Source organism: Panthera pardus, unplaced genomic scaffold (genome assembly GCF_024362965.1).
Source record: "Panthera pardus isolate Hobbes unplaced genomic scaffold, ASM2436296v1 HiC_scaffold_24, whole genome shotgun sequence".
Lineage (NCBI taxonomy): Eukaryota > Metazoa > Chordata > Mammalia > Carnivora > Felidae > Panthera > Panthera pardus.
This window is the reverse complement of record NW_026526810.1, coordinates 129,191,515-129,260,757: the sequence shown is the minus strand read 5'-3', so window position 1 is coordinate 129,260,757 and position 69,243 is coordinate 129,191,515. Positions and strand designations below refer to the sequence as shown.

At 54.1% G+C, this 69,243-nt stretch overlaps 3 protein-coding genes across 3 annotated transcripts; all 3 read right to left on the bottom strand.

Annotated features, from left to right (window-relative positions):
* Positions 1-22,724: 22,724 nt before the first annotated feature.
* Positions 22,725-29,987, bottom strand: SERPINA3 (serpin family A member 3). Its single transcript, XM_019462179.2, has 5 exons — positions 29,894-29,987; positions 28,126-28,779; positions 25,961-26,234; positions 24,459-24,609; positions 22,725-23,137 (listed from the first exon to the last, which is right to left on the bottom strand). Exons 1-5 carry the CDS (start codon positions 29,970-29,972, stop codon positions 22,934-22,936), a joined length of 1,362 nt encoding a protein of 453 aa, XP_019317724.2. The 5' UTR covers positions 29,973-29,987; the 3' UTR covers positions 22,725-22,933.
* Positions 29,988-40,686: 10,699 nt separating this feature from the next.
* On the bottom strand, positions 40,687-51,056 carry SERPINA5 (serpin family A member 5). Its single transcript, XM_019462175.2, has 5 exons — positions 50,926-51,056; positions 44,495-45,127; positions 42,892-43,162; positions 42,382-42,529; positions 40,687-41,791 (listed from the first exon to the last, which is right to left on the bottom strand). Exons 1-5 carry the CDS (start codon positions 50,933-50,935, stop codon positions 41,603-41,605), a joined length of 1,251 nt encoding a protein of 416 aa, XP_019317720.2. The 5' UTR covers positions 50,936-51,056; the 3' UTR covers positions 40,687-41,602.
* A 6,226-nt stretch (positions 51,057-57,282) lies between these two features.
* SERPINA4 (serpin family A member 4) lies at positions 57,283-67,041 on the bottom strand. Its single transcript, XM_019462178.2, has 5 exons — positions 66,909-67,041; positions 64,208-64,873; positions 59,610-59,883; positions 58,608-58,767; positions 57,283-57,815 (listed from the first exon to the last, which is right to left on the bottom strand). The coding sequence occupies exons 1-5, from the start codon at positions 66,967-66,969 to the stop codon at positions 57,615-57,617; spliced, it is 1,362 nt and encodes a 453-aa protein (XP_019317723.2). The 5' UTR covers positions 66,970-67,041; the 3' UTR covers positions 57,283-57,614.
* Between the last annotated feature and the right edge of the window lie 2,202 nt (positions 67,042-69,243).

Below are 69,243 nucleotides of genomic sequence, written 5' to 3'. Positions count from 1 at the left end.
CGGCGGGTTTGGGGGTTTGCCAGGTGCGTGAAGGGGGAGGGTGAAGGGGGAAACAGCTGAAACGAAACGCAAGGGTGTTGGTTGCCAAAATTGGTTGTGGACTCTCAGCCGGGTGAGGAGGGAAATGAACACATGAGAGAGTCCGAGGGAGGGAAGATTCCAGATCAGTGACTGGATAATGCCATAGAACGAAGAAGTGTTGGAGTGAGCTTGTTGTAAAGACAGGGTAGTGGTTCAAGGGCGAGAGGCTCGTGTGGCTGCCAGCATCATGTGGATGGTGGCCAGTTATCGGTCATGACCGAATCTCGGATGCAGCCGTAGGAACGGGGGCCCCAGGAGGGTAGAGTAAAAGACCACTGGATGTGCAGGCATTGTTGCCAGAGAAGCAGAAGGAGTTATAGCATGTTGCCTAAACACAATACGAACGCACTACTAGCCCCCGACCTGGGACAAGTCGCTTCACCTAAGACTCAGTTTCCTCACGTGTAAAACGAAGATAATAACCTTCCCTCCGCGGGTTCAAGCACAGAGCACAGCACATGGTACGTGACGAATGCCAATGAACACAGCCCATGACCATCGGAGTGAATCATCTGAAATTGCCAATAGTCAACCATGTTGACTTACAAAAGTGACAATTTTATAAGGTTTAATCTAACATTATAACATTTTATTCTTTTCAATAAAAGTCATGTCTTATATTTCCAATGCAGTAGGGTTTAATGTTTACGGAGCTGTTGTATAATTTTTTCATTTGAGGGTGGCAAAATAGTTTCAGTCAAGCCTTGAGGCTCAAGCCACTCGAAAACAGTACACGGCCTGCCTCTAGAGCCCCACGCGCCTGTGGCCCAGGCTCTGCGTGGCTTGAACTCAGGAACTGATTTCTGCCAGTTGTGGATGGGCTTCTCTGTCTGGATGTTGGCCAGCCTCAGGGTTGGTCCCCAAAGACCTAGGCCTGGATGATGAGCTGTGCCATGGGGGTGAAGGAACCAGGATGAAAGGCTGGAGAAGGTCCTAGAGTTAGTAATGGGGCCTCGAGGGCATGGAGGAGCTGAGCCATACAGATGCCTCCAGAATGCGGCTCTGCAGCCGGGGTCCGTGATCACGGCTTTTTGGGCAGACGGTTCTGAGTCTCTGAGGACTTCTGAGTCAGGCTGCGTTCTTACTGTGTTAGAGAACATCCCTGATGAGCTGATTGCCATGAGCACAGGACATTTTATCCTTGGCTTTGCAACTTTCTTTGTATTGTCCCACTTCCTGTCGAGTTCCTCTGGTCTGTCAAGACCCAGGATCGAAGAAGAATTTGAAGATGAACATTGTATGCACGGGAAGGCATTGTATCAACACAGCAGGTGGTTTGCCACAACCGCATGGGATTAAAATATCACCTGTTTGTGTTTTGGAAGTCACTTACCATTTTTATGTATTTTAGGGGAGCAGAAGGAGATGGTCACGAGAAGGCGAGGGCCTATTCTTAAAAATCACCGATGTCTATTTGCCGAGGCAACCACTATGTGCCAGGCACTGAACGAGACACCTTAATTATGTGATCTCAGTCAGCACTCATGAAAACCCTTCGAATCACAGCCCAGAAGATGAGAAGAATTTGAGACCATCCGGACCAACTCGGATATGTGTCAGAGACTTACAGCAGTCACTGGACTTTTAAGAGGAAATGGAGCCTCCCGTAACATTCTATCTGAAAGGAATCTAGACATTCCCAAGTGCCGTTGATGAGCACTTCGTAATAGGGGCTCCCGTCAAGATGGCGTCCTAGTATCAAAGGACAAGCTTGAGAAGGCCAAGCCGAAGGGCAGAGAATCTGCAGTGCGGGGTCCAGAGGGAGGAGAAAAGGGGTGCATGTCAGCTATAACAGAGACCGGTCTCTGGCAATCCTGACTAAAGGTTTCATTGCTTCCTTGATGGTGAGCGATGAAAAGCACCACGAGAAGTCCCCAGATGTGCCCGTGATGTATATATTTTTGCTTAAATTCACTGAATATAGTTCTTACTCCAAAACACAGGCCCAGTAGTTCTCAATGAACTTTATTCTTACCTGCAAAAAATTCCAAGTTAAAGAACTTCTCAAAGTGGGTTGGGTCCACCTCGTATGACTAATGTAGTAGAGATTTCGGCGCTCGGCATGGGCAAATCAGAAGATACTTCTGGACAATCTCGGTCACCTGTAGGTTTTAAAACTGACAGATACGGGAGTGGAAATAACCCATAGGGGGATAGAGGGCAGATCTAAGGGACAGCGTCTGGGGGCAATAACGGTCCCATGATCAAGTACAAGTTTCAAGAGGAGCAAAGGTATGAAAACAGTTAGTGGAAGGCAGAGGCTGCCAATGGAGCAGCAGGCAGAGACCCCAGCTCTGAACAGGTAGGTTCAGGCTGGGGGGTGAGCCAGAGCCCGGGAGAGCCGCGTGCATGGACACACATTGTGATGTGAATCAACAGGTCGGGACATCCGAAAGACAGCATCTCCTGCAAAGTATTAACATAATAATAATAACAAGAAAAATGTAGTAGGTATTTATCTTACACCGCCAACTCAGATGTACAAGCGTTACGCTTCTTTATTTTAAGAATTCACATTTATCTGACTCTGCGTCCCCGTCCAGCTGGCTGGGAATTCATTATCGATCATTATCAGGAAATGGGTGTGGGTAGGTCGCCCTCTCTCTTAGGTAGCTGAGGAGGAGGCTTAGGCGGGAGGCAGGACATCGTAGACAATCGTCAGCTCTTCTGTCCTAACGATGCTTCGGGGATGCTCATTGTCAAAATCTTTATTGTCATGGTCATGATGCCTGAACCCTCCAGCATCCGCTTGCGTGGGAATCCATTGATGGTTTTGGATTGTGAGATTCTGCATAAATCCTTCAATGACGTATGCAATCAAATCTGGGTCTTCCTGATTCTGAAGTTCCTTCGCATGCTGAGCCCTGGCACAAGGTCCTTGGAGTGGGCAATGTAGGAATGGGGTAGACCTCTGAGTGGGAGGCCTATCTTGGTCCCCCAGCCCTTGCTGAAGCACATAGCTGTCTGATGTAGCATGACCACTTTTCCCAGAGGGCCTCAGGTTGGGATTTCTCACTTGAAATTAGTGGTTTAGGCAGAACAGAAAATTCTCCCTTTGGGCAAAAGCCTTTCATGGCCTTAACTACCAAGAAGAGAGCTGTGAGTATAATCTTCACGGGACCCTCTGTCGAAGATAAGAAGGAGAAAAATGCATTGACATTCTGGAGCAATTTGATGGCTTTAGTTTTGGGAAAAAAAAATCTTTCAGCTGAAATGGAATTAGAGTTGACCTTTTAAAAAAAAAATTTGGTCTTGGCTTTCCTGAAGAAATGTCTTCCAATGCTGAAATATACAAAACTCAACGCAGCGGGGAAATTATGGGCAATTGCCTTGAACCTTCTTGGTATGAGATTTCAGAGCATCTAGGGTTACATAATTGTTTCCAATAGTCAGAAACACACAAACACTTAATTTCATTGTTTGACGGGTCTCCGTTGTGGTTCTGTGCTGGTGAATTCCAGAGAGCTAGTTGCACGCAGAGTTTTTTGTTTTGTTATACATATATCGTTTCTCGCCTGTGTAAGTCCACCAATGGGATGACTTCCTAGAAATGGAATTGCTGGATTCCAGAGTATGTGTACTTATATTTTGAGAGATTATGACATATCCCTCCACAGAGACTGCTCTAATTTATATTAGGACAGATCTAGGAATATAGGAGGGTCCCTATTTCCCACATTCTCATCAACACAGCGTCGACTTTTCTCATCTTTACCAATCTGACAGATGAAACAGAGCTTCTCCTTTGTAGTTTCAATTTGCATTTTTCTTAACCCGAATGATACTTTCATAAGCGTAAGAGCCAAGTTAATTTGCTTTCTTGTGAGAAATCGATTGATATTTTTGGTCAGTTTTTATATTGGGTCACCCGTCTTTTTCTTATTGATTTGTAAGAACTCTTTATGTATAAATGAAATTAGTCCTCTCTCCGTGATATGAGTTCTAAGTATTTCCTCCAGTTTTTTCCTTTGTATTTTAACTCTGCCCATGGCAGTTTTTGTCACGCAGCAATTCTTCGTATGAATTTAAACTCACTAATCTTCTAAAAGTTGGTTTGGGAAAAAAAAAAAAAAAAAAAAAAAAGTTGGTTTGGGGCTCTTATATGTTAGTTAGAAAGGTGTTCTCCAGTCATAGGCATTTTAGGATTTCTCATGATTTCTTCTAGCATTTTTAGGTTTCATTTTTTACATTTAAACCTTAAATGTCTATGAAATTTATCTTGGTGTATGCTGTGAATGCACCAGGTAGGGTAAGGTAACGTATGCTGCGATGTTCATTTGTGTTCCATGTCCGTTTCGTATTAGCTCAGGGCTCTAGGACCCAGCGGACAGAGAACATCACTGGCTACCATGGCAAGAACATAGATATATGGCGATACAAAACCTTGACTCTTTAAGGGTTCCTCTTGAAAGAAACACATTTACGCTCCCATTTCGTTGATCAAAGCAAATCAGATGGTCAGAAGGAGAGGAGAACCGGAATGTTTGTGAACAGATTCAGTGATCACTGCAAGAATTATGGATCCAACTCTTTATTTCCAGATGCCAACGTGGTTCTCTCAGCTGTATCTAAGGACGAATCCACCTTTTCTCCACTGATCTGAAATGCCTTCTTTATCGTGGTCTAAATTCTGTTACGTATTTCGGACTATTACAGAGTTTCTATTCTGTTCCAATGATGGGTCTGTCTATTCACGTGCTGTATGGCTTTAATATTATTCAATTATGATTTTCTATGTTTTAGTATCTGGTAGGACTAGTCTCCCCTCGCCACCCCCCTGCCCGGCCCAGTATTCCCTATTTTTTGAGGATTTTGTTATTCTCGCTTGTTTATCTTTTTCATATGAATGTTGGAGTCATCCAATTTAGTGACCATATCCTGTCGGTGCTTTTTGTTGGGTTTCCATTAAATTGGTATCTTAACTTGGGGAGAACTGTCATTTTTGTGAGGTAGGGCCTTCCTGCCCAAGGCTGTGTTGTGTCTTTCCTTCTTTTGTTCTCACGTTCTTCAGCAGCATTTAAAATTGTCCCCATCTACTGCCCACATGCTTCTCGGCTAGTTCTTGACCATTTTGTTAACATATTGCTACTGTGTGAAAAGGGACTCCTCATTCTTTTTCCTTCTTCTCCCTCTCCTTCTTCTTCTCTCTTTCTTTCTCCTAATTTGTGGGCATGAAAGTCCTTGGTTCCTCTGGCCCCTTTCACAATTATTAAATTGGAAGCAACGATAAGGTGGGATATAGGCATGACCCAATGTTAACATAAGGGCGAGTCAGAGTTGTGCACAGACATTTTTGCTTTCCCATGTTTAACCTCTAGAGATCATAGGACAATGAACCTGAGCCACAGGGTTGTTATTTACAAAGTTCGTCTCTCTGGAAAGTTGGCAAGAGGGAAGCAGGTTAATCCCAAAGGAAGAAAAGCAGTTTACTCGACAACTCCCAGCTTAAGCCATATCAGGCATGTCCTGGGTGGCGAAATGAAGGAGCGCATCCCTGGGCCAGACGCCTAATGAAGTGCCTGCAACCCACCGGGTGCCTTATCGGGTATTTTTGGAACAGAGTCAAGTCTAACCAGAGTTTAAGCACCGGAAGGGGGGCTTCAGATTAGCCAGAGGAGTGGTTCTCCGCTCTGCTAGCATTCGAGAATCCCTAAGGGAACTTCTGGAAAGCACTGATGCACGGGCCCATTTCAGACCAGTGATGTCAGAAGCCGTAGGGGTGAGGCCTGGGGCAGGGGGGTGGGGAGGTCAACACCTTGCAAACGTCCCAGGAGATTTTACTGTGCAGCAAAGTGGGGAACCACTGCTCTAGACCAACGTTGTTGCTGAGCAGATGAGGGGTGGGCAGTGAGAGGTGGTGAGGTGTCCGTGGTCAAGCTGAGAGCCATTACGAGGTCTCCCGGGTCCCCACCCCAGGTAACGGGAGCTCTGCCTCCCGAGGCTGCCAAGCCTACGGGCTCCTAAGTGTTTGAGGGTTAGAACTCTTTTTACCCTGTCGACAACCCCAGGAAGGAGGCATCAGGCTATCCCCATGAAATGGGAAGCCAGTTGGGGCGCCTGGGTGGCTCAGCTGGTTGAGCATCCGACTCTGGATTTCGATCTCGAGGCTTGTGAGTTCAAGCCCCGCATCAGGCCCCATTCTGACAGTGCGGAGCCTGTTTGGAATTCTCTCTCTCTCTCTGCCCCAGCCTCTCTCTCCCTCTGTCTCTTTCTCTCTCCCTCTCTCTCTGTCTGAAAACAAAAAAAATTAACTTAAAAAAAAAAAGAAAGAAACAGGAAGCCCGTTCTGCAGCTTGCACAAGGGTATGCAGTCAAAAAGGGCAGAATTCAGGAGGGAACCCCTGCCTGCCTGACCCTTGTGCCCTGGGCCAGCCTCTTATTTACTCGGGCCAGGAGGCCTCGGGGCACTACCAGCCACATCCCCCTCCCTGGGGAAATAGTGAGTTATATAATACGGTCATTAAGAATTGTTTACATTTTAAATATGTTTAGCGGTGCAACCTCTTTGTCAGTTGAAACCTGACTTCAATAACGGGGGAGCAGGGCCGCCTAGCTGGGGGCAAGCCGGGGTCGCCGAGCCACCCGCTGGCCCCCGCTGCCCCGTCGCGCCCTGGCGTGCTCCCCCTAGGGAAGCGTTGTGTTTGAAAAGCAGGGGCATAAGATGCTCTAACATTAGATGAGCAATAATAAAAGAGGAAAAGAACGAGAGGGAATCGTTATCCGTTCATCTGCCGGTGGACATTTAGACTGTTCTCACCTCTTGGTTATTGTGGAATAATCCCGCGATGAACAAGGGAGTGCAGACATCTCTGTGAGATTCTGATTCCGATTCTTTCGGATATAGACTCAGCAGTAGGATCGCTGGATCGTAGGGTAGCTCTACTTCTTTTTTTTTTTTAGTACATTTTTAAGTTCATTTATTTATTTTGAGAGAGACAGAGAGAGCAGGGGAGGAGCAGAGAGAGAGGGAGAGGAAGAGAATCTCAAGCAGGCTCTGCAGGGTCAGTACAGAGCCTGACGCGGGGCTCGAACTCACAGACTGTGAGATCATGACCTGAGCTGAAGTCGGCCGCCCCACCGACTGAGCCACCCAGGCGCCCCGCCCCCTTATGGTGGTTTTGATTTGCATTTCCCTGATGACGAGTGGCATTGAACATCTTCCCATATGCCCGCTGGCCATGTGCACATCTTTAGCGTCTTCTTGAATGTCTAGTCAAGTCCTTTGTCCATTCTTTAGTAGGGTTATTTGCGTTTTTGCTATTGAATTATAGGAGCACCTTATACACTTTGGATATTCACCCCTTATCAGGTAGATGATTTGCCAATATTTTCTCCCATTCTGTAGGTTTCCTTTTCGTACATGCAATGGAGTATTATTCAGTCCTAAACGAGAAGGAAATTCTGTGTTCTGTGACACCGCGGACGAACCTGGAGGGCATTATGCTGAGTGAAATAAACCAGTCGCAGAAGGACGACTTCCGTAGGGTTCCACCTACATGAGGTATGGAAAGTAGCGAAACTCACAGAAGCAAAGAGGTGGAATGCAGGTGGCCAGGGGCTGGGGGCAGGGGGACACGGGTTACTATTGCTATCGAATGGGCGTGACTTGTGGTTGTGGAAGATGGAAAAGGCCCAGTGACCGGATGCACACTGCGGTGTTTACGGTCAACCGTGCTGTATGCACACTTCATTCGTTAAAAGGGTTGATCTCGCTCTAATAAGACAGAGACGGAGGGATTCGGCTGGATCTCCTCACTTTGCGCCGCATTTCCTCTAGAGTAGCACGTGAGCTTTTTGTGTTCTCGTTTTGCCACCCCCAGATCTGGCAGACGGAGCCCCCCCACCCCCACCCAGGCTGAAGGAGGGCCTGGTTTTAAGGGCCACACCTTCGGGGCTCTCGGGTTACCCACCCGGCCTCTCGTAACGAGCAGATGGGCATCTGGGGTACGCGTGTGCACTGGCCATATTGGACCACTTTTCTCTGCCACCCCTCCCCCAGGCTCAGGGCAATCAGAGGCCCGGATGCCAAGCCTGGTTTGGAGAGATTTTCTCCAGCAGGCCCCGTCCGCCCCTGCCCACCCCCCTCCTCCCAGTGCTGGCAGCTGCAAGGGGACCTCTAGACCTGCTGAGTGATGGGACGGTAGGGGGCAGGGGGGCCCGCTCCAAAGTGCCTCTGGAAACAATTTCTTCTGCCCTGCTTTGGGAGTCTGTGAAATTTTCTCTCCTGTCTCCCTGTTGCCTTTCTCGGCCTCTGTCTCCGGGGTCCTGCTTTCCCTCTTGGCCCAGCCTGCTCTCCGTGCACGTGCGCGCGTGTGAGTGGAAGTCAGAGTGTGCTCTGTGTTAACACCTCTCTCCCCGACTTCCATCCCTCTCTCCTCTGCTCCTCGTGTGCGAACAGCCCAGGTCTGCCGGGGATTCCAGCCAGTCGGGGTCCCCTGATTGCCCACCTTGGCCTCAGGGTCTGGAGGCTCCAGGAGTGGCTCAGACACGGTCCCGTCTGCTATAGGCATGACAGGTGGGCGCTAAAACCAGAATGCCGGGAGAGACGGGTCACAGGGCCCAGCAGCCTAAATCTGTCCTCGATTCGCCCTCCGTCACATTCTCACATTCTGCCCCGGTGTGCCCAGCTCCACCATGGGCTCCTCGGGGGCAGGGTCCGTGTTAGACTACCCTGCGCGTGGCAGGACGACCTACCCCCAGCATGGCCGCTGTCGTGTGCTCGCTTGGCCGGGAAGGCCGACAACTTCAGCGAATTGCATTGTTGCAGGAATCTGGCATCAGAGGACCGAGGGCCATGTCACCAGACAGCCAGACGGCACCTCCCTACTTTGGTATTGCGGACGTCTGAGCTCATGCCGGGGCTTGGACCGGATCAGCCGTCCGGGTGTGGATGGGGCACAGGGACTTGGCCGGATCAGTTTCCTTAAACCCCAGAAAGGGGGGTGGGTGGGTGCATTGAGCAGGACACCCCCACTTCACCCTCTCACAGAGGCTTGGGGCTGTCAAAGCTTGAAAGGGGTGGCTCGGGGGTAGATGGAAATGCCCCAAAGCCAAGAGCTATGATCGGTGGTCCCCCGGGACCCCGTAAGCCTGGACAGGGAGCGGTTTAGCAGGACTTCAGATGGCAGAGTCCCAGGGAAGAGCCCCAGATGGCCGGAGGAGACTGTCTGCCAACCCCGGAGGATGGGGCTCCGAACAGATCTCCTGCATCTGGGGAACTCGAGGGACACAGCACTGTTGACCCCAGGGGTGGGGATTCAGGTCACCCCTGCTGCGTCTGGAGCCCCACACGGGCCTTCATTCAACAAACACCCCCTGCTACAGCGTCAGTCCCAGAGTGCCTACACGGGGAGTGTACTCTCTCAGGGCTGCTGGGACAGACGACCACAAACAGGGGTGGGGCTTAGAACAAAAGAATCGTATTCTCTCACAGTTCCTTGGCCCGGAAGGCTCAAACCCCGATGTCAGCAGGGGCCACATGCCCGCCAGAAGCACGAGGGGGAGAATCCCTGCTCGTCTCTGGCTAACGCTGGCCGTCAGCATCCCCGGTGGTCAACCCTCCCGTCTCTGCCTCGGACTTCACGTGGCCTTCTCCTCTGTGTGTGTGTCTCCTCCCGTCTCCTAGAAAGACTTGTCATTGAATTCAGGGTCCCCCTGAATAGTTCAGGATGATCATCTCAAGATCCTTGATGACATCGACGAAAACCCCGTTTCTACGTAAGGGATGTTGACAGGTTCTGGGCGTTAGGACGTGGACAGGTCTTCTCAGGGGCCATTGTTCAGCTCACTCCAGATAGCGTTAACAGAATCCTTTTCCAGAGCACTTCCGTGGCCCAGGGACTGTTCTCAGTGCTTTCCTCCACTGGCCCACCTCACCTTCATGCTTGTGGGGTGGGCACCAACATTACCCCATTCGCAGGTGAGAGGGCCTCCAGTTGGTAGAGGTGAGCTGAGGGGCGGGATTTCCCAACCCACCACAAAGTGCAAGTAGAAATCAGGGGGACCGTGAGCCCAGCTCCTCCCCACTGAGCCACCCTGGCTGAGGCTCCGGTGGGTCCTTGGAAGGGTACAGAGAGAAGCCCTCGTGACAGGCCTTCGGGCTGCCATCTCCCTGGGGACTGTTGACGTCTGGGTGTAGCCTAACCCGGTCCACACAACAGAGGAGCTCAGGCAAAGCGGTTGGTTAGAGGCTGAGTTTTCCTCCCGCTCACTCTTCTCTGGAGGGCTGAACTTGCCCAGGGGGCGTGGGGGTCAAGGTGGGTGCCCCAGACTCCGGTCATTCCTCCCGACGCTCCATGTTGGTTTGACTTGCTCTGGTACTTTCCTTCCTTATAAGCCACAAAACAGCCCCATCCCACAACATTTCTCCTTATATGCCCAGAGTCACTGCCCGAGGGGCTTTGGCCCTTCACGGCGGCCACCCGAGCAGTGAGTGGTGATGTCAGGGCCCCTCCTCGCTGGGACCTCTGGCATCAAAGACCCCGTCTTCTGCACAGGGTGTCCTGCAGGGACAGAGCACCCGCCTCTGACCACGTAAGTGTACGAGCTCATGCCCAGTGCCCAGCATACAGTGGGTGCTCAATAGAAGCTTGGAGAATGAATGACGGACGACCCATTCAGCGGGGAGGGCCCTTCTCTGCTCTGGAACCCCCTCTGTCTGGCACGAGGAGTCCAGGCTTTGCCTACATTTTCTTCCTGACATCATACCTCGCATACCGTACCCCCCACCCAGAGGGGACAGATGGGAGACCCTGGCTGCCTCCTAGCCCGGCCCTCTGAGGGCCACGTACAAAAGACGGCCAGCTTTCGTACGTATCCGGAGACTCACAAGCTCTCAATCAAGCCAAAACCAGCTGCGGAAGTAAACAGAAAAAGGATACGTTCAAAACAGTAGAATTGAAAATCCCACCCACAGCCGCAGTTTCGTGCGACTGCAAATCAGCAAAACACCAAAGGTGACCGAATTTAATTACTGTCGCTCATGTCTGGGTGTCTGTTGATGCACCAATAACGTTTAGATGGGAAATAAAGACATAGGTAACTCACAAAGCTTTCTGTATTTTCCATAACATTGATCGTTTTTGCCTTCAGTCGACAAAAGTCACTAATTATCTTGTTATAGTAGTGATTTTTCGCACAAATTGGCTCTATTGGCAGAAATCGTCTAAAGGACGAGTCTTGAACAGCTTTTGTAAAATCTGCTCAAACAACTATGAACCGGGGTGCTGTGATTTTAAGCTGCTTTGTAGCTGCCGCTTCTCTCTGGGGACAGTCACATGTTTGCCTGGAGACTTCACAGGCCAGGGCTGGGTTTTAACCAGAGCTCCCGAGACCGGCTCCTTATCCTAGAGTCCAGCCTTGGGGGTCCTGTAGACTGCCTTCCGTGCTGCCTGCCCCTGTTGGGGATGATGAAGAAGCTGGTGACGTTCCTGGCGTGGTCCATCTGGGGGGCACGGAGGAAGGGGTGGAGGGACTTGCGTTTCATCGTGGGGACCCGCACAGCTCTGTGCTCATCCACAAGGAAGTCCCTTGGGCTCGCGGCATCTGGGTCAAAGGGTTGCATCCACCGGCTGAGGGGAAGAGAAATACTGGTTCACTCTTGGAAAGAGCCAAGAATGGGCTCAGGGGTCACCTTCTGGAAGCCCTTGTGAATGGGAATCCACACTCTGGACGCCAAGCCCAGCTTCATAGCTCACTCCCGGCCTGTCCTTTAATACCCGTGAGATGCTGGGGGTGCAGAGCCCTTGGTGGCCCTGAGCGGCTGTCTCCTTGCTTGTAAAATGCAGATACTTCTAATACAGCAGCATAATAGTTTCATGCTGGTATAATCCTACTGCTGGCATACTGTTGCCTCTCTGGTCTCCTCGACCTCTCTCAGAGGTGGTTAATATTTTTATTTGTTTTTTAATGTTTATTTATTTTAGAGAGAGAGAGAGACATAGGGGAGGGGCAGAGAGAGAGGGAGACTCAGAATCGGAAACAGGCTCCAGGCTCCGAGCCGTCAGCACAAGAGCCCGACGCGGGGCTCGAACTCAAGAACCGGGAGATCGTGACCTGAGCCGGAGTCGGATGCTCAACCGACTGAGCCGCCCAGGTGCCCCAGAAGTGGTTAATTTTTAAGAGAAAAGACATCGCTGTGATACACGCTGCTCGGAATGCCGGCGTGGCTCTCCTGCCTGGCTTTGAGATGCCAGGCAGGTTGCCTAACTTCGCACAGTTCTTCAAGTGGACGTAATGTCTACCTTGTCGGGCTGTGAAGAGAATTCCACACAAATGACACATGCACTGGGCCTGGCATATACTTAGGGGTTTCATGCTTGGTGTGCGTGTGTGCGTGGGGGTGCGTGTGTGTGTGTGTAAACACGCTTGCATATAACCTATGATAACTATGCCCAGATGTGTGTTTGAGTAATGCTTTATTGGATCAGGAAAATAACCTTTCTTCTTCTTTTTTTTTTTTTTAAATATAATTTATCGTCAAGTTGGCTAACATACAGTGTTATGTGTCCTCTTGGCTTCGGGCGTAGATTCCCGTGGTTCATCGCTTACGTACAACAACCCAGTGCTCATCCCAACTGTGCTCCTCAGTGCCCATCACCCGTTTTCCCCTCTCCCCCATCCCCCCATCAATCCTCAGTTTGTTCTCTGTATTTAAGAGTCTCTTATGGTTTGCCTCCCTCCCTCTCTGTTTGAAACTATTTTCTTCCCCTTCCCCTCCCCCATGGTCTTCTGTTAAGTTTCTCAAGTTCCACATACGAGTGAAAACAGATGATATCTGTTTTTCTCTGCCTGACTTATTTCGCTCAGCATAATACCCTCCAGTTCCATCCACGTTGTTGTAAATGGCAGGATTTCATTCTTTATCCTTGCCAAGTAGTATTCCGTGGTATCTTCTTTATCCATTCATCAGTTGACGGACATTTGGGCTCTCTCCATAATTTGGCCATTTTTTTTAACGTTTATTTATTTTTGAGAGACAGAGAGAGAGAGAGAGCATGAGCAGGGAACGGGCAGAGAGAAAAAGAGACACACATACACAGAATCTGAAGCAGGCTCCAGGCTCTGAGCTGTCAGCGCAGAACCCAATGCGGGACTTGAACTCATGAGCTATGAGATCACGACCTGAGCTCAAGTCAGACACTTAACCGATGGAGCCACCCAGGCGCCGCTAATCTGGCTATTGTCGATGGCACTGCTATAAACACTGGGGTACATGTGCCCCTATGAACCAGCACTCCTGTATCCTTTGGATAAATCCCTAGTAGTGCGATTGCTGGGTCATAGGGTAGGTCTATTTTTAATTTCTTGAGGAACCTCCACACTGTTTTCCAGAGCGGCCGCACCAGCTTGCATTCCCACCAACAATGCAAAAGAGATCCTCTTTCTCCGCATCCTCGCCAACATCTGTTGTTGCCTGAGTTGCTCGTGTTAGCCATTCTGACAGGCGCGAGGTGGTATCTCATTGTGGTTTTGATTTGTATTTCGCTGATGATGAGTGATGCGGAGCATCTTTTCATGTGTCTTTTGGCCATCTGGATGTCTTCTTCGGAAAAGTGTCTATTCATGTCTTCGGCCCGTTTCTTCACTGGATTATTTGTTTTTTGGGTGTTGAGTCTGATCAGTTCTTTATAGATTTTGGATGCTAATCCTTTATCTGATATGTCATTTGCAAACATCTCCTCCCATTCTGTCGGTTGCCTTTTAGTTTTGTTGATGGTTTCTGTTGCCATGCAGAAGCTGATCTTGATGAGGTCCCAATAGTTCATTTTTGCTTTTATTTCCCTCGCCTTTAGAGACGTGTCGAGTAAGAAGTTGCTGCGGCCAAGGTCAAAGAGGTGGCTGCCTGTGTTCTCCTCTAAGGTTTTGATGGTTTCTTGTCTCACATTTGGGTCCTTCATCCATTTTGAGTTTATTTTTGTGAATGGTGTAAGCCAAGTGGTCCAGGTTCATTCTTCCGCATGTTGCTGCCCAGTTCTCCCAGCACCATTTGTGAAAGAGACTGTCTTTTTTCCATTGGATATTCTTTCCTGCTTTGTCAAAGATTAGTTGGCCATACATTTGTGGGTCCAGTTCTGGGTCTCCATTCTATTCTATTGAGCTGTGTGTCTGCTTTTATGCCAATACTAGACTGTCTCGATGATTACAGATTTAACCTTTCTTCTTTAAAAAAAAAAAAAATACGCCTTGGGACCCCTAAGTGGCTCAGTTGATTAAGCGTTCAACTGTAGATTTCAGCTCAGGTCATGATCTCGTGGTTTGTGAGTTCAAGCACCACGTTGGGCTCTGTGCTGGCAGTGTAGAGCCTGCTTGGGATTCTCTCTCTCTCTCTCTCTTCCCTTCTCCTGCTCTCTCTCTCTCTCTCTCTTTCAAAGTAAATAAAAATTAAAAAAATCTGTCTTATCTGTAAAATGGGAATTTTAATCTCAGTCTTGTCTGCCTCCTCCAGGTGAGAAATCAAGCGAGATCCTGGGAGGCAAGATCCCTCGAGACCCACAAAGCCCTGTACAGATATGAGGCGCTCTGGATTAACTTGCTGAATGAAGGGGTGTGATTGAGGAATGAGGCATACAATTCTCTTGGCTCTTTTGCAGAACATTAAGGATCTTCCTGCCCTGAGATTCTTCCTGCTCTAAGCCACTTGCCCAAGGTCAAGGAGCTAGTAAATGGTGGAGTCAGGAATTGAACCCAGAGCCTGGGGGTGGGGGGGGGGTGGAGTCAGGAGGAGATGAGATGAACACCCAAGCAAACATCTGCCCCCGAGGCAATGATCCTGCTCCCCCCACGCTCACCCCTGGGTCCCGGAGGCGCCACAGATCTCAAGTCAGCTGAGTCTTCTCCAGCTGCTTCCTGTGGGTTGGGAGGGGGCCCCCTTGACTTTGAGGGGGTCCCTTTTGTCCCCTCCATCCCAACCCTCCTGCTTCCCGCTCACACACAGAGATTGGGTCTCATCCAACAGCTCAGAGCACTTCCTCCAGGTGACCCCTTTCAAATCCTGGTTCCACCATCTCCTGGAGTGTGACCCTGGGTGACTCACTTAGCCTGTCTGAGCCCCATTGCTCATCCCTGGTCTTGGACTAGCAGAACGCTCCTGAGGAGAGCAGGTGCGGGAAGCACCTCACGGTGCCAGGAGACAACCTGGCAACCCAGGCTGGGCTCAGGCTCTGCTTCTGTGTGGGAGCGAGCAACCTTGGTCAAGTCACTTTACCCCCTGGGGCCTCTGTCTGCTCTCTGCAGGGTGGAATTAAGAATCTCCTCGTCACAGCGCTATAGGAATTCGACGTGATTTTGCACCACACCGACCCAGCCCAGGACCTGGCACAGGGAGGGCCCCCAGAAGACTTGAGGCCTCCCTTCCTGCCAGACACTGTGCCCAGCACAGGAGCACAGATGCCCGAGTCTTAGTTCCTGCCTGCGGGGAGCTTGGGTTATAAAGTGCAGGGAGCTGAACTTTGTAGTGTTGTTTTTGTTTCTTTTTTTAATTGCAATAACCAGTTCTCCAGGAAAGCCAATAGAACTTTCCACTTTAATGCAGCACGAACAGAAACAATATATACTCAGCAGAAAGCGTATTTAATGACACTTTTGCAACTCAAATGCCTTGTCCTTCCTGAGCTGCCTTGGTGGCAGGGATGGTTTATAAAGGTAGCCTGCCCACTGAGTGCGGAGACAGGGTTTACATGGGTTAAGATGTGTGAGCCAGACTTAATTCTCCCCCAGACTTATTATTCCTTTACTTTTCCTGTGTTCATCCACTGCCTGGACATAAACACCCACACAGTCCCTTTTTATTGATTTCTTGGGGTCTTCAATTATTCCTCTTGATGTACATTCAAGGGAAGATACAGCAGGGGTCTGGCATGAGATTCGTTGCATTCATTCACTCATTCGTTCCGTTTTGAAGAATAAGTCACAGTCCTGCCCTCAGGGATTCTTTTGTTTCAAATTTTTGTCGTGGAAGAATTCAAACGAATACAAAAGGTAGAGAGAAGACATAAGGAAACTCACATACCTGTAGCAGCTTCCGTTACGAGGCATGTGAAGCCAGTATCATTTTTTCCTTACCCCCAATCCCTTTTCTCCCTTGGATTGTTTTGAAGCAAATCCTATCCATCATTTCGTTTCACTTGTGAGATTTAAAAAAAAAAAAAATCACAGCCACAGCAGTGTATCACGCCTTGAAAAAAAGGTGCTTACTTCCTTCACATCAAGCCATTGTTTCCCCTAACTGGTTCCTCAATATTTTCTTCTTCTTCTTCTTTTTTTTTTTTTTTTACAGTTGATGTGTTTGAATTCAGATCTCACACAGCCTTTAGTTAAAGTGTCTCCAAGCCTCCTCTGTGTCTGGGGAGGTGAAACTCACATAACATGAAATTAACCATTGTAAAGCATACAATTCAGCCTCAGGTCCACCCACAATGCTGTGCATCCACTTTTGCCATCTAGTTGCAAACTATTTCAAGCACCCCCAACAGAGACCCCATACCTGTTAAGCAGTGCTCCTCCTTCTCCCCCGTCCCCAGCTCCCCAGCACCTGGCAACCACTCATCTGCTCTCCGAATCTATGCACTTGCCCAGGCTGGACGTTTTGGACGAATGCAATTATGTAATTCGTGACCTTCTGTGTCTGGCACCTTTCACTTAGCATAATGTTTCCAAGGTTCCTCCGTGCTTTGGCACCCCATGTATGCCATTCCTCTTTGGGGCTGGGTCCTGTTCCAGAGTGTCACCTCTATTTCACCGTCCCTCCCTTCCATGAGTAATTGATCACTCAGTCTTATCAGTGATATTTCCAAAGTGTGTCTGACAATGTCCCTTTTCCTCCGTCAGACACCCATCTGCTGCTCGGTCTACTGCCGCCTTTCACCTCACTTCCTTCTATCGCCTCCTCGCCGTGGAGGGAGAGAGCAGTGTAGAATTGTGCAAAGGAAGTATTTGCTCCAAGGAAGGGAGTGTATTGAAGCCAGAGGTCTCAGCGCCGATCACATCTCCGGCTCCCACATTTTCCCAGAGCTTCACACACAGATCGTGGAGGTTCGGGGAGCACTAGCCAGCCTCCCTGGATCACTCCGCACTCCAGAACTCGGTAGGGCTTAGGGACGAGGCCAGTCGTGAGCGGTTTTAGCTTTGGGACCCATGAGTCTGTGCAGTTACTCGTAAAACAGCTGGCTGGGTCCTTGTCTTGGAACACATGGGTGTGAACAGGAGGATGTAATACACTCTGGGCGCGGAGAGTGTGTGCTGTGGGTCACGGCTGGGTGCGGTGTACCTGCTTTGCAAGTCCCAGGACGTTTTGCTTTGCAAATTGCAATGGCAACGGCATTGCTTACTGGGGTTGACAACTCTGTCCGGAAGAAGCGTGCTCTGGGTGGCTGAGGGATTGATGGCCACCAGGAAGGGCCTGTTGGAACCCACCGCGGTCCACCGGGTCCTCCTTCCAGAGAACAAGCGACTCTTTTATTTTTAATTAATTAATCCTTTGAAAGAGAGAGTGAGCGAGCAGGGGAGAGGAGCAGAGGGAGAGAGAGAGAATCCTAAGCAGGCTCCATGCTCAGCCCGACCCGGAGCTCAATACCACGGCCCTGGGATCATGACCTGAGCCGAAATCAAGAGTCGGATGCTCAACCCACTGAGCCACCGGGCGCCCCGAGGACGAGGGACTCTCGGTGCCCATGGCTGTGGCTGCTGCAGTGCCCTCCTCGGCCAGCTCAACCGCAGCCGCGTGCAGCTCCCTGGGGGCTGTGGAACATCCCACACCTGGGTGTCAGTGCAGGCTTCTGGTGGGCAGTGGGGTGGCCGGGGAAGCCAGCCTGTGACCTGCGGGGGATAGGGGAAGTGGCAGTAAGAGTCAGAGTGGTGGCAATAGCCGTCACTGATGGTCTCGTAGAGTAGATGCCCCCCCATCAGTTAGGTGCAGAGGCGGCCACAGTTAGCGACGTCGGGTAATGTGGCCCAGGCTGTGTGACTCTGAAGCGTCAATCCAAGAGTTGAGCTGACTCTGAAGTCAGCCTGGATAGCTGCGTGGTGGGAGGGAAGGTCCGAGAAGCTTGAGAGAGGAGAACAAGATGCGTGGCATCCTCCCTCCACTCCCCTCCATTTCCCCATCCTTCCCCCTCCCCCACATTTCCCCATTCCTTCCATTTCCCCATCCTCCCCCTCCCCCACATTTCCCTATCCTCCCCTCCCCCATTTCCCCATTCCCCCCATTTCCCCATCCTCCCCCTTCCCCCACAGTTCCCCATCTTCCCCACATTTCCCCGCCTCCTCCACGTTTCCCCATCCTTCCCCTCCCCCACATTTCTCCACCCATAGATCTGTATAAAATGCTGGGCAAGCGTAAGCCTTTCACCAGTAGACAGATCATCCCACGTGCACAACTTCGCTGGACCATCGCCTCTTCAAACTCCAAGCACCATCTCGTTTCCAGACACCACTTCTTTCCCCATCAGCCTCCCTGTCATTACTTCCTGTTTCTGCAGCCTGGAGGACAACAATCCTATCATACCAACGACTCTGGGTCATTATTTTCACATGGAATCACTTTGCCCGTGGTTCCCCCATCCCTGCAGGCAGGGCAGACTTTGACTCTGGTAGGATCCCGCAGTCCACCCCCTTGGGTCTGTGTCTGGACTCGCGAGATTCCCGGCAACCATGCACCTGCACGGGTCAGTGACATGGGACCCAAGTCACCCTAATCACACCTACCAGAACCTGGAGATTCCCTGATGTCTCCTTGTCTCCCCCTCCCCAGACCTCTGGTTCATTTGCTTCCCCAAGATGGATTCAGTAGGGAACATTCCTCTCTGCAGCACAGGGGAAAGTAGGAGCCATTTGAGGGGCGCTCCCTCACCTTTCCGCCAAGGTGCTTAGAGTCATGCTTTTGCCCTCTGTGTCTTCTCCCTAGAATGGCGTGCCACCCGTGGGGCCCAGGGCTCCCCCTCCTGTGCTTGGTGTCCCATCCAGCCCCCATTTCACCACCCACGACTAACTTCTTCTATTTTCTGTCTTCAAACTCGCGTTTGGAATTTTATTATTAAAACACTCTCAAGGAGCACCTGAGTGGCTCAGTTGACTGGACGTCCAACTCTCGATTTCGGCTCAGGTCATGATCCCAGGATCCCAGGATCATGGGATCGAGCCCTGCCTTGAGCTCCACGCTGACCATGGAGTCCTGCGTAAGTCTCTCTCCCTCTCTCCCTCTGCCCCTCGCCCCTGCATTTGCTCTAATTAAAAAAAAAAAAAAATGGAAAGACAATCCTCACGTTTTCTAAATGACTCTCAAGGTCCCCTCTTCCCTGCCTTTCGATGCCAAACAGCGGCGGAGCGATGTTGACGGTGTAGACTCCCCTCCCCGACTGCTTGTCTGCCCAGCCCCCACCGCCACTTCCTGGTCTCACCCTCCCCCGTGGTGGTTCCTGCCAAAGTCGCCCTCGGACCAGTGTTGGGACGTTTCTAGAGGACGCTCTTCATCCTTCGCCCTGGGACTGCTCGGCCCCCGTTCCGTGCTGGCCATCCGTCTCTGCTGTGGCACCCTCGTCCTTGGGCCTTCACGAGACCACCCTCCTTTGCGGCCTCCCTTGTGGTCTGCTTGTTCCCTCAGACGTTGGTGTTTGGTTAAGGACACCTCTGGGCTCTCGGCCCCGCGCGCGCTCCCTAAGATATCTGTCTCCGCTCACTGTCTCAGTCAACACGCTGACCGTGCCACCCGTCTCCTTTCCTCTTACCCTCCAGATCTACACGGACATCTCTTCTGACGTGACCCACGGGCATCTCCAACCGCACGCGTCCGCATCTGAGCTCATCGCCTTCCTGCAGAAGAATGTTCTTTCTGTAATCCCGAGCGCCCAGAGCAGGGTATCGTTTCCAGCTTCCCGAGCTCCCGACCTAGCAACCTGGGTGTCAGCCTCGATTCTTTCCCGTCCTTTGTGCAACCAGCCACTAAGTCCTCGTCATGGCACCTGCTGACATCTCTCCGGGCAGCCCCCGTTCTCTGCACGCTTCCCCAGTTCCGTAGCTCGGACTACAACATCTGGCCATCCTGCTGCTCCTCTCCCGCCCCAGCCCGCCCCCAACCACGCATCCTCCCCTGTGCAGGCAGAGCGATGGCGCTGAAGCATAACCTAGTCAGCGAGTCGCCCGTTTGTGATAGGGCCCTGTTACCCACCACTCTTCGGACAGACGCCAAAAGCATTGTGGGTGACGTCAGTGAGATGGCCAGATAAGATGCCCCTCGCTTGTATCTCTCTTTCGACAGCAAGACTTGGCACCCTTCCGTGGACCGAATGCCCTTGGGGGGACTTTGGGGTCCTGCGCCATACCCTGAGGGGCCCGGGAGGCATCTCGCCCACCCATGTGTCAGGTAACAGTCACACCGACCTCCAGCCCTCTTGGCTGCGGTCTCAGAGTCCCTGGAGAGCGCTGACCTGGACCATCACCCACAGACAGGAGAGTCTTTGTGAACAGTCTAAGAGTCCAGTGGGAAAGCTCCAGAACATCCTTGGAGCAAAAAAGAAATCCCAGTTTGGACGCACCGGAGGCAGGAAGAGGGACGGTTTGACTCCTCTCCCAGGGCGGCACCGCTTGGTGCCTCGAGAGCCCTTGTCAGCCTGTGATTTCTCCCATGGGGCGAATGAGAGCTCAGGAGGGATCTCCCAGCTTCACCACCTGCGTGGGGTGGGGAAGAGGCCGACGTCCCATCTAGAGGACTGAGTCACAAGTGCGTAATCTGGGGGCAGAACAGTCAGGGCTTAGGATATGGGGCCTGCTCACCATCTCATCCCCTGGGTTCATTCATTCCCTGCTTCACTCCTCAGCCCTACCCCCTGTCCCCTCCGCAGCTCTCCTCTTGGTCCTGGGGTGACAACTCAGGCCACTCTCCCTGCCCTTCTCTTCACAGTCCGTGGCACTCACTCTGGGGGGGGCCTCGTCCCCCTCAACGCTCCCTTGCCCATCCAGGGGGACAGATCCTGACCGCTTGCTACGCCCCAGCCCAGATTTCTCTCCCAAACCTCTGAAGCGAATCCCTTGGCCGTCTCCTGCGAATCCACCCGTAACGTGACATCAGCTGTCATCACAGCCTGCGAACCGTCCCTGTTCTCTCTCTCCAGCCGTGCCTTTGTCCCTTCGAAACACCTGCCATGCCCAGCCCACACCCCTGTCCCAGGCCGCTAATCACTTCTCTGCACAGTAACCAGTGTCTGCGTTCTAGTGTGCAAACCTGCTCCCATCAGCTCCCTGTTTCAACTCCTTTAAAGCTGCCGGTGGCTCTCAGAAACCATTCCAGAACCCTCGCTGAGCCGCCAGGCCCTCAGCAGTCCTGCCACAGCCCTCTCCCCTTAGAAGCCCCTCTGCTCGCTGGTCCAAGCTGTCCCACAGCCTCCGGTTTCCTGAAAGTGCCTCCATCTCCTTCCCCTGCCCAGAACACCCTCCTCTCTGTTCACTCAACCGCCTTCTACTCTTCTTCCGATTACAGCACAGGGGTCACCTCCTCCAGGAAGTCTCTGACTTCCCTGAGTTCGGTGCTTTGCTCTTAGCTTCCAGAGCCTTGCTTCACCATCAGTCTTGCCCAGCAGATTCCAAGTCTGTGAGGGTCATCACTGTGAGAATCTTTTCTTCTTTGTTTATTTTATTTATTTTTTATTTTAGATTAAAAGAGAGAGGGAGGGAGAGACCATGAGTTGGGGAGGGGCAGAGGGAGAGAGAGAGAGAATGTTTTTTTTAAATTTTTATTTTTTTAAGTTTATTTATTTATTTTGAGAGAGACAGAGAACGCATGACCGGGGGAGGGGCAGAGAGAGAGAGAGAGAGAGAGAGAGAATCCCAAGCCGGCTCCACGCTGCCAGCACAGAGCCTGACACGGGGCTTAAACTCACCAAACCGTGAGATCGCGACCCAAGCTGAAACCAAGAGTCGGACGCTTAACTGAGCCACCCAGGCCCCCCATCACCGCGAGAATCTTCAAGGGCAGAATCTCTTTGTGGCTCGGAGCGGTCCTCTTGACATCTAGTAGGTTGGGATAATACCCCGCTGGCAATAATTCCTAGCTGTGTGGGCTTGGGGGAAATTACTGAGCCTCTCTGTTCCTCAGTTTCCTCATTTATAAAATGGGGCTCAGAATCACCTATAGGTTTTAACTGCAGTTGTCCTTTTATGGCTCACTTGCTTGCTGAGGGTTTCATCTGTTGGAGAGGACTCAGGACTGGTGAGGCAGGCGAGGAACTCCGGCCGGGAACCTACAAACCAACTATTCTCCCTGGATTGGGCATGCTGGGGGGGCGCGGTAAAAGGAGGCATCCTGGAGGAGAGAAGGCCCGGGAGCCAGAGGTCCAGGGGCTATGCCAGATGTGGTCAGGGTTGGGGGTGGGGGTCCATGCGTAGACACATCTGGGCCCAGGGGAGGGAAAAAAAGCGAGACTGGAACCCGGGACAGGGGAGCCCACAGAAGAGAACCAGGCCGCAGGCTCTCCTCCCGTCCCGGGCCTGAGGTCCAGGTGGGCTTGGCCACGAGTGCCGCAAGCAGAGGGGCCCAGAGCCTGGGTGAGACTGAGCCCGGTGGAAGGTTCTGGGGCTTGGCCCCTGGGCACAGGCAGCTGCAGGGCCGTGGAGTCAGGCAGATCAGGGTAGAAAGGCACAAGGAGAGCGTCCAGTCCGAGAAAGGTGGCTTATTGCTGTCTGGAGGTCTCAGAGCCTCCGATCAAAAAGTCCACAGGCTCCCTGTGCAGGTGGAAGCCACCAGGCAGAGTCACTGTCACCGTCTAAAGGATGAGCCAGGCAGGGCCTGGCATGTGGCTCCTTGGTGCACAGAGGCCAGGCTGCGTCTGGAGACCCGGGCGCCCGGCACCTCAGAGGGGGGGCCCTAGGCTTGATTGGGGTTGGCGACTTTGCCCCAAAAGAGGATGTCCTGGGTGTCTCTGCTGAGTACGGACAGCAGAAACGGTCTGTTGAAGCTCACAGTGGTCAGTGGGCCAATTTTTCCAGACATCAACATAATTTTGCTTCCCGTGGCCGCCGCTGCTTCCGTGCCCACCTCGGTCACGTCGAGCACGGTCTTGTGGACCACCTGCGGGAACGCGAGACCGTCAGCCACCGCAGATGGGGTGGGCAAGAGGTGAACAGCCTGCTCGAGAGTCCCGAGGGGGCATCTACCCTGGCCTGTCACTGTGCTGCTCAGCCAGATCTGTTTGTTTGTTCCTCCCGACGACCCTGTCAGTGGTCTTGCATAGACCCAACGCACAGATGCACAAACTGAGGCTCAGGGTCATGGAGACACAGAGGAAGGGCACCCTGATCTGAGTGCCTCTCTGTCTGAGTCCAGGGACTGTGCTGCCCCCCAAAACCACTCCATATAATGTAGAGGGAGGGTCAAGGGTCATACGAGGCATTTTTCTCGCGAGCAACTTTCTGGCAGCTTCTCGGCCTTGAAGCAGCCGCCGCAGACATCCCTGCAGACAGGAAGGGCCCCACTGGTTTTAGCACCTCTCCTGCTCCATCTGAAATGTCCTCGGGCCCCTTGGCGACTTTGGGTGTCATGGGGCTTCACATCCCTGGACCACACGGGCCCCTCTGCACACATCTCTCCATCACCGCACCCTTTGGAAAGTGGGGCGTGGAGGAGAGCGGAAGGCTCAGACGCCCCGCTTCATCTGGGGACCTTGTTTCCAGAAGCGTAGCGCAAGGGTCCCTGTATTCTCCTTTCACACCCTTGGGGCATTTCCATCACCATTGCTCCGTGGCTGTGATTATCTAGTCCCTCTCCCCTCCTCTGCCGGGCACTGCACACTGGCCAAGAACCATCACCCCTGTTTACAGATGAAAAATTGAGGGCTCCAGCACTGTAATTATTTGCCACTGTTGGCAGTAAAAGGTGGGGCACGGGGGGCGCCTGAGTGGCTCAGTCGGTTGAGCATCCGACTTCGGCTCAGGTCACGATCTCACGGTTCATGAGTTCGAGCCCTGCCTCGGGCTCTGTGCTGACGGCTCGGAGCCCGGAGCCTGCTTCGGATGCTGTGCCTCCCTCTCTCTCTCTGCCCCTCCCCCGCTTGCACTCTGTCTCTCTCTGTCTCAAAAATAATATAAACATCAAAAAACCATTTTTTTTAAAAAGGTGGAGCACGGGATGGGGTCCACCTCTCATTCCATCCCAGCGCTCCCCGACGCGTGGCTTCCGTGTCACATTGTATGGCAAGGGGAGGTGGGGACCGGCTTTCAACACGGTTGCAGCCCAGCTCTCCCGGGCTTGCGCAAGTCCCGGGGAAGGGAGCCGGATAATGAGAAATCCAGTGACTTATTTATGCAAATTCAAGAGGACCCAAACGTCCGCCCGGCCTTTACCATTCGAGCTCAGATATGGAGGAGGAGTCGAGTACAGTTTAAAGACTCACCTGGGAAACTGCCAGGTTCCTCTCCCCCGTGATTCCCGACAGGTCGGCCTGGTTGGTGAAGACTTTCGTCACGCCCAGCTGGGGGAGTATGGTTTCCAGGTTATAGCTGCTGGAGATGGAAAACTTGGGCAGGTACAGGTTGTCTATCCACCTGGGAAAAGAGAAAGTTTAAGGTGAACCTGCCTGACCCAATGCTCACCTTCTCCCGCCTCCCAGCGTGGTCTTCCCTGGTTTCCTTTCCAGCCACCTTGTTGGAAGTAAGTACTCATTTCCTCAGTTTCTTCTTCTTTTTTTAAGTTTATTTATGTATTTTGAGGGGGGAGGGGAGAGAGAGAGAGAGAACCTGAGTAGGGAAGGGGCACGGAGAGAGAGAGAGAGAGAGAGAGAGAGAATCCCAAGCAGGCTCCGCACTGTCAGGGCAGAGGCGTATATTTCCTCAGCGCTTTGTAAATTAAAGGCGTGTGATGAATATCCTACCCGTCGACACCCGATCATCAAGCCCCTGCCGTGCAGCGGCTATTTGCTGTTGGAGGAAGGAAGCGTTGCAACCTGCAACATGGGTGAGAGAGCGGGGTCCCTGTGTCGTGGGGCTTCCAGGGATCTGACCCGCGACTGCCGCCCCGTGTCCCCACCGCGGGGACCGGGCCCAGGACGCTCCTTGCCTTGCTTGTCCCCTTGACTTTGGTCTTCCGCATTCCGTGTCCCAGCCCGTCTCGACTCTCAGGTTGACCCGGCCCCTGACCACTTCTCAAGCTTATTGCGGCACTGGGCTCCTAACAGGTCCCCCTGCCTCCATGCTTGTCCTCGACGGTCAGTTCTCCACTCAGCTTCCTGGGTGGTCTTTTTAAAACAGTGCTCAGGTCACTCCCTCTTTGGCGCAGATCTTGCCATGACTCCGCATTGCACTCAGAGGAGGGAGAGTTGCGGTTTCCCCGGCGTCTGCATGGCCCTGCTTGACCAGAGCCATCCCGCGGGGCCCCCTGACTTCTCCTAACTCTCCCTCTGCTCCAGCCTGTCTCGCCTCACCAATCGTCAGGCAGACCAGGCTTTGCACGGAGGCTCCGCACTGGCCGTTCCCTCTGCCAGGAATGCTTTTCCCTAACATACCCACAGGGCTCGGTCCCTCACACCTGGTCATGCCGATGCTCAGATATCACCTGCTGGCAATCCTATTTCAAATCACTAACCACCTCCTGGTGGGTTCAGTGTTCCTAATCATTTTACCCTGCTCTATTCTCCACCCCCACACCTTCATTTCTTCAGGTCCAACATACTGAACAATTTACCTATTTAAAATTAGTGCCTGGCCCATCGTAGCTGCTCAATTAACCTATGCGATGGAGGAGTAAATGGGCCAAGGGCAAGGTAACCCCAAGCCCCACGTGTGCTGGGACCGGTTCTCCCAGCACTGCAGCCCCCGCCGGGGACATCAAGGGGGCCCCCGCATGCTGGGGACACGGGGAGTGGGGGAGAGCGTCGGAGGAGGAGGGAGGGGCAGTCACCTCAGCCGCAGTGAATGTCTCCACCCCCTCAGCGTCTCTGGCTGCAGCGCGGCCTCCACGGCCTCCATCCTGCCCTCGTCGGGGAGAACGAAGAGCGCGCTGTCGTTGCTGGCGTACTGGAGCTCCACGACGGTGCAGGCCAGCCGCTCGTCCCGGAAGTAAGGCACCGCCACGTCCTCGAGGTCCATCATGGGCACCGTCACCCTCCTCCTCTTGCTCACGTGGAACTTCGCCTCGAACGTATTGTGGGGGTCGAAGGGCGTCTTCCATTTGGCTGAAGGTCAGAGGGCTCCGTGAACACGGGGCTGCCGGGCCTCTACCCCTTCTCTGCCCGGGTTCCCCGGGGGCGCACCGCCAGGCACCCCACACTGGCCTCTTAGGGGCGGCCCTGCCTGGGGCGGCCAAGCGGGCGGGCCGCCGGAGACAGGGGTGAGCCCCACAGGTCGGGACGGGGAAGGGGCCGTGGAACGAAGATCCGGTTCATTGTGGTGAGCGAGACACCTGCCGGAAGCCGGGACGAGCAGGTGCAAGAGAGACGGGGAGGGGTCAGGGAGAGAGGGGGGAGGGGCCCCGGAGCGCTGCCGCCGGGGGAGGAATGGGAAACCCCTGGCCCCCTGAAAGGGACAACGCTCGCAACCGCCAGTTGGCCACCCGGTCTTCGGCCTCGCCCGGAGGTCTGCACACGCGCACAGCCTCGTCAAACGGGCTGAAACGAGGGGCCAAGTGGGGACGTGAGGGCAGGGCGGAGGTCAGCCGAGGAGAGGGCACAGGTCTCTGTCCCCAGGAGGACTGGAGCACTCAGCGGGGTGGGTGGGAGCTCCTTTGCTGGGAAAGCCAGCCCCCCCCACCCCTCCCCCACCCCCGGGCCTGTGCTTCATTGATAGAGGCACCAGAGTGGGGGGTGGGGGGGAAGCCCACCGGCTGGCGTGTCCCTGGGGAGGAGAATTTGGAGGAGAAAATCCTTGGACCGAGCAGGGTGGTAGGAGGGGAAAACACAGGAGACACAAAGAACAGACAGGGCGCATCTGGCCCACATTCGTTTTATAGAGAAATCTGGTTCCAGGCCTTCACCTGCCGGGGCCGGGGACCCAGCCAGAGCCCCTCCTGCAGACTTGCTGTGTCTCCCCTCAGCTCTTGTCTCTCAGACACCTGATGGCTCCCTGACTCCATGATCAGGCTTTGGGTCTCATCTGTGTTTTGTCCCCATTGGGACTGCTGCTCCCCAAGGCTGACTCTGTTTGCACTCCGTCTCTCCCGAATTTATGGGCTGAGGTCTGTGTTTGCTGGGTTTCTACCCATGGGATGGGGCACTGGACCAACCAGAATCTGGGAAGGGGTCCTGGCTGGGATATTGCCCTCCCCCAAGGCGCTTCCCCAGAATGGTGACCCTGCTGGTACCACCCTCAAGATCATAGAGGATTGGGGGTGCCTGGGTGGCTCAGTCGGTTAAGCGGCCGGCTCTCATTTTCAGCTCCGGTCATGATCTCACGGTTCGTGAGGTCAAGCCCTGAATCGGGCTCCACACTGACAGTGCAGAATCTGCTTGGGATTCTCTCTCTCCCTCTCTCTGCCCCTCCCCTGCTCTGTCTCTCTCTGTCTCCCAAAATAATACATAAACTTAAAAGAAAAGCTTATAGGGGAGCATAACCTCCCCTGTTATTACAGAACCCTGGGTTGGCCAGGCTCCTTACGCACTGTCTTCCTGTGTTCATGACCCCCAGACGGGGTGGGACTCCCAGAGGCTGAGTCCCTGGGCAGGACCCAGTCCAGGTCAGAATGGTCCCACTGGTGTGGCACTGGCAGAGGGCTTCTAGAGCATGTCCAAAGGCATCTTTTCAAGGAAGAAGCTGAAGTGCCCACCCACCCAAGAGCGACTTGAAAGGGCAGCACCTGCCTTCTGGTGAGCAGGCAAGTTTGACTCTGACTCAGTCCAAGGGTTACTGGGCCCGTCCCAGCATCATTTGGAAAACCCATGCTTACAGGCAGGGAGGGACCTTGGTGCCGCGCCTCCTCCCCTCCGCCCACCCCGGACCAAGGGCACCTGCTGTGTGAGGGTTTCCCTAATAACACGGTTTGCTACACCAGGCCAGAGACGGCCCCGCCGGAGCAGAACTAAGAGATCAGATCTGATCCGTTTCCTTCCAAACCCCAAGCCGGGCACTCACCTTTAAGGAAGATGTAGTTCACCAGGACCATTGCTGTGTGCAGGTCAAGGTCCTTGACCAAGTCCGCAATTTTCCCCTGGGTCCTATTCTTCACGAAGTCGTTGATAAGCTTCTCGGCGGCAGCCGAGTCCTGGAAGTTGGTGGAGAAGGCCTCGGAGGCGTAGAGCGCCCTGGCATCTTCCCTGAACTTCTCCAGCAGCTTCAGCCCCTCGCTGACAAATATGGCGTTGCCCACGCTCAGCTGTAGCTCGTCGCTGGGCCGGCTGAGGCTCTGCAGAAGGTGCCGGAAGCCCCGGTGGATTTCCGTGTCGGGGGTCTCCGTGAGGTTGAACTTGAGGCCTTCGAGGATCTCCGTGAGGGTGGTGCCGCGGGCCCCCAGGGATAGGAAAGCCAAGGCGGTGGAGATGCTCAGCGGGGAGAAGATGACGTTCTTATTGGGGGTCTTTGAAGCCAACCGCTTGTAGAGGCTGAAGGTGAAGGCCGTGTTGCTGGAGGCCAATCGGAGGCTGTCCAAGGGCGGCCCCGTGTGCTGGACCTCCTGGGTGGCTATCTCGGGGCCAAGCCTGCCCCCCAGGAGGCAGTGGACAGCGGGGCAGAGCCCAGCCACCAGGAGCCCCAAAGCCAAGAGGGGTGACATTCCAACTGCCCTCAACTCTGGAAAACAAAGCTCTTTTAAGTCTTGGAGGGCCCGACGGTGTCCCGACCGCCTCCCCCTGCCCCCCGTGTGGCCTGTGTTCTAGTCTCTGCCTCTGTTAGCTTTGTGAAGCGATGGAGGGGCCCGGCTCATAGCAGGTGCGCCTCCCCCCACACGCCACCCCCAACTCTGAAACTACCAGCTAAGCCAGAGCAACGATTCCACCGAGAGAAGGAATGGAGGAAAGATCGGGGGGGGGGGGGGGGTTCAAAGCCGGTGACCACAGCAAACAGGATTATGTACCTTCGGGCTCTGCCCACTCAGTCCCAGAGTCCAGAGGAGAAAAGGGCAGCTTCTGAGATGGGGAGGGGGCTGGGGAGGGGAGGAGAGGGAGGGGCGGCCGAGGAGGGGGTCGAACCCCTTTCCATCGAGAGGCCTGGAAACACCTTCAGACAAGCACCAGGGGCCGTGGCAGTTGAATCGCCTAACACTTTGTTTACCCTTCGGCTGCTGCAACCGTTTCTTTGGAAGCGTTAAACAGCCCAACCCCTACCCCCCCCCTCCTTCCCAAATTATTTCTGGAGAAAAAGAACTTTGTTTGGGCAAGTTAGCAGGCTGGCTCTGTTTCTCAGCAGCCCGTCCTCTCGGTTGCTGCACAGACACAGCCTGCCTGTCTGTTTGGCCGGGGACGCTGGAGGGGAGAGGAGCCACGAAGCAGCCCCCACCGAGACCGCGTGGCCTCTGCCCGGAGGGACCCCGTACAACAGTTCTGTCTGTGCCACGCGGTGAGGGCAGTGCCCTGTGCCAGACAAGGGGAGGCCCCTCGGGCCCCTCGGCGGAGTTGGGGCCCTGTCGGTCCCGAGTATGGGGGTACCCAGCTGGCTAGAGTCAGAATCCAAGCGTATTGGAGGCAGAAAGGGCCACAGAAGCTCTCGTGGTACCCTTTGCAGGGGTGAAGACCCAGACCCAGAGAGAGGACTTGTCCTCAGAGGGCGTGGCATTCGGGGCCAGCGCCAGAGCCGTCCCTGGCTCCCTCCTGGCTCCCTCCTGCCTCCCAGGCTCCAGGCCAATGCCTAGAACCACCCTAGAAAAGTGGGTTCCTTTGCTCCCGGCACGCACAGTGTCACGAATTACCTGCCTCTGAGCTGGATGTAGTCAGCCGATCCCAAAGCCGCCCGCCCGGAGTGCTGGGTTTTCGTGGGTGCTGACACATTTATCCCTGCAAAGAACTCCTCCCCTCTCTTGGGAAATGTTGGCAGGGACACCCAACTGTTCCGTTTTGGAGTGGGATGGCCAAAGAATCATTTCTGGTAACCTGGGTTTATTAGGCCTACTGGAATAATCCAGTTACGGGAATGGTTCCTAACTTGTTCCTTTAAAAAAAATAATAATAACACCCACCCACACACGCACCACAAAAAACAACTTTCCTTTTCCACTGTTATCTTTTACGAAATATTCGTTGAGGAACGTGTGAAAACCCAGAAAATATACAGAAGGGCATGGGAAAATACTCCCCCCCAGTTTTCATCGCCCCGCTAACACTGTGCTGTATTTCTTTTATAAGGTCACTTTTCTTGGATAGGTGTAGGCATGTGATGTGAATCTTCCTACGCAAACTCAGATGTATACTTTTAAATGCAACACCCCGGGCGCCTGGGTGGCTCAGTCGGTTAAGCACCCGGCTCTTGATTTCGGCTCAGGTCACGATGTCATGGTTCGGGGGTTCAAGCCCCGCGTCGGGCTCTGCACCGACAGCACGGAGCCTACTTGGGATCCTCTCTCTCTGTCCCTCCCCTGTTTGTGCTCTCTCTCTCTCAAAATAAATAAATAAACTTACAGAAATGCAACACTCTTTTCTTGCCAGTAGATTGATTTGCGTTTTGAGGCACCCCTCCCCCACTCGCAGATCGGGGGTGTTGGTCTGAGGACCCCGAGTGCGGGGGAGCACGTCCATCTTTGGCAAGCTCTTCTTCGTCCTGGGGTTCTGCCACTGAGAGCTGTTGTCACCTCGTGGTCTCCTTGGATCTCTCTCGAACCCCAGGCCTTTCTTGGGCTCATGAGAAAACCTTCCCCTTGATCCCTCATGGTCCCAACCCTCCCTCCATGACAACCTCTGACAGACTATAGGGTTCCACGGAGCACGGTTGGGAAACCACTGGCTTACCGGTAAGGATGCGGCTTTGGTGAGCCGTGAACCCGAGTCCTGAATGTAACCTCGCCAGCTGCGTGGCCTCAAGCAAGTGGGAATCCCTCAGGCTTAACCTCCGTGTCTCTAAAACGCTGAGAGCAGCATCTTCCTGACAGGGTGACACCAAGGGTAAGTGTCATGACATCGAGTGTCAGCTCCTTTAGGACCAGATTGTACCATGCTGTGTCCTGCTGGCCGTGAAGCATTGAGGTCGCTAAGAGTTCCGGCCCCATCGTCCCTGAGATGGTGACCTAGTGCCCTTTTCGGTTCCAAACATTTGCAGAACTGAATACATATTTTATTTTATTTTTTAATTTTTTTGAGGTTTATTTATTTTTGAGACAGAGGGAGACAGAGCACGAGCAGGGGAGGGGCAGATCGAGAGAGGGAGACGCAGAATCCGAAGCCGGCTCCGGGCTCCGAGCCGTCAGCCCAGAGCCCGACGCGGGGCTCGAACTCACGAACCGCGAGATCACGACCTGAGCCGAAGTCAGATGCCTGACTGACCAAACCACCCAGGCGCCCCTGTCCCTTTATCATGTTGAGTGTTGTCACTAAACCCTGGTCCAGAGAGGCGGATTTGGGGGAGGGGAAAAATTCTAGCATCTAATCTTGTGACTTGCCCAAGGACCCCTAGCTGTTAAGTGGTGCAGCTAAGCAGAGGTTGGGCAAAACCACCCCAATGCCAGATCCAGCCCCTCTCTGCCTTCCCATGCTCCAAAAAAGAGAGAGAGAGAGAGAAAAGGGGAGCATTTCCATCCTTGAACATAGGAGGGAAGATGCCGATCACGGGAGAATAATTCTCACACGGGTGCTGGGGCCACTATTTTTAGAAGGCATCGCCTGTCCCTGGATCCGTGTCGGGAAGGCGGCCTCCTTTACGTGGGTCGGGGTCCCAGCTGGATGGGAGCTCTGTCCCTGTCTGTCACCACCTCCCACCTGTGGCCGCGGATGGGCATGTTTTTCGGACTTGAAATGGACCCAGGTGAGCAGCCCTAGGGGAGCTGACCCTAGGGGGTCAGGGCCAAGGTCTCCAGGAGCCTACTTCCCAGCCTCAGGAAACCTGCCGGTGCAGAGCAGAGACAGGCAGAGGCCGGAAGTGGTGCTAGGCTTTGGGGCCTGCACGGCTGTGCCTGTGGCACCTGCCTCCAAGGGGAAGACGTGGAAGTTGTATGTCGAGTGCTCAGCCCCAACGCTGGGGCTGGCGGGTGCTCCCTCTGTGGGACAGTCACCCTTCCCGTCCCCGCCACGAGCCGTCGGGACGGGATTGACTTGGGTCTTGCAGGCTCCGCCATTCTGATGCTGTTTACTGCCTTCTATAGTTACAGCCTTCTCAGCATGGCTTCTGACTCTTGCCTTGGTGCAGGCGGTTAAAGAAAACCGTAGGAAAAAGAGTTGTGTCCCCACTTGGGCCGGAATGGCAGGGGGAAAAGAGTATACTTCTGGGGCTCGACGGGCGCCGGGGCGGATGGCGGGAATCCGAGGGTGTCCCACCTCCGCAGAGCAGGGAGGGACCGATGCCAGTTCCTTCCAGCAGAGAGTTTCTTCCTGGAGGCCGGAGAGGCGGCGCTCCCGGGAAGGTCCCCGCTCGGCCAGGCCCCTCTGGCGTCACGGCTCTGTCGCCACGTACTGGCTGGGTGACTCTGGGCTAGTTACTTCACCTCTCTGAACCTCCTTAGTCGATCGCAGCTCCGGAAAGAATTTGCAGGAGGAAGAAATGGAATACTGGCTCCCGTCCAAGCCGCAGAGCGGGTCCTGCCTTCTCCCTTCCAGGCGGAGGGGCCCCTGCTCTCGGCTGGAAAAGTACACACGGATGTCCCGCTGCCGCTCGCTGTCTGCGTTGGCGCTGACCCGGTTCTGTGCGGCCGGGGAGATGCTGGCTGCAGATCTCAGGCCCCTTTGCAAAGTCCCTTCGGCACCACCTCCCTGGCTGTGCCCCCGCGAGTCCCCAGGCGCCCGCGGGGGTATTTGGCAGAGTAGGGAGAATGCCCGCCTCTGCTCTGCGAGCTGCTTGGTCATCTAATGCTCCTCCTGTCCCTTTGACGAGGGAGCCGCTTGCCATCATCGGCTCGCATTCCGGCCAGGCCCTCCCCGTGACGGGTGGCGGCTGAGAATTCCTGGTGAACAAGGACTCTGAGGTCAGAGCAGCCCGGGTCCCGACTTACCACCCACACCCGTGATGCACACCAACCTTTCCGAGCCGCACACTCTCCCTCCACCCCCACCCCCTCCGTGGCGAGTGGGGCAGGAAGGCCCTTCTCACGCACCTGTTCACGGTTTCCTGTCGGTCAGTCCTGCCGCTTTTTATTTACTTATTTTTAAAATTTTTTTTAACGTTTATTTATTTTTGAGACAGAGAGAGACAGAGCATGAATGGGGGAGGGTCACAGAGGGAGACACAGAATCTGAAACAGGCTCCAGGCTCTGAGCTGTCAGCTCAGAGCCCGACGCGGGGCTCGAACCCGCAGACCGTGAGATGGTGACCTGAGCCGAAGTCGGACGCTTAACCGACCGAGCCACCCAGGCGCCCCCTGCCGCTTTTTATTAAGATGCCTCCATGAGGGCAGTTACTCTGCCCGATTCTGGGGTCACAGTACTCTGGTCACCCTAAAGATGTGTCCTCAAATCCTCTGATAACGCTCCCTTCAAGAGCCAGAGTTTAATTACCCGGCCCTTGTGTCGGACTGGGGGAGGGACTTACTTATTTGTAACACGGAGAATGTGGCAGAGGGGGGAGGGTGTCGTTTCTGAGAATGGGTCATAAAAAGACAGCGGCTTCTGTCTTGCGTGCTCTGTCAGTCTGTCTGTGTCTCTCACATCCCCCACCCCCCCGCCACCATGGGAAGCCGTGTCTATGCAGCCCTGCAAACAGATCCACTCCCAAGAGCAGAGAATGAATCCGGACGTCCAGCTCCAGCCCCTGTCCGGCCTTCAGGAACGGCAGCCCCCGGCCCGGGGCCGGACTACGAGCTCAGGAGGGACCGTGAGCCGGAACCTTCCAGCTCGGCCTCTCCCAGATTTCTGACCCTTAGAAACTGGGAGGTGGTACACGGTTGTTCCCAGCCGTGAACTTTTAGGGTGATTTGCTATGCAGCCAAGATGAACCCCAGTCCACATCCTCGACCCACTGAGCTCTCAGGATCCAGGGAAGAGAGCAAACAGGGAAATCCGAATATTCTATAAGGGAGCAGTTTCAGCTTCATGCTCCAACCTGTGGCACAGGGCTGGTGCCCCAGTTAGCGGGAGTTCCTTCTCGCTCCCTGTTTTCAGGTAAATGTACCCATTCCTCCTTGGCCCACAGAGGCCCAGGCGCCCACACACGCCTCCTGGGAAGGTTGGAGTACTCTATTTTCCATCTGAGGAGACTGAGGCACAGAGCGATGGAGTAGGTTCCAGGTCGCAGGGAGCCCACACTCCTGCCCTCTCCGAGACACCGAGCGCCCGTCCTGGCTGGCCCTGGTGGTACACCGACCCCAGCCTCCAGACTTTGGCCGGGCTCTGTGCCAGCCCGTGGACAGGTCCCGGCATTCGGTCTGGAAGACACGGCTGGCGGCCCGGTGGTGATAGGTTTCTGATTTCAGCGTCAAGGGCTGTGAAGGTGGCCGCAGGCTGCAGAGCTCCGTGGCTGAGGGGAGGCCCTCGCGCGCCCCCCGCTTGCTCCCATGCCCCCCTCGGGCGGCCTTGTCTGGCCTCAGACCCTCTCCCGGGCCACAGGGACTTTCCATTCCCCTGGCAGGGGGTTGTCCGCCGGCCTGTTTCAGTCGCGTCCGTCACCTCGCCCCTCTCACCTGGGGTGCCGTGGCTCGTTCCAAGTTTCCAGAGATTTCCAGTGAGCAGAATGAGGACACCAGTGCCTGCTTGGCGTCTCTCCTTAGTGACGTCTCACCCTAAATAGACCCCCCGTACCCTCTTCCCCACAGTCTTCCCACGTCCCAGTACAAGGGGCCTTTAGCTCCCCAGCTCAGCCAGGACCTGGGGCCATCCCCGTCCCCTCTTTCAGTCCCCTCCCCTGCTCTCTCTCTCTCTCTCAAATAAATAAATAAATAAATAAACATTAAAAAAAAGAATATGAGTCATTCAGGGCACTCTCCTGCTTGGAGCCCTGCTGGCCTCCTTGTGGCCTCCCTGGTGCAGAAGCCCCCACGTGGTCTGGCCCTGCCCACCTCGCGGCTGGGACAGCAGACAGCAGGGGGCCCGAAGCTCACTCCTGGAACACAGCTGGCCCTGCAGAACCCACAGCCCCCAGCTTGTACCAGGAGAAGGGAGGGTTTCGGCTTCCTTTACAAACAAGGGAACCTCCCAGAACGTTCTGTCTCGGGCTTCAGTCTGATGCAATCATGGGTGAGTCTGCACCTTTGTTACACTTCTGCCCGCACGTCGTGTGGCAGGAGGCCTCCCCTGGTCCTTCCTGGTGGGACCGACCCTCCTCTGACTCGCCCAGATGTGTCCCCGCGCCTCTTCCCCTGCTATCCCTGCGACTGTCACTTCTCCCATCTCTGCCGTGAGACCGTTGGCTTCTGGCCAGCGGGGACGCACTTGCTGCTGGCTCCCTACAGATAGAGCTGAGAGTGAGCAAGCAAAAATGCCTCCAATCCCTCTGGGGCATACTTATCCTAAAAAGTGATTTATTACCTGGGCTTCTTATTAATCGGGGCATCCTGGATGTTATCGGCAGCCCCCCCCCTGCAGGGCATGTAAAGGGGCGTCCCACCCAAGGAACAGAGAAGTCTCCGGCAGTGACCTGAGGACTTGCAGAGGCACAGAATCCTGTGGAACCAGCTGGCCATCCCCTCATTCATTCACCCGACGAGAGTCCACTCCGGGCCAAGCCCCGTGCCAGGCACTGGGGTGTAGAAATGATTCAGGGCCCTCAGGGACCTCGTGGTCTATAAAGAGACCCAGACACACCGAAAGACGGTACCTGTATGGCGTGGAAGCTGTTAGAAGGAGGCATGGGGAGCTGGGATTCCAGGGCCGGGCTGGGGGGGCATCCGGAATGCTCCCCAGACAGGGACCTCTGGGCGGAATCCTGCGGAAGTGTTCTTCGAGCCGTCAGAGTAGACGTGAGCTCCTAGATGCACCTGGGCTTTGTGTTTTTGTTACCTGGCTGTTGCCCTGCACGAATTAGCTAGAAAATCACCTAAAAGCAGAGAGCATCTGGGCCTGTCTGCCCCTGGAGCACGAAGGTCTGCAGGCACTGAGTCTGGTGGGTGGCAGCTGCAGAGAGGAGGGGGTGCGGGGGCCTGGGGCCCGGGCCCAGCAGGATAACCCTGAGCCGTCTTGTACCAGGAGCAGTGAAGACGCAACCTTTGCACCCGCATCCGAATCTGGAGGGGGCGGGGCTTGTTAGATGCCCAGCCCCAAACCTTTCGATTCCTTGGGTGGAATCAGGAATATGAACTTTCAACCAGCTCCCCAGGTTATGTTTGAGAAACGCTTCTGCAGGGTCAAAGCTGCCTCTCTTGCCTGATTTGCTTCTAGCCTTCAAACAGCCTGGCCACTGGGTGTCATTACAATCGTTTCCTCTGTGCAAGGGAGGCGTGGCCTTGCTGCGTGGGCCTTGCTTGCCCACGACCACCTTGCTCAGCACTTGTGGGAGCAGAGGCTCGGACCCACATGTCCCGACCCACCTCTCATACTCCTTCACCCCCCACTGCCCCCTCCAGATCCACCTTCCCACCCCGGCCTGGGGCCCTTACCATCTGGGAAGGAATGAGACACGTGATCAAATCCACAGATGGTACCCGGCAGCCTCTGTGGGAGGCTGAGGGAGGAGCAGGGTCTCAGAGAAAAGACTCTGGGGGACCCCCACCCCCGACCCCCAGGCATAACCATGAATGCTCAGCTCTCAGTACAATGGCGTTGGATCAGCCACTGCCCAGCCACCGCTCGCCAGCAGGCTGGGTGTGTGCGTGCATGCGTGTGCACACGTGTGTGTTTGCGTGTGCAGACGTGTGCACAGACGGGTGTAGGTAGGAGTGTCTCATTATCTGTACTCCGTGTGTCTCCGTGGAAAATCAAGCTGGATTCTCCCAAGGGGTCCAAGGACCCGGAATTTGGGGTCTGTAGCTGTTGCTAACTTAGTGCCGTCTCCCTCCCACCTCGTCGCTTGTGGAAAGGTGGGAGATGGTCTGTTTCGGGGTGCGGTTCCGCAGAAAACTGGAGAAGGGCACTGATGTCACCTGTTCGCCATCCCCAGTCCCTTGCAGCAGGTGACTCTCTGACTTTTTGTTAACTGAGACGAAACTTGCAGAGGGTGGAGAGCAGTGTCAGGCACGCGGCAGATGGCTTCCAAGTGCTACCTGGTATTATCACTGTCCCCCCCCCCCCCCCGCCGCCAGCACCTTGCACAGGGACACGGGTGTTGGTAGAGGCTCGAGACTCAGTTCTGTGAACAGGACACACTCTCCCACCTGTGGGTCGTTGTTCATAGTCCTTGCCAGTTCCATCCTGCTTCTCCCTCGGATCTCGGCTTCAAGGCCACCACCTCGGAGCTCCCTCCGGACCCCCGGCTGCAGAAGGTCTCCCCAGCTGTCTCTCTAGGTGCCCGTTCTCTTCCGTAAGTGGCCTCCTGCTTCTGTCTTTACAACCCCGATCCCATTCCTATCCCTTCATCTGCTTTGCTTTTCTTTTCACTCTTCTTTTCTTTTCTCTCTTCTTTTCTTTCCTCTTTTCTTTTCTCTTTTCTTTGCTTTTTTTCCTTTTCTTTTTTGTCACATTTTTCTAAAGAAAACAACTTTTTACGTTGAAATGACTTGAGATGCATGGAAAAGGTGTAAAAACAGTGCAGAGAGTTCCGGTGACAGAATCGTCTTGCGTGACCTTGGCATATTCATTGATGCGAAGACGTGAACGTTGGCATGGTGCAGGTTTATTTGTATCTCACCAGTTTTTCCACCAATGCCCTTTTTTCTCTTCCCGGATCCCGTCCAGGAAACCGCATTACATGTAATTTCCACGACTCCTCAGTCTCCCCCGGGCTGTGACAGTTCCCCGGGTGTCTCCGGCTGCTCGGGCTGCTGCTCAGAAGACCACAGACGGCGGCTTGTAACCAGCAGAAATGTACTTCTCACACTTCTGGAGGCTGGAGGTCTGAGATCAGGGCCAGCGTGGTCAGATGAGAACCCTCTTCCCGGTCACAGGCTTCTGGGCGTGCTGTCCCACTGGAAGGAGTGAGGGAGCTCTCGGCGGTGCCTCTTATAAGGGCACAAACTGCTGGTCGCCTAGGTGGCTCAGTCGGTTAAGCATCTGACTCTTGATCTGGCTCACGGTTCATGGGATCGGACCCCAGGTGGGTCTCTGTGTTGGCAGTATGGAGCCTGCTTGGGATTCTCTCTCTCTCTCTCTCTCTCTGCCCCTTCCCATCTCTCTCTCATGCTCTCTCTCTCTCTCAAAGTAGATAAATAGATAAATAAACTTAAAAAATATACGTGTATACACAAATGCCATTCATGGGGGCTCCGCCCTCGTGATCTAATCACCTCCCAAGGGCCCCACCTTCAACCCCATCCAGTTGGAGGTTAGGGTTTTTACCACTTAGTCAGGGTAGCGGGCGTCAGATCTCTCCACTGACCATGACTCCCCATCCCTCCCTGGGCTCTGTTTGTAGAAGCAAGTTGCTCAATCAAGCTCAGGTTCCTTCGCACCTAACACCAACGAACATGCATTGTTTACTCTTCTTTCCTATTTTATTCTTTGTTATTTTTTTTTATTTTATTGCCTGTCCACACAAGAATGGAGCCCCACCGGGGCAGGGACTTTTGTGGTGTTCTTTGCTTATTTCCAACACCCCGGATGGTTCCAGATACACAATGGGCATTCAGTAAACACCTGTGGACGAACAAATTGTCCTCGCCAGTTTACAATCCTATTTATCTGGTTGTTTACCTGGTTATGGCCAGAGCCCGCGTCTGCTGGACGCACCGTTGTGCCCCTGTACGGCTTCCATGCCCGAGTCCCCTTCAGCACCCACAAACAATGGCCTTTGGGTCAAAGAGCTAAGTAAGCAAGAGTGGGATGGGCAGGGCTGCTCATTGGGTGGGAAGTGTTTCCTCTTGGAGCCCAGGGTCATTTTTCTGGTCTGAGTCTCTGCAGAAGAGGTGGGGGAAGGAGTCCTCGGCTTAGCATGGTCCTCCACATTCTGGTGGCAGGGGGGTCGCAAGGGTAAGCGACTCAAAGGTAAGCGACTGTCACGGGCTACGTTGTGGCCCCCGCCAAGTTCATTTGTTGAACTAGCCCCCAGCACCTCAGAATGTGGCTGTACTTGGAGGAAGGCCCTTTCAAGAGGGGATTGAGTTAAAGTGAGGCCGGTAGGGTGGGTTCCGATCCAGTCTGACCGGTGGAGGCCGCGAGACGGAGGAGGAGGTTAGTACACCGCGAGGGAGGACCATGTGAGGGCACAAAGAGAGGAGGCCATCTGCGAGCCCAGCCAAGGAGAGGGGCCTCAGGAGGAACCCGGATCTCAGACTCCAGCCTCCAGGACTGTGAGAACATTAATTTCTGCTGTTAAGCTGCCCTGGTCGTAGTACTTCGTTACGACGGCCCTGGCAGCCTAACACAGTGGCTAAGAAAGAGGGTCCCGAGGAGGACGGTCATGCCTGCATGTGAGGTCCCGCAGACCCATTCATCCCCTTAGTTCACCAGACAGGATGGACGAGGCCAAGAGAAGAAAGGGCTGGCGGGGCTCCGGGGGCGCAGGTGTCTGGGTGCGCAGGTGTCTGGGTGCGCGCGCGCCCCCTAGAGGGCTGAGTGGGGGCTTGCGCTTACGTGCCGGTGGGAGCCTGAGGGACACAAGGGGTTCAGGGGGCGCTCAGGGTGTGGCTCGGATATTCAAACGACGCTGAAATCGGAACGAGAGAGAACAGACACCAGCCTGGTGGTCCGGGTCCCTGGGGCCCGACCGCAAGGGCCTGCACTGGTGGCGACTGAAGTCCCGCGGTTCCCACACTCTGCAGCTCGCTCAACGCCATTCCCCAGCCCTTCCCTCTGCTGGAGTCCCACCCCTGCGCCCAGCCTGCCTTGTGTTGCAGACCTACTTACTCCTCCAGACCACCTCTGCACCACCTGTTCGGAGAGAGCTTTCCTGACCTCCCCCCGCCCCCCCCCCTCCTCTGTCTCTCTCTGTCTCTCAGTTGCCGTATCATTTGTTCAACGATCCCAGGATCGCGAGACAATGGAGTTACGTGGCCCGCAATGACGGTCAGCGGGGAGCTTCAGCAGTGACAGGCAGCGGCCCCGGAGCCCATCCCAACCTCGCACACAGTACCTGTTTGGTGGCCATGTGCCCAGTGACCTTTAGACAACGCTGGACCTTGGCCTTACACTCATCAGCCAGGCAGGGCCTACCCCTGACCTTGGACTGGCAGGGCAGACAGTGAGAGAAACGTCTGCCGGGGCAGAAAATGCATTTTGCAAGGGAAAGGCACACAGGAGTGGGCGTGACCCCACGAGGAGGCCCAATCCTAAAGCGCTGTCCTGAATTCGAAACACAGAGGCAGGTGAGCGCTCTGGGGCCAGCCGCAGCCATCTGTCCTGCCATAAGCCAACACCTGCGCCATCCAGGTCCCAGAGCCTGAGCCTCTCACCGTCCTGGGTCTCGGGGCAAACCCTTATGTTCCGTCTGCGAAATGGGTGCCCTGATACGCTGTGCAGGGCTGTCGAGGGATTCAGGAGCTCACAGATGCAAAGTGTCCCCGGGGGCTAGTGTCTCCATTCCCAGAGTTACTTCCGTCGGACATCCAGTGTTTGCAAAATGCTTTATTGTTATTTCTGACCCTAAAACGCACTGTCAGTCACCAGTATCTTCTCTCTCTAGTATTTGCAACAGGCCTCCATCCTCCCGCCCCCAGTCGACTCCAGGAGGTTGTGACTGAAGCCACAGGATGGTTTGGTGCTGTGATGGGCCATTTCCACCCTGCGGTCCACTGGCTTTTCTTCAATGACAAGTAGCACTTGAATGTATGAAAATCCACCGTGACTGGCACGGAACACCCCAGCCTCCTTATACGATGTCAAGGAGCCTTCAGCCCTTGAGCTGACCCTGCGTTGTGTATATGGGGGAAATAGAGGCCCAGAGAGGGACACTATTAGCCTTATGTCCCACAGCTGGTTAGCTGGGCCAGAAGCCCCATTCCGGACTCCCATTTCAGTGTTCTCTCCAGCAGATAAATGCAACCACGCACGGAAAGCATGATGGATTTTAAACCGTGATGAGTTGATAGCCCATATTACTAGCAGGTGGAGGACCGGGCTTGGAAATACGTTTCTTGGTAGAGATGTGAACCGCAGCAATCCCACAGAGCTTTGCGGCCCCGGGCTGGGCATCAGGTGCCTGGGCTGTGGGCGCCTCTCTATCGCTAACATGCTGTGCGACCTTGGGCAAGTCAACCAACCTCTCTGGGCCTCAGTGCTAGACTCTGCTGATGAAGGGCGAGGGCAAGACCGAACGTTCTTCTTCAAGGCACCCCCACGCCTTGCGGTTGTGTGAGAAGAAGCAAATCATCAGTATATCAGTGCTATTATCGTTATTACTTGTAAAAACTTCAGTAGTCAAGGAAACGAAACCCGTGTGAATCAACTCCCAGCGGATAGATGCCACAGAGCCTTCACCTGCCACTACGGAGGCCTGTGGCCTTTCAGGGGAAACACCCACCTCAGGGGTGGGCCACTTTGCCAAGGAAGAGAATGTTCGTGAAGTTCTCTACAATGAGCATGATAAAGGGCCTGTTGAGGATGACCCTGGGAGGGCTAACTGGGGCCGACCTGAACATGAAGACCGTCTCTGTGGCTGCCGCTGCTTTGGTCCCCGACTCGTCCACCTCCACCACGGCCTTGTGCACCATCTGCAGAGGAGACATCGGGTGTCACCGAGCCACCGGGGCTGGAAGATACCATCACGGGAGCCCGCAGAGCTTCTGCCTGTGGGGTCACCGTCAAAGTCTCCATGCGGCTGCGCCCCAAAGCAGGCAGCACACGGGACGATTGTGTGGCTAGGATCTGTGCCTGGAGGTGACTGCACATGGGCCTCCCATTGAATGCTCATGGCACCTCCCGGCAGGGATGTGATTGGGCCTCCAATTTTATATAAAGGAAAGAGGCTCAGAGAGGTCACACAATTGTTGGAAGTCACACAGCTAGTGAGTAAAGGAGGTAGCACCTAATTCTTAGTTTTGATGGCTTCCCTGGGGGGCTCCTTCCCCTAAGACACATTGCAAACAGGATAAGACACAAATGGTACCCTTGCTTCTTGAGGGAAGAGAGGAGAGTGAAAGAGAGAGGGAAAATATGGAATGGAATAGAATGGAATGGAATGGGAGGGGTGGAGTGGAGTAGAAAGGAATAGAATAGAATAGAATAGAATAGAATAGAATAGAATAGAACAGAATAGAACAGAAATCTCTGAAAGCAGGGGCTCAGGAGCTTCGGAGCTCACCTCAGACACCTGGATGTTGGAGTGGTTGGTGATGCCAGTCAGGTCAGCATGGGAGGTGAAGACGTCACTGATGCCCAGCTTGGGGAGGACTTTCTCCAGCTGGTAGGAGCCCTCGATGGAGAGCTTGGGAAGGTAGAGCTCAAGCTGCCTGGAAAGAGGAGAGGAACTTTCTTAGACTCTTCCAGAGCATCGGCTCACTGAGCTCACATCCCCGCTATCTCCCCTCAGCTTCATAATGACCCTTCAGCCCCCTGTCTAGAGCCCCCCCGCCACTCTGCACTGGGACCTGGGATGCCCCCAGAGTTCCCCGCCCACTCCGATGGCACCCTCGGGACACTGGGCGTCCGGCCCTGCTCCCTCCAGCTGGGCCAGGGCCCCGGAGGCTAGGACTTCACGTGGTTTCCCTGGGCTTGGAGGCAGCCCCTGGGCTGGGAGGAGTCCTTCCCACTCCCCCCGTGTCTCTGTGGCCATGTGCAGGGTCAGGCTGGCCCCACGTCATCTGAGGAATACCTCTTTGTGGACATCTTGAGCCACGTCCTCAATGTCTTCTCATTCAGTCCATTCTCCAGCCGCCCCATCCTGCCCTGGCTGGGGAGAACGAACAGGGCGGTGGCGTCCCCTTGGTAGGGAACCCCCACCACCCGGCAGGAGAGGCTCCGGTCCAGGAAGTAGTAATACAGGTCTTTGTGCTTCATCATGGGCACCTGCACCACCGTCTCCGAAGTCACATGAAAGTCCTGCTTATGAGTGTTTTTGTGGTCGAAGCTCGTCTCCCACTTAGCTAAATATTAGCATGGAAAAAAGGGAGCAATTCTCAGCCACAGATGAAAAGCACAGAGACAGCAAACGCCTCCCTCAAACAGACCTCACCTTCCCCGGCGAAGCCTCCTCGGTGGCGGTGACCGCCGAACCCTGGGGAAAGAAAGGCTCGCCTTTCTAGAACTTTGGAGACATGCCTGAACTCTCTGTGGGGCTTTTCCTCCTGCGTGTGCAGAGCCAGGAGGCTGGTTTCCATGTCTTCGGAGGCCCTTAACCGCTAAGGTTGTTTGTTTGATTCTCTGATGTTACTCGAGGTCAAACATCCAAGGGAAGAGGGTAAAAAATATGGACGTCTGACAAAGTGACACTCTATCTGGCTGAGTTATTCCGTTCTCCGCTCTTTTCCCATTTGTGGATTTTGATCTAAGTGTGGGAGGGAGGTTTGTAAGGTTCCTGGAAATACATGATTCTTCCTACTGAGAAGCCTTCAGGTAGAGTTACTGCTCTGTCTGATTCCTGCACTCTTGCATCAATGGGATATAAGTAATTGTTTCCATCTTCTTCATAGTCATCAAATACGGAACCCACCCCAGTGCCCCACTCGGCTTCTGTCACACCTGTCCCCTGCAGCCTGGTGTCATAGACAGAGCCCTGCACTAGGGGACAAGAAATCTTGGAATCCCAGCTGGGTGTTTGCCATCCGTGCTCATCAGAAGAGGGGAGGTATTTAACAGGTTAACTAGTTTCCTCTTTCCTCTCTCCCTGCCCTCCCCTCCTCTACCCACTCCTGCCTTCCCACCCTCAGCCAGGCCCCATACAGGCACCGAGGGGCTCAGGGTGTAGAAGGAGAAGCAGACGTGAGCACCGAGTAGGGGAGGGGTGTCCCCGAGAAATGTCAGGGAGGGACCAGCTGTTATGGAAGCGGGGAGAAGACTCTCCAAAGGGACAGGTGCTTGTTGAGAGATTTCTCCGGCCGAGGGAATGGCCCCGAGGAAGACGCTCCCCAAGGGAAGGTATTCCAGGCCCCCGCAAGACCCACGGTCCTGCCCTCAATAGCAGTACGGTGGCCATGGCAATCTCATGCTTTAGAACCAGTGTGGATGCTATGGACCGGGGCCCATGGACAGGACCCAGCACTTCCTCAGTGGAGGAAACAGCGGCCTGGTGTAGCTGACATCACCTTACACCATAAAAAGATGCTTGGCTTCCCCTCTCCTGCTTGTTGGCCTCACTCTGTCAACAGGCGCCAGAAGGGACTAAATCTACGCCCACTCCTGTATGTGTGGGAACGGGGTGCTCTCTTGACCAAAGCAGCAGAAAGGAGAGAGTTCAGGCTCGAGCGCAGGGGTCTCACCTTTAAAGAAAATGTAATTCACCATAACCATGACCTCAGTACTATCCAGGTCCTTAACTAAGTCCACAATCTTGCCTTCAGTTTGTTTTGCCACGTAGTCGTTGATCTGCTTCTGGGCCCCTGCGGGGTCCCCAAAGTGGGCGGGGAAAGTGTCTGCCAGGTACAGTGTCCTCGCGGCACTCAGGAAGGCGTCCTGGACGGGCACCGTGGGGCTGATGAACAGAACGTTGCCAAGGTTCAGCTGGAGGCCGTTTCTGGGCCGGGCGAGCTCCCCCAGCAGCTGGTGGAAGGAGTTGTGGAGCCCCTGCTCCGAGCCCATCTGGGGACCGAGGCCCAGGCCTTCTAGAATCTGTGCCTTCGTGTTGGACCGGGCCCCCAGGGACAGCATGGCCAGGGACACGGAGATGCTTAGAGGGGAGAAGAAGATGTTCTGGTCGGGGGCAGCTGTAGCCAAGACCCTGTAGAGGTCGAAGGCAAAGTCCCCGCTCATGGGGGCCACCGTGCTGACCACGGGTGCCTCCTTGACCCTCTTCTTTGTCTCCCAGGAGCCGTGGCGGTGCAGGGTGGCCCCGGGCAGGCTGAGGAACATCAGGCAGAAGAGGAGGCAGAGCGGCATTGTGGCTGAGCCCCGTCCTGAAAGGGAAAGTGGGAAGGTGTCTTCAGAGAGGAGACTGGGGGGAAGCGGGGAAGGCGGGTACCCCAGAGATGTCACCACCCAGCGCACAGCATCCACGGAGACGACGAGCCCGTGAGGTTGGGAGCGAGGGTTTAAGAAGAGCCACAGGGGCTCGAGGACAGAGACCGGGGGATGTGGGGGCCTCATGGCGGGAGAGGAAGGAGAAGGCGGAGGGTGCAGCCCCGAGGTGGGGGCCGGCCACTGGGGCGAGAATGCTCTCATCCACACCAGGGTGCGCGTTACGGGGGGGGGGGGGGGGATGTGGGCTGGACGGCGCTCCTTGTTCTGCTGATCAGCATCTCTGAGAGGGCCACGGCACGAGACGCCTGCTTCCAAAGTGGCCTGTGACTGTCACTCCAGTCCCCTGGGGGTAGCATTTGCAAGGCCTCATGGTCCTTCCATAAACTCAGACCAACTACGCCCCACGGACCCCTCAGAACTGTTGGATTTATCCCTGTTCGCTCAGCAAATGGACATCGAACATCATGGCGGGCAGGGGCCAGGCTCCAGAGGCTCATTCGTGACCACGCGGATGCCAATCGGCCCCTTTTCTCCTTCCCCCCCGGGGGCTGCTCTAGGACCCTGCGGCCAACCTTGCTCCTCATCAGAGCCCCTCTCCCGCTCCCTCCACCCCACCCCCCTGTGAGGAAATCCTGCCCTCTTAATGTGAGCACCCAGACTCCCCCCCTATTCTGTGATGGCCGAATTGTGTTCCCCACGCTCCTGGGTTGAGGTCTTAACCCCCAGCACCTCAGGACTTGACTGTATTTGGGGAAAGTGCCTTTAAACAGGTAATTAAGTCAAAATGATGTCTGTGGACGGGCCTTGATCCCATCTGACTGGGGTCCGATGAGAAGAAGAGATGGGAACACAGCTTCACACGCACACGCACGGAGGGAAGGCCGCGGGAGGACACAGGGAGGACACCGCCGTCTGCAAGTCGAGGAGATGGGCCTCAGAAGGAACCGGCCTCTCCGGCACCTTGACCTCAGACTTCGGGCCTCCAGGCAGCGAGACAGGAACCTTCTGTTCTGTGGTGCTTTGTTGTGGCGGCCCGGCCGACACCTATCTCCTTCCTTCCGTCCCCCAGACGAGGACGCCCTCGTTTCTTGTGTCTCCTCCGCCCCCTACGTGGGCCCTGGGGGGTCTTCAGTCCCTCCTCCCCCTTTCCTCCCTCCGGTCCATCTACCTAGACCCCTCCTCTCCAACCAGGAGCGCTTCCTGTGCCCCAGAGGCCTCCCGAAGCCCCCTGTGTTCACAGTCCCCTGCAGCCCAGCCTCCTGGGCTCAAGTCTCAGCCCGGCTGCTTCTTGTGAGTGTGGTTTGGAGCAGGTCACCTACGGCCCCGTGCCACTGTCCCTCACCTGTACAACGGAGGTGATGACGTTACCCGTGTCGGCCGTGGCTGGGGGCTTTAAGGACTCGACATGCCTGAAGTGTCGCAGCAGGGCCCCGCACGGACCTGGTGCAAGCCACCCCCCCCACCAGAGGTCCCCATTTCCTCTGCTGTGCGCGTGGGGTACGCGCTCCCAACGCTCTCGCGCCGGCCTGCCTGACCGCTGACGACAGCCTTCCTCCAGGGTGAGAACTCCCTCCAGCTGGGTCTTCTCCCCCCTCGGACACCATGTCATCAGGTCCCCAGCCTCAGGGCCCTGCCGGAGTCCCGTGACCCACGCAAACCCAACCCCCAAAGGGCCCCAAACATCTGCATTGGACATCGCATGCAAAGTGGCCCGCTGAGGTGGTGGCCGGGGCGCCAGTCAGCTTGGGCCAGGCGGACCTGGGCGGCCGTTGTCTTTGAGCGAAGCCCAGCGACTCGAGCAGGCCGCGCTCACCAACCCTGGCCTCCAAATTGCCCCTGAGCTCATAAAAGAAGCCCATTTAGAATGTTCCGTCCGCGGAAGCTGCGGCCACCCAGGACCAAAGAGTGCAGCCTTTGGTTCCTCGACCGGCGCCATTCTGCAGATGGGTAATCTGAAGCCCAGAGAGGTTGAGTCACTGGCTGATAGTGGCAAAGCGTGGGCCCAGACCCGGTGCTGATGCTCAAGGCCGATGCTCTAAACCTCCATGCCATTTGGTTTCCCCACATCCCTGGCCCCCCCTTCTGTGTCACAGCCTCTCTGTGTCACAGTCCTTGTCTTCCCGGCCTCAGCAGCCACCACTATAGCTGCTAATCTGCAGATAATTAAGAAACAGGGTCCGGGCTTCCCAGGCTGACACTCCCTTACTGTTTACACGCTGAGAATGCCAGTCTTTCAAGGACACGGGTAGTTTAATCTCGGGGCCCTTTAAAACAGTCTGTTCTACAGCACCATATGACCCCTCCTGCAAAGTGTTAGAACCATCATCGTAGCGAGATCCTGGTGAACAAGATACACAGCTCTCCTCCCCCTTATTATCAAAGATTAACCCCGAGCTGATGATCACCCTAAAAGAAAGGCCTTCAAAGAATAGTTGCAGGCACAGAGGGAGTTTCCTGCTTGGATGGGGCCTAGAGGCAGTTGACTCCCGCAGGAGAGTTCTGGCCTCCTGTCCCTCAGCCTGCCTGGTGGCCTTGGGCCAGTCACATCCCCTCTCTGGGCCTCAGCTTCTTTACAAATAACTCAAGGTCTGTCAGTTACTGTGGCCGGTAACCTTCTTCCTTCCACTGCCCCCCACAAACACCAGAGGTCTAGGCCTGATGGGCCAGAGCCCACAGAGTCTCCCTGGGGAATGGGGTCTCTTTGGAGGGGACCCCAGCCTCACTCACTCTCCTCCAGTCTGCAGGCGGGGACCTAGAAACCTCTCTCCATTTGGGCCCACTCTTATCTTTTGTTAAAGCCAGTATTTAGAAAGGCCACTCTACAAATATCACTACATTCAACCGTCAACAAAAGTGAACATTATGGGCACCGTTTTACAGATGACTAAACTGAGGCTTAGCAAAATGGAATAGCTCGTGCCAGCCGGTGAGTGATGATGGAACCAGGATTCGAATCCAGATTCCTGTGTCTGGTGGATCCACTGCCTCTTGTCTTCCTTTCGTGGCTCTAAGAAGTAACAGCTCTCGTTCCTCTTCCCCTGTAGCTCCTGGTGAGTTTCCCGGGGTCTCTCGCAAGCCGTTCACCTGTATTAGCTCATTTCTACGCCTCCACAGCAACACGGAGTCGGTATCATTCTCATCATTGGTACAGAAGAGGAAACAGAGGGTCAGAGAGATCGCTTCCGAGAAAGTGGAGGCCTCGGGGTGCTCATTTCATGTTTCTTACGTTTAAGCCCAGGCTGTGCCATCCCGCTGCTGGGCCTCTGGTGGAAATGACAGAGTTGACAGAGTTTCATGCCAACCTGGACCCGGGGGTGAGTCTGCTTCTGGTCCTGGGAGCCTGGCTCTTGGGAGACCAGCTCTCAGCCAGGAGACCGGAGCCGGGCCTGGCCGACCCCCTCCTGACGCCAGTGTTTCTGCAGAAATGCCCCACGGGTCCAAGGGAGGGGGGCAATTCAATCAATTTCATCTGGCATCCCAGGCCAAAGTGACTTGAGCTGGCTGGTGAGGGCAGGGGGTGGGCAGGTGCTGAGGAAGTCCTCCCATGGAGCCCACCATCCAGGGATTTGAAATCTGTTGCATTTACTCCAAAGGTTAGGCAACAAAGTCCTACCGGGTCAACTTTGGACTCTGCGGTGGGAGGTGTGGCTGAGGAGGTCTGTCTGCTGAAAAGGGAGATGTACGACTGAGAGCCCAGGCAGGGAGGGAAAGACAAAAACCCCAGGCTCCCCTGGATGCTTAAGGACAGGACGCTGGAGAGCTTCCTGGGAGCAGTGACCTAGGGAACTTTCTTCACCTCCCTCCCCATCCCCAGACCACCTGCAAGGCTTGTCGGTTTCTAGCTCCAGAACGGGTCTTCCGCCTGCCTGCCTCTCCCAGTTTTCCCTGCCACGTCCTTATAGAAAACCTGCCGCCTTTCGCCCCGACCACCCCACACCTCCTCCTGCCCCCAGACCCATTCTACACACGGCATTTGAAGGATTCTCCTTCAGTCCCCGACTGGGTCTCAGCGCCCTGCCGCCTAGGAGTGCCATTGCCACCCTCCGTGTGTGGGGCAGGACCTAGCCGATCCGTGCGATCACCACCAGGCCCCGTGTGGTCTGGCTCCGCCCGGCTGTCTCCAGCCTCAGCCTGATCTGCTCTGTCCTTGCTCATGTGTGTCCTCTGGGTACAGTTCTCAGCTCAGCAGACAAGCCCCATCATAGTCCTGAGCCTTTGCACGCCGTGCCGTCCCCTGGAACCCTCTGTCAGCCTCCCTGACCACGGCCATCTTCTCCCTGGGCTTCAGGCCCCTGCTTGAATGCCACTTCTGGGTGATGCCGTGGCCTTGCCTGGCCCTTCCTCTGCAGTAGCATTCTCTATCACGGCCCCTCTGTTTCGCTCACTGCTCCATCAGTGATGGAAATGCAACCCCACATCGTGCCTTCTTGTGTCCCGGCCTCTCTCCCCGACTCGAACATGTGCTCCTACCAGGCAGGACCCACATCGACACCTGCTCTTGCTGTGAGATTTGCAGTCAAGCGATGGTGCTCAGACACCTTTGTGGAATGAATGAATGAATGAATGAGTGAAGTCCTTCTCTGTGGCTCAGAGGTTTTAGAGCACACGCTGGACGCGGAGCCGGGCTGAGGCCTCCTGGCCCCAGGGTAACTCTGCCAGGTGACCTTGAACACCTCCCACCCTGCTGTTCACCTTCTGTTTCCTTTTTGTTTTTTTAAGACCATTTTCCTGAGGCGCGACTGCCTTACGAGAAGCCACTCCTATTTACCTTGCACACCTGCGAAACCACCGTCACCACACCCACCACGTCCTGACCCCCCCCCTCCGCCCCGCCCACCACCTTATTCTTCACGCTGTGGCTTCTTGATCAGTGAACGGGGACGTTGGTCAGGGGTGCGTCGTCCCCTTTTATGGTTACATTTCTTGCCAAGGGCCCCGTCCTTAGAAACACTGAAAACCACACTCCTTTTGTGTCTACGTGTTGCCTATTTCACCAACAGCCAAACGGCGTCTGGCCCTCGAGGATCCACCGTGGTCATTCTGGGAGGCAGCCCTCCGGGCAGGGCGGCCCCACCTCGGGGAAACAGGTAAACGGGTACGTGATCGCTTCTCGTGATTGCTAAAGGTCCGAGATTGCAGGCACAGAAAACAAGAGAGAAAAGCGACGGCCTCCGGGGAAGCCGCCTGTGTGCCACACACTCTGTCCCCGCTACGTCATTTCTGAGTTTGTCTGCCTCGGCGCTGTTGGCATTAGAGGCCGGGGTATTCTTTGTCGTGGGGGCTGTCCCGTGCCCTGTAAGGGGTTTAGCAGCGCCCCCGGCCTCTACTCTACTCGCTAGATGCCAACACAGCCCTCTCTCCAGTTGTGCCAACTAAACATGTGTCCAGCTGTTGCCAGACGTGCCCTGGGGATAAAGGCACTCCCGGGTGAAAGCTACCGTATCACTGGGCCCTCACGGTCGCCACGCAGAAGATGTGATCATTTGCATCTCACCCACAAGGAAACTGAAGCGCAGCCAGATTTAGAGTCGTGCCCAAGTTCACACAGCTGGGAGAGGGGCACACAGGCCCTGGCTCCTTCTCCCCCACTGCGGGGAATTTTCCTGTTCACTCTGGGACAGCACCAGAGCTTTGAAGCCCTCCAAATCCCATAACCCCAGCCTCCTGTCCTCGCCGTTCCGCGCACACCCTCACGCCCCCGGGCCCTCCGTCTGCCCACGGCATCTGTACTCACCCTGTCCCATGGCCGAGCGTGCACACAGCGCAGGTGACAGTCCCTCACGCTCAGTGTAAAGCAGAGAGCCGATGGGGCAGGAACCAGCATTTGTCGCTGACCACAGTCGGGCTCTGACTCCGCCCCCCCTTGGCCCAGCCCTGTCCTGTCCCGTGAGTATTCTAGCCAACAGGCAGGCTGCAGGGACAGCCACCTGAGCTCTGACCCGGGCTCGCTTCCCCAGCGGCCCCACACAGACCCCCGTTTGCCTGCAGTGGCACCGGGTCCCCAGGGGAGCGACCCACTGCTGGCATTCCAGACACAGGGAAAGGGACACCCTCTGGCAAACATCCCTTTCTCCGGGCTGATTCCTCTGTCTCCTTAGCTCTACATCGGGGGGAGTGTCGTGTGAGCCTAAGGTCCCCACAGCCCCACGTGCTTGCCGGATTCCTGGGCAGTGCTTACCAGATCCGTTCAGCGGTGAGAGTCTGGTGGGACCCAGAGGGGCTGACCGTGTCCCAACGGTCCCCTCTCTGCACTAACAACTGCATCGAGGCTCGAAAAGATGAGTGGACTTTTCAGAATCAAGCATCAAATGAGGGACAAAGTGGGACCGAGGGCCCAGGTCGCCAACTTCAAAGTCAGGGCTCTTACAAAAGGGCCGTATCTAGGATTTCCGTGGCCTCGTCTGGACTGCCCTTTGCGACCTTGAAACTGGGGCTCTGAAGCACAGCCCCACCCTTTCAAGAGCATTTCCAAGATGCTGGGGCAGGTGCTGGCTCAACCCTTATTTCATTCCCAAGGTCCCCACGGCTGCGGCTTCCTAATACCGAGGAGTCCCGGGTATGGCCACAACCCAGAGGTTTTGTGGGTGAGCTGGGGTGTGGAGCTGGCAGAGGAGACGGGGTGGCGGGGGTGGGAGGGGGCAGGTATCGCCTAGGGACGCCATCTTGGTGTTCAGCAACCAAGGGTCCCTCTACAACCTCTGTGACCAGGAGGGGACTGAGCTCGGCCTCAATCTGGAGATAAACACAGTCACTACCAGACGTCAAGCACTTGTCTTGGGCTCGGCGCCTTCCCCACGTGCAGGAAGGTGGGTACCAGCACCCCCATCAAATCACTGAGGAGACAGAAGCAGAGAGAGGTTAGGCAATCAGCCCACAGGCACACAGCTAAGGAGAAGCGTTAGCAAGGGGGAAGCTTGGTGTCGTCTGTCCCCAGGCCATGTGACCTAGCGAAAGTCTTTCCTTTCATAACCTAGAGATTCCTAAACTATGTTCTGCAGGGTGGGAATCATATGAACACTTGTGCCGGGATGGATACCGTGTCCCGCAAAGACATCCCCGTCCTGATACCCAGGACCTGTGAATGTCGCCTCCTGTGACTAAAGGGACTTTGCGAGTGTGTCCCTAAAGGGACTTTGAAATGGGGGTGGGGTGGGGAGGAGACTGTCACAGATTACCCAGGTGGGCCCTAACTGTAATCACAGGGGTCCTCACAGGGGAAGGCAGTGGGAAACCAGAATCAGAAGGCTGCGACGTGGGGCCATGGGCCAGGGACCCTCAGAAGAAAGCCCTGCTGACTTCTCGATGTTGACCCTGCAAGACCCATTTTGGACTTCGGACCTCCAGAACTGTCAGCGAATAAATGCTTGTCGTTTTAAGCCACTAAATTTGTAATAATTGATTACAGCAGTGACAGGATCCTGGTACAGCCAATACCCCCAAATGGGCTCCAGATGGAAGCATTGGGGACAGATGGGGGTAACCAAGACAGGAAGGACTTCTCCAGCTGTTCATAGACACGTCCCATGTATCACTTTCTAAGCCTATATTGTAAGGAATCTCTTGAGAATCTGGGGAAAGTCTGTGGCAGCCCCTGACTCTCCTCGCCACTCGGGAAGGGGGCAGAGGCCGGGTAAGTTCCGAAGAGAAAGGTTTGGGGGGCAGGCTGGTCTCAGGGCACGATGCCCCGTGCCTGCTATGCCTGCTAATTAGGCTGCCATGACAAAATACCATAGACTGGGAGCTTCAACGGCAGACATTTATTTTCTCCCTTTTCTGGAGGCTCAAAGTCCAAGATCAAGGTGACATCCCATGTGGTTGCTGGCGAGATCTCCCTTCCTGGCTTGCAAATGGCACCTTCTCACCTTGTGCTCACATGGGCTCTTTGTGCATAAGAAGGAGGCAGGCGGTTCGGGTGTCTCTGCCTCTTCTTATAAGGACATCGTTCCTGTGAGATTAAGACCCAACCTGTATGACCTCATGTAACTTTAATTAACTTCCCTGAAGGCCCCATAGTCACATTGGGGGTTAGGGCTTCAATATGTGAATTTGGGGGGGGGTACACTTAAGTTCATAACAGCCACAGTGAGAGGGTAGGAGGGGCCACTGGCCAGAATATGGGAATTTAAAGAACCGTGGTGGTTGTGATACATTTATTTTTTGATTAACACCAAAAGCGACAGAGAACGCCATCCCCAACAAGTGTGTTTCACGCGGGGCAGAGGTGGGTTCTGCTTGGCCCAGCCCGCTGAGTGTAACAATGTTGAGGAGAAATGCCTTTCAATAAACAGGGGCCTTGGGGCGCCTGGGTGGCTCAGTCAGTTAAGCGGCCGACTTTGGCTCAGGTCACGATCTCACGGCCCGTGGGTTCGGGCCCCGCGTCGGGCTCTGTGCTGATGGCTCAGAGCCTGGAGCCTGCTTCGGATTCTGTGACTCCCTCTCTCTCTGCCCCTCCCTTGCTCACGTTCTGTCTCTCTCTCTGTCTCTCAAAAAATAATAAACATTAAAAAAAATAAGAAAAAATAAATAAACGGGGGTCTTTACTGACGTACCCTCCTGGACCCCAACACTGTCAGCCCACTTTACCTGTTCAGGTGACCCACCAGCTCTGGTTATGACTGTGTTCTAGAGGATAGGGGAGGACAGGGTCGAGACAAAAGATGAAATGTGATAATAGTTAAGAGTCGTGGAGTGCCAGAGGTGTGTGCTTTACGTGTAGTAATTCATCCAGTGCTCAAGATGGGCTTCTGCATTAGGAAATGTCTCCATTATACAGGTAGGGGAACTGAGGCTCAGGATAGCCCATGTCGGGGACGTCTGGCTGGCTCAGTGGGTTAAGTGTCTGACTCTTGATTTTGGCTCAGGTGATGATCTCATGGTTTGTGGGTTCGAGCCCCACTTCGGGCTCTGTGCTGACAGCTCAGAGCCTGGAGCCTGCTTCGGATTCTGTGTCTCCCTCTCTCTCTGCCCCTCCCCCACACTCTCTGTCTCTCTCAAAAATAAATAAACATGTTTTGAAAAATAAAATAAAATAAAATAAAATAAAATAAAATAAAATAAAAATGGGAAATGTGGACACAGACACGGCCACAGAGAGAATGCCACAGTTTGCCAGCAAACCACCAGAAGCTAGGAGGGAGGCCCGGAACATTCTCCCGCACAGCCCTCAGAAAAGACAACCCTTCCAACACCTTGATCTCAGACTTTCAGCCTCCGGACTGTGGGATGATACATTTCTGTTGGTTAAACCGCTCAGTGGGCGGTGCTTTGTTATTCCGGCCCCAACAAACGAACACACTCAGTCACGGGTGGCGGTCAGGTTCGAACCCAGGCATTCCGGCTCCAAAGTCTAGGTTTTGTACGTGCGTGTTCTGTGGCCTCTTGATAACTCCTGGAAACACGTGTCCCCGTGCCCTGCTCACTGCAGGTGCTCAGAGCATGGGATCTATTGGCCTTAAATGGCCGCTTCTCAGAAAAGGACTCCCCCGCCTTCCCAGACAGCCAGGGATGGGGCTGGCGCCTTCCTGCCACAGCGGGTCAGAGCCGGGGGTCCCAGGTCTGCATCTTCAGGGGATCCCGTGTCCATTTTCCGCTCTCTGCTGCTACAGCGGCTGTGGGGTCTGTGCCCATTTACCGGTGGGGTGTGGAATCTGAGAGCCAGAGAGGTGACGTCCCCGCCCCACAGCACAGGGCTGGTGGGAAAGCTGGGACCGCACCCCTCCAAGCTCCAGTCCAGATCTCACGCGCCTCCTCTGCCCCTGGGGAGATGCCCCAGTTCCCCGGCCAGTGGCCAATCCCCGCCTCGTGACTATTTGTTGAATGACAGAGCGAATAACCAAAAGAACCCATGTTGCATCTCCCAAGGGGTGTCACGAGGGCCACACAAATCAGGGACCCCATAGGAGAGCAGCAAAGGAGACGAGAAGGAGGCCCAGGCACCGCTCTGGGGGCGGAGGGGGGATCAGGTGTCCTGCATGGAGTCTTTTTATGTATCGGTTTAAGGTTCCAAAAGGGCATTTCGAAATCTGAGGAGTTGGAATAATAAATATTTACCCAATCAATTCCAGGGATGTGTCAGGGGGTGGTGATGCAGAGCAAACAGCTCGGGGACCTTGCTCAGGGCACAGCCTTTTTCTTTCATTCATTCATTCATTCGTTCATTCATTCATTCCCCAAATATCATTTGAGCCTCAGCCACATGCCAGACCATACGATCAGCTCTGGGGCCAGGCTCTGGGGTAAGTGCAGGAAATTCAGAATGAACAGGGCCCTGCCTCCAAGATGTTCTGTCTAATCGGGGCCAGGGGAGCAGAGATGAGTCAGCCAACCACATTTGATGGGAGAATGGCCATCTGCCTTGCAGAGGGCGTGAGGCGTTTGTAGGAGGTTCCGGAAGATTCTCAGAGACGAGGGAGGGGGACCTCTGGGCCATGGGGGCCTGCAGGAGCAAAGGCCCAGGGTGCAAGCTATGGACAACCTGGGGAAACGGCAAGTTTCCTTGGCTCAAGTCACTAGGCACATGAGTGCAGGAGGAGGGACCGAGGCTGGAAAGGCAGAGGGAGGAAGAAGAGCGGGTAGGGGACTTTGAGCCTTAGTTTGCAGGCAATAGGGAGCCACTGAGTGCTCCTGAGTCGGGGAGGGGCGGGCTTCATCAGAATATGGCGGCGTCCCTCTCAAGGCTGATCTGAGGGCGACCGCTCCCCTTCCCTCCCCTTCAACCCACTGAGCCTCCCCCTTCGCACACCACCCAGGGAGAACCGGCCCCAGTAACCCCAGGCCTCGGGCTTCCCTCATCTGAGGGGCTTCAATCCGCCCACCCACCTGCTTCTATAGGGGCAGACTTGGGAGTGTCAGGCTGGGCCGGGCTTCATTTCTTGCCTGACTATTAAAAAACAGAATTCAACTTCCCGACAGGTGCAAGGGGACATGGGCCAATATCTTCAGTAACATGCGTGCCTTTCAGCCAATCAACCCAAGGGATGGACGGGAGGGTCTACATTCCTCCCGGCAGTGGGAGGCCCGGGGTCCTGCAGCATTTCCGGGTCCCTGTCCACGTAGCTCGGGGCTGGTGTGACAGGCACCTCATTTGGGATCTTTCTTTTATCAGGGTTGTCCTGGGGCTGTCCTGTCCAGCCCAGGGCTGTATTTGAGAGGCGAGGGGGAGAGAACCCCAAAGTCTTCTCTTCCCACCCTCTCTCGCTTCCTTTCGCAACGGCTTCCTCCACCATAAAGAGGCGGTCTGTCTCTTGCTCTGAATATTGGTTTCCTGGTTTCCCACAACGAGCCTATTCTGTCCTTGTAGCATTATTTGGGCCAGGGACCACATCATACAAACCCTGCAATGTTGCGGCCCTTGATCAATCATCAGTGCGGGAGGTGGCCCTCAGCCTGTCTCTTCAGTCACCAGTGGCACCCTCCTGCCTCCGACGCACTGGCCGACAAGAAAATCCACAGGGCCCTGCCTAGGGAAGTGCATCTGCCCCAAATCACTGAGGTTTGGGACCAACACAGCCAGGTTCTGTCGGCCCCCCTCCTCCTGGGGGGAGGGAGAGAGGTTGATTCTCTAAGGCTCTGGATGGACCCTGCTCAGAGAATTCAGCCCACACACCACGGATGTCTGAGCTGGACCACCTGGGTCAGCCCGTATTACCCAGCTGGGGAAACTGAGACCCAAGAAAGGAAGCATTTGGCGGAAGCCCTGGAGCACAGCAGTAGGAGACGGAGATATCAACACAGGTGCCCGGGCTCCAATCGCACGCTCTGTCTTCTTCTTCAGTGCATCCATGACCATGGCCGTTGATCCTGGGGGACTGGCCACATCTCCACAGACAAAGGAGGGGGCAGTGCCTTTTGCCCCCGGGTGGCTACCCGCCTTGCTGGGCTTTCCTCATTAGGTCCCTGTGGCAGCCGCCTCGACTGGTGCTCTCCCAGCCGAGGCCCTCCCGAGCCCCCGCTCTGAAACCAGGCAACCATCCTGCCCGGATGCTTCCCCGCCCACATTGCTTCCCCCTTGCATACACTGGAACTTGGAACATCTCACTCCCATGTCTGGGACCAGATATGCCAGGGCCATGCAGGGCAGACCCTGAAGGGATGGAAAACGAGGATGTGTTTATTGAGTATCTACTACGTGCAAGGCACCAAACCAGGTTCCTCATAGCCATCGTTTTGTTTAATCCCTTCAACCACCTGGCGGGGTGTCTCCCACTCTCCCGGGTGGTGCTTGAAGCAGTCAGGCGACCTGCCTGAGGTCACACCATCCCGAGGAGCTAGGTGTCCGGTCCACACGTCGCTCTCCTTCGCCAACAGCTTCTGCCCCGGACTCTTAGGATCTTCTGAATCCTTTGCTCCAACACGGAGCTGCTCACACCAAGCCCCCCAGGCCACGTCCTCCGGCTTGTAACCGAGGAGCCAGCCCTGGGAAGGCTATGGTTTCGTGGGGTTGACAACCTTGCCCAGAAAGAGGATGCTCTGGGTATCGGTGGAAAAGATCACCACAAGGAAGGGCCGGTTGAACCAGAGGACTCCGCGACTGCGACGGGCAGACAGAAAGGTGGTGAAGCTGCCAGTGGCCGCTGCAGCCTGGGTGCCAGCCTCGTCCACCTCCAGAATGGCTTTGTGGAAACTCTGGGAAGGAAATCACAAGTGTTTACCTCCAAGAGAACATGAGCCAGGACTCAGGGAAGCCTGGAAGAACCAGAGATCGCTGAAGATCAGCACCGCAGTTCACTGCTAGCCAAGCCACTTGTTGGGGCTATCACGGCAAGAATGTCTACACTGGGCGGGTTGTTGAGTTGGATGCCCTCTTATTTATGGAAATAATTATTTCTATCAGCAACTGAACACTTACTACGTGCCCTGGGGGCACTTTTTAAATCTTCATAACCACCCTAAAAGGTTGATGCATTATGGCTGGTTGACAGATGAGGAACATAAATCCAGACCCTAGATAGCCCTTGACTGCTGTAAGGGAAGGAACCGGAATTCAACTCTGCAACTCAAGGCTCTACCTTATAATGCACTTTTGTCTTCCTCACCGAAGTCCTAGGTCTCTTTCTCTCGTCAAAGGAATCTCTGATACACCTGGGACCAGGTCCTGGTCCCAGGTATCTGGTCCCAGCCTGGTCTGTTATCCTTTCTCTGTTTCTTTCACTTTGCCACTCTCCCTTGTCGTGATCTATGGAGCCCACTTGGCCGCGAGAGCTCCCTGAGGACAAGGATTGGGTGGGCACCGTATCCCCAGAGCCAAGCACCATGCCAGCACGTGGTGGGTTGGTTCCTGGAAACCCGTGCCTGTGGATGGTTGAATGACTCTCAGCCTCTGGTGGCAGAGGGAACACCCATCACCTAGAAGCTGCCAAGGGGCAGATGTTCCCCACTGCGTCTCCAGGCATCAGTGGCCACCGATGACTTACTTACCTTGGACACCTGCAGCTTTCGCTCTTCGGTGATGCCGGACAAGTCAGCCTGCTGTGAGAACACGTCCACAAAGCCCAGCATGGGCAAAATCTGATCTAAATTATAGGAGCCAGAAACGGAGAACTTGGGGAAATGCAACTCGAGCTTCCTGTAAAAGTACCTGGAGGAGATACGGGGTTAAAACTCTGGACTCAGAAACAAGCGAGGGACCCCAGCGCACCGTGCTCGCCTTGCCTGCACCCTCTAGCTGGCCCCACTCCATCTGACTTCTGCTGCCACACACACCATTTGCTCAGTGCTCCCAGGGGCTTACAGCCAGGCTCCTTTGCTTCCAGGGCCTGCTGTCTGCAGGACCTCCTCCCTTGGGAGCTCGTCTTCAGCGGAGATTGTTTTCCATGGGCATGCCAGGTGCCCAGGGAGATGCAAATCTCCCTGTGTGGCATTTTTGCCTTTGCCTGTGTTGGGGTCCTGTGGTTTTCACTTATTTGGGACCAGATGATTTCTTTGGCTAGAATTCCTCTATCCCATGAGCTGTGCGAATTTTCCGTCCACATGTGGCCTTGGGTTGAGGCCTTTTTCTTATACGTGGATGGAAACTTTTCCCACTCGTAGCCCCAGGGCGATATAAAGCTTCCTGGCTACTTCCTTAGATGGGCAGATGGAGTTTTCTTAAGTCCCTCTGTCCCAGTCATCTTGACCAGAGGTCTACGCATTCACTGCACAGGGGCAGACCCTCAGAGAGCCAAGGTCACATCACCCAGGTCTTGTGCTATATGAGGGTTGCATCTAGAACCAGGACTCTTAACTCTTAGTCTGGTTCTCTTTTCACTGATAGGGGCAAAATCTTATCTCAGATCTAAGAGGAGAGTTCATTATTTGAGGAAACCCATGGAAAGTCTTAAAGCAAATAAGAATTCCTTTGTAATTTGGCAATCACCCCCGTTTTGGGCATTGGCTTCCATCAGAAGGGTCCATTGGAAAGGCAGTGGTGCAGAAGATTACCTCTTCTGAAGCAAGCTCATCCACCTTTTTAGTATCTCTGGAGTCAAGGCTTCCTCCACCTGCTTCATTTTCCCTCGGTTAGGAAGGATGAAAAGGGCCATCGCGTTTCCTTTGTAATCCATCCGCAGGACTGAGCAGGGCAAGTATTTGTCATGAAGATACCAGTGGTCCTCTGTGTCCTGCAGCATCATAGGCACCTTGACTACTGTATTCTCATCAACGTAGAAGTCTTGGGGAGTGGTCAACGAGAGAACGAATGGTTTCTCCCACAGAGCTGAAGGGAAGAAGGGAAGAAGGTACAAAGCACCTGTGGACCAACAAGCCAACCGTCCAGCCAGGAAATGCCTCTCCGACAGTCGCGGAGACCCCACCTTACTGTTTCATCACGGTGTATCATTTAGACCATTCAAAGCCTGACCTGCCTGAGACCCGGATCTCTCAGGGCTCATTTAGACTCTAAAATATGAGATACAAAGGGTATCGGCTAGGTTGTTTCCTGTCTTCGCCATTGAATTTACATGGCGGCGCTTAAATTTTTTTGCCAATCTGATGTTTATGTAATGGTAGCTCATTACGGCTTTGTAGTGCACTTTCTTGGTTAAAAATGAAGTTGAACAACCTTTTGCATGTTTACTGACCTGTTGACCATTTGTATGTTTACTGACCTGTTGACATAAAAAAAGTCCTATTTTTTTTTTTTTTTTTGCATCAGTGCCAGATCATGTTTTTTTTTTCCTGTATTTGTGGAGGACTGTTTCTTAGTGATTTGTAGGAGTTCTTTCTGAACATTAGTTGTGTATCAATCGTGTGAGTTGCAAATACTTTCTCTCCCTCTCTGCCTTGTCTTTTCACTCTCTTGATGGTGGGTTTTGATGATTGAAAATTTTTTTTAAGTTTATTTATTGGTTTTTGAGAGAAAGACAGAGAGGGAGGGAGAGAGAGAGAGAGAGAGCCTGGGGCAGAGAGAGAGAGGGAAACAGAGAATCCCAAGCAGGCTCTGTGCTGTCAGTGCAGAGCCCGACATGGGGATAGAACTCAAGAACCGTGAGATCATGACCATAACCAAAACCAAAAATCAGATACTTGACTGAGCCATCCAGGCGCTTTGGTATTGAAGTTCTTTAATGAAGTGAACATATGAGTCTTTTCCTTTGTGATTAGGTCTTCTGTGTCTTGTTTAGGATAACTTTCCCTCCATATATATTATATACATATAACCTCCACATATATTATAGAGAGAGAATAGGTCTTATATTCTAGAAGCTTTAGTCTTTCCTTTTACAAAAAGCACCCTACTCCACCTGGAAGGAATACTTATGATTGATAGAAGGGAGGGGCCTAAACCCATCTGTTTCCCCCTGTGGGGACCTAGTTGTCACAGTGCCATTTTTTTGTAACCCACTTTCCCCAGTGCTCTATCACAGTGGTGAGGGGGGGATGCCAACATTGACAAATATCAAATGCCCAGGTATCTATCCACGGGGACATTTCTGGGCTCTATTCTGGCCTCACCCTTCTGTGGAATTGGTCTATTTGTACCACCGAGTCTAAATTAATACAGATTTATGATGAGTTGGGCTCTCTGGCAGCCAAGTTTTCCCATCGTAGCTATTCATGGCCTTTTGCTTTTCTCATATACATTTTAGACTCGGCTTGTTAACTGCCACCAAAAAAACCCACAAAAAACAAAAAAACCAAAAAACCAAAAAACCAAGAAAACCTGTTAGGATTTTGATTGGGATTACATTAAATATTTAGATTTATTCATGGGAGTATCAACATCTTTACCGTATTGTCTTCCTTTCCATGACTACGATATATCGGTGTTTTTTATTTATTTTATTTTTTAATGTTTACTTATTTTTGAGAGAGAGAGAGCAAGTAGGGGAGGGGCAGAGAGAGAGAGAGAGAAAGAGAGAGAAAGAGACACAGAATCCAAAGCAAGTTCCAGGCTCTGAGCTGTCAGCCCAGAGCCTGACGTGGGGCTCGAACTCACAGACAGCGAGACCATGACCTGAGCCGAAGTTGGACGTTTAACGGACTGAACCACCCACGCAGCCCAATGTATGAGTGTTTTTTAAAGTTGAAGTCTGCCTTAACATCTCTCAAGAGAATCTTAGCTACAGAGTACTTGTGCATCTTTTGTTTTCTTCTAGGTGCTTTTCGCTTTTGAAGATAAGCCACCATTTTTCCATTCTCTTACCATGTGACCTACAGCGAGGCCCGGGCTACATTCGTGTCCCCAAAGTGTAGGGCAGATGTGTCCGTGGGCAGGATGTCTCTATCTCCCTTCTGTTTCTGGAGAACCCCTCTTTCTCATGCCAACCAGCCTGAGCTAGGTTTCTTTCAGATGAGAGCACCCAAACCCTTCATTATCTGTGATCAGAGCTTTGGGTGGGTCGATGGTGTGTATTATACATTTAAATTATATTTCAAAGGGAATGGCGTCAGTAGACTATTGTGCAGGCATTAGGTTAGATCTAAATAAAGTCTTCAATAGCATAAAACTACACACACACACACACACACACACACACACATACGAACGCATGCAAAACCTGGTGAAATCTGAGTTAGTTCCATAGATTGCACCAATGTCAATTTCCTGGTTTTGTTACCGTACTTCAAGTTATATAACATGTGATGTAGGATAACCTGCGTGGAAGGTGCATGGGATCTCTCTGTACTACTTTTGCACCGTCCTATAAGTTTGTGGCTATTGCAGAATTAAAAAGGTTTCTAAAAACGTTTTCGATGGTAGGTGACACATTCCCTGTGTAAAATGCAAGTGATAACAAATCTGGCTGGGTCGTTAGTCTGGCTGGGGCTGTTTCCCAGAATTTGTTCTCTGTAGAGTCTGGGTTCAAGGTGGTCACAAGCGTGAGATGGGGAGGTAGACGTGGGGCAGGCACCACACTCTGAAGATCTTCGCGGGAAGATGGAATGACGGGCAGACCTAGCGGAGCTTGTGTGCCCCGGCTTGTCCGTGCCGTCCTCCAGGTTCATCGTCCAACAGTAGCCCTCCTGACCAATGGTGTCCCCAAGCCACCACCAGGTGCCCAGCGTGGGCCTTCCACAAGTCCCCCTTACACAGACCCACTGGGGTGGCCGAAAGCACCTGGAGTATAGTATAGATCCCCGATAAGCTCCAAAATTGCACCTGCCCCCAGGACTTCACTCTGCCCCTCCCACCCTTGCTTCCTCCAGACTTTCATGTCCCCACAGTTATGCAAGGTCCAACTCCTATAGCAACCTCCTTTCCCTTACCACTTATGATGGCTTTGCTTCTCTGATGGGACACTGATGGTACACACAGCATGAAGCTGTCCTCACGCTGTGATTTCAACGGTTAACATATGTGTGTGAGTGGACGACTGGAATGAATTCAGTGAAAACGTTAACATTTTGGGTTGTCTCAGTGAGGTAGGATTAGGGGAAATTTCTTTTTTCTTTTTAAGTTTATTTATTTTGAGAGAGAGGGCAGGGGGGAATGAGCAGGGAAAGGGCAGAGACAGAAGGAGAGAGAGAGGATCCCAAGCGGGCTCCACACTGTCAGCGCAGAGCCCCACATGGGGCTCGAACTCACGAACGCTGAGATCATGACCTGAGTGGAAACCAAGAGTCAGATGCTTAAACGACTGAGCCCCCCAGGTGCCCCTGGGCAATTTCTATTTCCTTTTATACCCTTATGTGTTTTTAAGGATCTTCAAAATGAGTATAATCATTAGATTAATTATAATTGCTGTAATTATTTATCGAGTATATATAATGGTCAGGGGTCACCAAACTTCTTTTGCAAAGGGTCAGAAAGAAAGCAAACATTTTAGGCTCTGTAGCAACTGCTTATCTCTGTGGCTGTGTGAAAACAGCCCAGGGACAAAGCATAAATGAGTGGGCGTGGCTGTGTCCCAATAAAACTTTATTAACAAACACAGGTAGCCCATCAGATGTGGCTGGGGACTGTAATTTGCCTATCTCTTTAGGCCCTCTTCTAAGGAGGACACAAATATGTGCCATGATTTGATCCTCCAAACAGAACTTCGGGGGCGCCTGGGTGGCTCAGTCGGTTAACTGTCTGACTTCGGCTCACGTCACGATCTCACGGTTCATGGGTTCGAGCCCCACGTCGGTCTCTGTGCTGACAGCTCGGAGCCTGGAGCCTGCTTCGGATTCTGTGTCTCCCTCTCTCTCTGCCTCTGCCCCACTCCTTCTCTGTCTCTGTCTCTCAAAATTAAATAAACATTAAAAAAAAACCCAGAACTTTGAAGGAGGTATTCTTCAGCAACCACCTTCCCTGTTTACACTGTTGGTAAGTGGCAATCCTTCGTCGTGAATCCGGAAGTTCAACGTATACATTTCATACATTACCGTTACTAAAAAAAATAAATAAATAAGAAACGTATCTAAAGTTAGGAGGGTACGGAAACCTCTAAGCTACACGATCTTAAATATCTGATGCTCTCACATGAATCTTCTAAGCGTTGCTTGGCCCTATCTGACCCCATCCATGTACTTTCTCTTTTTTTTTAAGCATTTAATCCATCCATAAATCAGGGGGAGAGGGGAGATAAAGGACCCACCGATGAACTGACTCTTACCTTTGAAGTAAATGTAATTCACCAGCACCATCGCGATGTCTGTGCTCAGGTCGCTGACCAAATCCACAATCTTCCCTTGAGTTTCCTCCTTGACATGGTCATTGATCAGCTGGGTGGTACCCACAGAGTCGTGGAAGTTGGTGAGGAATAATTTGGAGTCATAGAAGGCCACACTGTCATTGAGAAATCCCGGAAGGATGGGCAGCTCCTGGCTCAGGAACAGGGCGCTGCCCGTGCGCATCTCCAGCCTGTCTCCCGGGAGGTGGAGGGTGTGCAGGAGGTGCCGGAAGCCCTGGTGGATGTCCGACTCAGACACCTCCGTGAGGTTGAAGCCCAGACCCTCGAGGATCTGGGTCTGGCTGTGTGAGCGGGCGCCCAGGGACAGCATGGCGTAGGAGGCGGAGATGCTCAGCGGGGAAAAGAAGATGTTGCTCCCGGGGCTCTGGGAAGCCATCAGGTGGTAGAAGCGGAGAGCAAAGACTGTATTTCCCGGGGCAATCTTGAGGCTGGGGGAGCCCTCACCTGTGCTTGGAGCTTCCGGATGGGGGCTGCCCGTGTGACCCTGGCTGTCGTGTTCAGGGAGGAGCTGGCCGTGAGATGCGACCAACAGTCCAGCCAGAAGGAGGAGCAGGTGGCTGGCAAGATGCATCTTCTGTGCTGTCAGGGCTATAGGAGGAAAGAGAGTGCCCAGGCAATGCCCCAGCAGAAGCCCCAGCCCTACTGAGAAGTCGGGGAAGGGCAGGGCCCCCAGGTGACAAGTGACGGGGTCAAGTCCGGCAGATGGGCCTATGGCAGCTAGCAAACACCCAGCCCCTTCCCAGTATGTGGTGAAGATGATATTCTGTGGGTTAACCAAGCACGTTCCTTGTGCCCACCGCCTCCTGGCACTTCCTGTCCCGGTGAGCTCTGCAAAGCACTGGCCTCCGTTCTTATCGCCAGGACTCGCCAAATGACTGAATGAGGTCATTTACCTAACTGGTAAATATCTGAGCTAGAGCACGAGGCTCCAGACTCAGCCTGGGGCTCCTTTTGCCATTTGAGCTAATTTCCTCAGTCCAGTGACCCACTGCACCGAGGATGCGAATCGCCAAAGCGTTAGCCTCAACTCCACAAACATCCATGGTGTGCTTTACGGTTTGCAAAATCACTTTAATGCCATTTTGTCTGACCCTCTTACCCAGGTAGAGGTCAGGAGAACTGGCATTCTTATCTTCACTCCAGACAGATAAGATCACTGATGTTCAAAAAACTGATTCGCCTGGGGTGCCTGGATGGCTCAGTCGGTTATGCGTCCGACTGTTGATATGGGCTCAGGTCAGGATCTCGTGGGTGTGAGATCGAGTCTCGAGTCGGGCTCTGCACTGAGCGTGGAGCCTGTTTAAAATTATGCTCCCTCCCCAGCTCTCTCTCTCTCTCTCTCTGTCCCTCAAAAAAAAACCCAAAAAACAAAACAAAACAAAACAAACAAAAAAACACACAAAAACAAAACAAAACAAAACAAACAAACAAACCGCAAAAAAACCAAACAAAAATAAACAAACAAAAACCAAAAACCAAACCAAAACAAAACAAAAAAACCTGAATGGCCCGAAGTTCTGGGAAAAGGATTGGTCTCTTCTCCTAATCAACTTAACCTACCCAAACAAGGGTGCTCGATTTTCTCCACTAAATCTGCTTGGCCGTGTCGGGTAGCCTCACCGTTATTACCTGGTTCTCAGCCCCAAATCCAGTTGCCAACCCTAACCTGGGTCTGGCCTTCCAAGACCGCACCCCCCAACCACTCAATCTTTCCGCATATCCGGTAGGCTCTTCCCTCCACCTCCTAGTCTCCCCACTGCTGCGATCCTCACTCAGACCTCCAGCATCGCGCACTCAGACCAGGGGCCAGACTGCGGGCCATGTTGCAGCTCCCCAACTTGGCTGTGCCGGCTGGAAAGCAGCCACCCGCACACCCACAAGGCAGCCTAGTGTGGGGCTGGGTTCCGGTAGAGCTTTATTCATGGACGGTGAAATGTGAATTTCATATATTTTACATGTGTCACAAAATATCGTCCTCCTTTTGATTTTTTTTCAACCATTGGCAGATTTTATATTTATATTTATATTGTATCTTGATATTATACCTTGCATTCCTAGCTCAGGGGCAATACAAAAACAGGCAGGGAGCCAGATTTGACCCACAGGGCCTCATTCGCGGAGCCCTGACCTAGACCGTTGTGGCTTTCCAACTGGTCTTTCTACCCTGATTTCCACCCAGGAGTTGCGGTGGTCGCTTAAAACATACAGTGGGTCGCTTCACTCATCTACCTAACACCCATCCCCATAGCATGGCCTCCTACCAAGCTCTAACACCTTCTCCTATCCTAACCTTCAGACGCTTCTCTGGCTTTGCAGTGAGTTACCCAGAATTTCCCTCTGGCAGGAACTCTCCAGAAGCACCTGCGTCGGGAGCCAGGAGACCCGTGCGGCCTCGCGGGAGGCTGTTTCTGGCCCTCAGCCCCAGTTTCCCCACCGGTATAATGAGGAGGGTCATGTAGTGAGGTGTGGGGGTCATTCCAGCCCCAGGGTGTGTCACTTCTAGACCTCTCTGTGTCTCAGCACCGGAAGCCTTATGTCCCAGAGCCCCCAGTCCTGGGCAAACTAGAATGGTTGGTCACCCTCCCTTCTGAGTCTCAGATGCAGCCCTCAGCGAGTTACTCACGGTCGGTCCTGGTGTGGCCCCCCGGGCGGCTGTCTGAGAGCCAGAGGAAGCCCAGGAACATAGCCTGGGTCTATCAAGCCCAGGAGCATTGGCAAAATCCCTCGGCACCCCCGGCACCACCTACCACCTTCCCGATTAGGTAATTATTAATGAACAGGTCCGTGGGTGCAGTGTGGAGTCTCAACACAGGGAATCTTCACTGAAAGTTGGCCCATCCCCTCCCAAGAGAACCCCCTTCCCTCTGGGGAGGGGGGCGGGGGTAGCTCCAACAGAATTTAGCCCTTGCTGTTTGCATCATGCACCAAGGTTTGCTTGGCACATGCTAAGGCCCCGGGGTCCCCTTAGTGGATGTGGTCTTCACAGGGCCCCTCACTGGCCATGTGACCTTAAGCACATCTATTCCCTTCTCTGGGTTTGTCATGCTCCCCCATTCTCCCCCCCCCCACCCCACCTCCTGCAAAATGAAGAAGTCGGCCAGACCAGGGGCAGCAGACCCCAGTGCCTTCACGAACTTGATAAGGCTGCTTTCAGGGTGATGTGATGTGAGACTGGAGAGAGTTAGATCTCTGCAGCCATGAAAATCAATCCGGGGACCTGAGTCCTGCCCCAGCCCCCCCGTATACAATCTTGGACTATGCGATTGCTGAGGAACCTCCCAGCTTTAAAGCTACAGGGTTCTGTGATGGAACCCTCCGAGATGCCACATGTTGACCTTTAAGGAGAGTGCGGCCCAGGGGCAAGGGTGGCATGGGGTGGGAGCAAACCCCTCCTTGGGCCAGGACTCCAATTGCACATTTTTCTTTCTCATTAGGGATCTCGAAGCTGCTTTATTTCCAGCAAGCAGTGAGCCTCAACACCCTTGGACCATTTTGGGGCAATTGAATGTGTAAAGGACGTGTGGCTGTTTCTCAAGCCCACTGGGGAAGGAAGCAATATGGCCACTGATATTCTGAATGGGGTGCCCTTGACATTCAGGCTTCCCCCAGGAAGCTTTTCTGAATGTGTCCAGGTCCTCGGGGGCTTTAACTTGAGTGGAATATACACCATTGAGTAACAAGATGGGGCTGGGAGTCCTGATCTGGGCAGACCACAGAGCGGTAGAGTGGGTTCACGCACAGGCTTGGACCCAGCTGCCCTGAGGTTCAGGGGCATGTCCAAGTTCACACGACAGAAGCGCGTCAACACCAGGGCAACAGAGGAACTTGCCATGCCGATAAGAGTTCACTTGCTTCCTCCTCTCTCACCACACACGTGCACGTGCCCCCCTGAGGGACTATCCTTATCCCATTTTGCAGATCAGGAAATGAAAGCCCAGAGAAGTTGCTAGCTCACATTCCAGAGTTAGACTGAAGCCCGTGTTCTTCCTCTGTTTGGACAAACCTGCCTTGCTTCTAGAATAGCCAGTCCAGTTTTGCTCTTCACTGAGACGCACGTGCTAGAACACGTGTGCACAGTAGGTGCTCCATCGAGGCTCGCTGAGTCAAATGAAGGGAGGAAAGATGGTTGTCGGTTCATGAGGGTGAAAATAAATTATTCCCTTTCCAGAGTCAACAGTTTGGGTCTTGCTTCCTTAGCCTGGTTTCTGCACTGAGTTAGAGCCCCAAGCGGTAGATTACAGCTGGAGGGACAGGTGGCCTGACCCCGCTGGGAGCGCGTGGAGACTGCCCTTTGGTTCCTGGACCTGCCCCTGCCCCCGGCTCTGAAGTCAGACAGGCGGCTGTTGCCGCTGAGCTGGTTAACCCTGGGTAAGTCGCTCTACCTCTCTGGAGCTCGCTTTCCTTGCCTGTCAAAGGAGGAGCCATCGCTGAGTGGAAAGGCAGACGTGAGGGGACCCACATCATCGATGTGCTGCACACCGGTCCGGCTCAACGGAGCTTCCTTCTTCCCTGCCTGCTTCTTGCAGTGGTGACAAAAGCAGGGACTGTGGGGGGCTCAATCCCGGCCCCACCGCCCGCTAAGTTACTTCCTTTGCTTCTCATCTGTAAGCTGAGGGCAATAATCGTTCCAGATCTCGGGGTTGTCATGAGAAGTCAGTAAATTCACGTCTGCAAAGTGTTTAGAGTAAGTTTTGGCAATAGTAAGTGCAACGTAAGTGTGAGTGATTCATTTATCCCTAAATGTGCAAATATGGCTAAATCAGTCTTTTTTTATATAAATTAAAAAATTTTAATGTTTATTTTTGAGACAGAGACAGAGTGTGAGAGGGGGAGGGGCAGAGAGAGAGGGAGACACAGAATCCGAAGCAGGCTCCAGGCTCTGAGCTGTCAGCACAGAGCCCGACGCGGGGCTCGAACTCACGGACCACAAGATCATGATCTGAGCCGAGGTCGGAAGC

Coding starts and splice junctions, on each gene's coding strand:
- SERPINA3 (XM_019462179.2), bottom strand. CDS start 29,972: ATGTGTCAGCACCCACGAAAACCCAGCACTCCGGGCGGGCGGCTTTGG. Junction 24,610..25,960: donor AGACATTCACTGCGGCTGAG/GTGACTGCCCCT, acceptor CTCTTTTCCCAG/GTGGATAGACAACCTGTACC. Junction 23,138..24,458: donor GGAACCTGGCAGTTTCCCAG/GTGAGTCTTTAA, acceptor GCGTTCCCGCAG/GTGGTCCACAAGACCGTGCT.
- SERPINA5 (XM_019462175.2), bottom strand. Junction 43,163..44,494: donor GAATTACATTTTCTTTAAAG/GTGAGACCCCTG, acceptor GCTAATATTTAG/CTAAGTGGGAGACGAGCTTC. Junction 42,530..42,891: donor CTCAAGATGTCCACAAAGAG/GTATTCCTCAGA, acceptor TCCTCTTTCCAG/GCAGCTTGAGCTCTACCTTC.
- SERPINA4 (XM_019462178.2), bottom strand. CDS start 66,969: ATGTTCCTGGGCTTCCTCTGGCTCTCAGACAGCCGCCCGGGGGGCCAC. Junction 64,874..66,908: donor GGGCCACACCAGGACCGACC/GTGAGTAACTCG, acceptor TTCCTCCTATAG/CCCTGACAGCACAGAAGATG. Junction 59,884..64,207: donor GAATTACATTTACTTCAAAG/GTAAGAGTCAGT, acceptor TCTTCCCTTCAG/CTCTGTGGGAGAAACCATTC.